At 38.3% G+C, this 60,948-nt stretch overlaps 1 protein-coding gene and 1 pseudogene across 1 annotated transcript; both read left to right on the top strand.

The window, feature by feature from the left end:
- The first annotated feature begins 5,094 nt into the window (after positions 1–5,094).
- LOC111171001 (olfactory receptor 52M1-like) lies at positions 5,095–9,686 on the top strand. Its single transcript, XM_022566668.2, is given in 3 exon segments — positions 5,095–5,098; positions 8,727–9,075; positions 9,077–9,686. Coding segments are annotated over 3 exon segments (963 nt in total).
- Positions 9,687–10,442: 756 nt separating this feature from the next.
- On the top strand, positions 10,443–37,864 carry LOC111171002 (olfactory receptor 52K1-like; annotated as a pseudogene).
- Positions 37,865–60,948: the final 23,084 nt, after the last annotated feature.

Genomic DNA, 60,948 nt, shown 5'->3' with positions numbered 1-60,948 from the left:
GCTTTCAGATTTTCACAATTGAGTATGATGTTAGCTGTAGGTTTGTCATATACAGCCTTTATTATGGTGAGGTATGTTCCCTCTATGCCCACTTTCTGGAGAATTTTTATCATAAATGGGTGTCGAATTTTATCAAAAGCTTTTTCTGCATCTATTGAGATGATCATGTGGTTTTTATTCTTCAGTTTGTTAATGTCGTGTGTCACAATGATTTTACATATGTTGAAGAATACTTATATCCCTGGGACAAATCTCACTTGATTGTGGTGTATGATCCTTTTAATGTATTGTTGGATTTGATTTGCTAGTATTGATATTTTGTTGAGGATTGTAGTGTTTATATTCAATCAGTGATAATTGGCTTGTAATTTTTTTTTGGTCTGGTTTTGGTATCATGATGATGGTGGCCTCATAGAATCAGTTTAGGAGTGTTCGTTACTCTGCAATTTTTGGAAGAGTTTCAGAAGGATAGGTGATAACTTTCCTCTAAATGTTTGATGAAGTTCAGCTGGAAAGCCATCTGGTCTTGGACTTCTGTTTGTTGGGAGTATTTAAATCACAGTTTCAATTTCAGTACTTATGATTGGTCTGTTCATATTTTCTATTTCTTCCTGGTTCAGTCTTGGGAGATCGTCCCTTTCAAAGAATTTGTTCTTTTCTTGCAGGTTGTCCAATTTATTGCCATATAGTTGCTTGTAGTAGTCTCTTATGATCCTGTGTATTTCTGCTGTGCCCTTTGTAACTTCTCCTTTTTCATTTTCTAATTTTATTGATTTGAGTCCTCTCCCTCTTTGTTGATGAATCTGGCTAAAGGTTTATCAATTTTGTTTATCTTTTCAAAGAACCAGCTTTTAATTTAATCTTTTCTATTGTTTTCTTCATCTCTGTTTCATTTATTTCTGCTCTGATCTTTATGATTTCTTTCCTTCTACTCACTTTGGGTTTTCTTTGTTCTTTCTCTACTTGCTTTAGGTGTAAGGTTAGTTTGTTTGAGATTTTTCTTGTTTCCTGAGGTAAGTTTGTATTGCTATAAACTTCCCACTTAGAACTGCTTTTGCTGCATCCCATAGGTTTTGGATTGTTGTTTTTGTTTCTCTCTAGGTGTTTTTTGATTTCCTCTTTGATTTCTTCAGTGATCCATTCAAGGTCTTTGTTAAACATTTCTTATATATTCTCAATCTCTGCCTCCATTCTTTTTCCAAGATCTTGGATCATCTTTACTATCATTACTCTGAATTCTTTTTTGGGTAGATTTCCTATCTCCACTTCACTTAGTTGTTTTTCTGGGGTTTTATCTTGTTCCTTCATCTGGAACATATTCTTCTGCCATCTCAGGTTGTCTGTCTGTGCTTGTGGTCTCCATTTTGTGGTCTGCAGGATTGTAGTTTTTCTTGCTTCTGCTGTCTGCCCCCTGGTGGATGAGGCTAGTCTAAGAGGCTTGTGCAGGCTTCCTGGGAGGGACTGGTTCCTGCCCACTGGTGGGTGGAGCTGGGTCTTGTCCCTCTGGTGCACAGGGCCATGTCAAGGGGTGTGTTTATCGGGAAGCTATGGGCTCCAAAAGACTTTAGGCAGACTGTCTGCTGATGGGTGTGGCTGTGTTCCTGTCCTGCTGGTGTTTAGCCTGAGGCATTCCAGCACTGGAGCCTACAGGCTTTTGGGTGGGACCAGGTCTTGGTGAGAAAATGGCAGACTCCAGGAGGGCTCATGCCAATGAGTAATCCCCAGAATTACCGCCACCAGTCTTTATCCCCACAATGAGCTACAACCAACCCCTTTACCTCCACAGGATACCATCCAATACTAGCAGGTAGGTCTGACCCAGTCTTTTATGAGGTCATTGCTTTTTCCCCTGGGTCCTGATGCACATGAGACCTTGTGTTCACCCTCCAAGAGTGGAGTTTGTTTCCCCCAGTCCTGTAGAATTCCTTCAATCAAACCCCACTGGCTTTCAAAGCCAGATGCTCTGGTGACCGTTCCTCACATTGCAAGACCCCCAGGCTGGGATGCCTGACATGGGGTGCAGAACTTTAATTCCTGTGGGAAAACCTCTGTGATATAATATTTTTCCAGTTTTTGGGTAACCTACCTGGTGGGTATGGGATTTGATTTTATTGCAACTGCACCCTCCTACCATCTCATTGTGGCTTCTTCTTTATCTTTGATTGTAGGATATCTTTTTTGGTAGTTTCCAGCATTTTTTTTTTTTTTTTGTCGATGGTTGTTCAGCAGTTAGTGATTTTGACATTTTCATAAGAAGAGTGAGCCCATGTCCTGCTCCTCTGCCATCTTGTCTCCACCCAAAGCCTCAAATAACTTAGAGCATTGGCTCATTATGACAGATAAAATTCAGGAACAGTCAGATGGAAGACATGCAGAGAGAAAGGTATAGGAAAAGAGCTTGGAGCTTCCCTACCCTTTCCAGGCTGCCATTCTCCCAAAAGTTAAGTGTACTTGATAGTTGGTAAGAGAGTAGACTTAAATGTTCTCACCACAAAAACGTATTATAATGGTATGAAGTAATGGATGTGTTAACCTTATTGTGTTAATCATTTAATAATATTTATACATGTGTATCATATCATCACATTGTAGACCTTAAACTTAATGTTGTGCCAATTATAGCTCAAGAAATCTGATGGGGGGAGAAAAGGAACTTTAAAATTAAACCTAACTCCTGTATCCTACATCTCTATATCCTTCCAATTTTGCCTAAGATTTTAACAATTCCTTTAACTTGCGTCTATATCAGGTAGAGAGCAATAATCTTCCAGAACAGAGGATCTTAACGTGTGGTAAAGCAGATATTTCCCAGAGATGGTTGGAAGATAGTCTAGAGCTTTATGAAAAAAGCAATCACTATCATTTTTTTAAACATTTAGAACAAATAATCAATTTTGCACTTTCAAAATGGCACCTGAGTGGTAGAGAGGAGGAAGACAGAAATGTAAGACAGGAGCCAACCACGCCAGTGAGGAGGTTGAAATAAGAGTTCAGGGCCTAGCTCTAAGGATACAGAAGAGAGAGACCACTGTAGGAATAATTGGGAAATCTCAAGGAGGGTTCTCTATTCAAGATGGAATATCATGAATCGCTAATGGTGATTGTAAAAGTAGCTCTTCTGTATGTATGTCAGAACTTCCTATAGGAAACATTTTCACAGATTTTATTAAACCACTCTCCCCACTTTAAGCATATTAAGTATATGGTAGAAAAAATTGGGGAGAAATTGTTAAAAAAAATACGCTGGCCACAAATTTTTCAAACATTAACGTGTTCACCCAGAAATCAAAGAAATGAAACTATTGCATTTGTGTTCTCATCTATATAAAAATACAGTAAGTCCCCTACATACGAAACTTCAAGTTGCAAACTTTCAAAGATGCGAACGTGTGTTCACATGTCCAATCACGTAAGTTAGTTCACATGTCTGGTGTACATTGTCACGTGCATGCATCATCTACAAGTGATTGTGCTTTTGTGTACTTCACTGTATGTATAAAGTAGAGTAGTACAGTATCTTTATTTCAAGCCCAGGATGTCTGGAAGAAAGCGTAAAAGCAGTGGTGATGTAGCTGGTACTGCTGAAGAACCGAAGATATTCACAACACAGGAAATGGCAAGGGAATTTTCTTTATTTGAGGAGGAACTGTTAGGACCCAAACGTAGAATGGTACATGAAGGTTGCAGCAGCCATTCAGAATGCAATCCAGTGCTACCATGTCATCTATGACAAGGAAATAAGAGCCACTCCCCAGGCATCACTGGATCTTTTCTTCAATAGGGTAAACAGAATTGAATCCAGCAAGGAACCAGAACCTGTGTCATCAACATCGGACATGAGTGAAATTGCAGCTTGCCCTCCATCTTCTATTGCTGACGATCCTTCAGCTCTACCATCTCCCACCTCTTCTCCCTCCTCCAGTCAGTAACTCTTCTTGCCTGTTCACTCGATGCCAGCCCCTGTATGCCAGCTGTTGTGCTGTACTACTGTACTTTTCAAGGTACTGTACTGTAAGATTTAAAATGTTTTCATTTTTTGTTTTTTATGTATTATTTGTGTAAAAAGTATTATAAACCTATTACAGTACAGTACTATATAGCTGATTGTGTTAGTTCAGTACCTAAGCTAACTTTGTAGGACTTACGAACAAACTGGACTTAACAAACGTGCTCTCGGAATGGAACTTGTTTATATGTACGGGACTTACTATATTTTTTAAATGACTAGGGCAATTTAGCGAATGAACTCACTTGATGCTGGGTTAAACACAAATTTGACAACCACTTTTGGAAAACAATTTGACAACAGGGTTTATGAGGTCTGCACAATGGTCAATAATTTTCCTTCTGGTATTTTATCCTAAGGATAAGCAGAAAAAAGGACATTGACAAATATGTCTGTGCCACTTAGTGGAAAAAACTGAAGCTAGCCTATTCCAGAAAAAAATAGGTTAAAATAACCACAGACAAGGACACAGATAAGGACACAACTACTGTAACTTATTATAAATATTTAAGCAAACACAAATTGAAAAAATGTAGCAGAATGGAAAATTAAAATTAATAAGCTTATATTTAAGCATCATTTTTGTATAGCCTAGACCCTATATTAAGTTTTTTAAATAATATAAGGAAAGATTAACCAAAAAAAAGTGTCCATATTGGTTATACCAGTATCTGATGTTTATTTTTTCCCCCACCCTTCTCCTGCGAACTCTCTCCCAATGTCACTCTTAGAGTCCTTGAATACTTCAGGCCTTGGGGGAGAATAGTCAGAGACCTGGGCCTAGTGAACAGGCCCCAGGAGGAGAGTAGGAATAAGTCTTATAATCTAGTCCTGGGAGGTAGAGTGGAGTAAGGAATGAAGATTACTCTCATGGGGGGTAACTCAGGATACAGAGGGAAGAATGCAGGTGTCTCTGTTGCAACCCTTGGGAAGCAACTGGCTGTTTTCAGTACCTGGATAAAGAGGGGACACAGGAGAAAATATTGAAGAGGTCAGAGCCATGGCCTCCCTTTGACTACGAACTAAATTCATCAAAGCATCCAGACAAGAGATGACTACTGTAAGGAGCTCTGTGGACATTTGCCCAAATGGGTAAGTACATTCCAGAGATGGAGACAAAGTTATTGGAATCAGACTCCATTTGTCTTTGGTCCATCCAGGGCTTATCTTCTTTACAGTTCTAGTCAAAAGTAGAGGAAATTTTTTAAAAAATTTAAAAACTTAAAAAATTAAAAAGTAGAGGAAATAAGTTGAGTACAAATTGGGCTGGGTTATGTATCAAGGAAGAGGTGAAACCCCAATGTAGAAAGCTTTGTTGCCTAGTACTCCCCATCAGAACATGAGAGAAAAGATTGAACTATTCCATCCTGATTGAACCTCTTGTCTTCTACTCCACAGTCAGGCAAACTTCTCTCCCAACTGCATCTTTACACCATCAACAGGCATCTTTAATTATTTTTATCCATGTTTAAAAGGCTATTCATACAGTTGGGAAAGAAGGATATGGAGTTACCAAGGTCGAAGGATATGGAGTTACCAAGGTCATATGAAAATAGCACTGTGTCTGTGTTCTCTGGAAGGGGGAAAAGAACAGAGGAGAGGAGTAGGTAAGGAGGGAATACACTGCCTGTTCCAGAGGCCAGGCATTCTAATATTTCACCTTCTGTGTGTGCGAACACACACATTTATAAACAGTTCACTTTAATACATGATGCAACTCTAAGGCAGCTGTTACTCCCTTCATTTCACAGACTGGCAAACAGGCAATGTAATCTCTCTGCCTTTGTTTTCTAAGTCACAGAGCCAGAAACAGTAGAGCTCGTATTTGCACTAAGTTTGTCTTGCTTCTAATCCATGTTTATTTCACCACAGCAAAACATCTGTCTCAGGAGCTTCAGACCCACCATCAGGATGTCTCTTCCAGGACTTGCAGGCATGTCTCCCGTGTTCAGGTAAGGATGCCCTTATGTGGACTGATACAGAAAATGTTTCTCTAGAATGTTCTAGGTAAAATGACACAGTTTAGGTGTCACACCTAATTCAAACCACCACTTAAGATGCCAATTATCAACTTGGTGGATTTTTATTCATATGCTCATATTCTTTGTCCCAGCCTAAAACTCAGGTACAATTTCATTGACTAAACTGGGTCTGGCACAAATCCAAGTTAGAAATCTGGTTTTAAGTCCATCGCATGAACAATTGATTCTTTTATGATGAGATACTTTGACCTTCCCTGACTTTGAGTAATTAGGCCACCATCCTAAACCATAAAGGGACCTATCACAGTATCTTCAGAGAACACTTCAGATATTCTCCCTTTTATGAGATAAAATTGTGTAGTGACCAGTGTTCCCAGTAAATCCCTGTCTTATCTCTACAATTCCTGGATTTGAGGAATCTTCAAAGATGTCCCATGTGACAGTGAAATAAAGGAAACTATTCCAATTTGCAGGATGTAAATTTCTGCTCTACTCCCCACCCCATAGTGAACAGTAAGAATTTAGAAGCTGGTGCCATATGCCAAGAGCTTCACACTTACTTCATTTGTTCTTTATCCTTACCCTTTGCAGTTGATAGTCTCCCCATTTTTAATAAGAAAAAGACTGAGACTTCAAGAGTTTAGGCAATTTACCCAAACATAGGGTAAGATGGTCTGGATGGGAAATCTGGTTTTGTTAGATGGTAAAGCTGATACCCTAAGCTGCTACTGTGGTGCTATCTCCCATCCTTTCCTTTTCTTATCCAAAAGATTCACAAAATCTTTACATTTGATCCCTGAGGAAGTAGTTTCCCACATGGTATCACTTACTGGCATATTCAAATACTCAACTCACAGAATTGCTAAAGTCAGAGTTAATATATAAAAGAACATCTGTGAACATCTGTGAACAATTTTAAAGTTCACAAAACTTTAATCTTTTTTTTCAATACCTAGTCAATACCTGACCCAGAAGTAAGTAAACTCAAAAATCCTAACATTGTGTGTTGGAACCTGAATTACAAATCCATGAGGTTACATAGGGGCATTTCTTATGCTTATTTGCTATGAAAATGTAACTTCTATTTATATTTTAGACATGAATAATTTGAAATGTGCATGGAATTTAGTTGGGGGGAATTCAGTGACTATGTACCCATCCACTCCGGTATAGAGATATCAAAGAAGGCTTTGTAGAGGAGAGATGGTCTGGAATGGGACTTGATGCCTGGGTAAAAAAACCAAGAAGGTGGTGAGATCTCTCAGCAAAAATGTAGCCATGTGAAGAAAGTCACCATGTTACCATGACATGAGTATGGGGAGCCTGACTTGTTGAATCTGAGACTCTAATGGGAAACATGAGGAGGGCAAGCCCAAGAGAGGACAAGACCCAAATTATACCCTGTGCCCTCAGCTTCTGAACCCTGAGGATGTGTAGCAGTAGGAGCCATTGCTAGATTCTTAGAGGCACCTGAAGGGCAAAAGAACAAGAAGTGGACCTGGCTTTTACAAGTAATGGACAGTGGTTTAGCGCTGATCTCCCTATCTTCAAAGAATAGAGACCAAGAAGTATGTGGCCAGTAAGAAGGGTCCTGTTGACTGTTTTCTTTCAGTATTTTTCTTTAATCACTGTGATCAGATAATGGGCAAATGTCCAGTGAGATTTGCTCATAAAAAGATGTACCTCATCTTTTACCTATCTCAAATTATAGATGATGCCCAGATTCTCAGAAAGTTTAATAGACTCTGTCCTTACTGTTCCTTAGGACAGTTGACTCTAGCTGTTGACTCTATCTTTCTAACCATGAAATCTGGGCAACCTTAAATTAGATATTTTCCTTTGAAAAATTAGGTCCTATGCCAGGTATCTTTTAAAGAAATCAATTAGATTCATCAGTCTGACCAAACCATTATTAAGCCATTAAAGAAAAGGGAATTGTACCTCACTAATATATTTTCCTTAGTAAATTGTCCCGTTATGTTTTTGACTTTTAAAAAGTAAGACTTTTAAAGCTTTTCACTATTCTTCAAAACCTGAATATACCCATACACGAAAGAAAATTAAAAGAATGTGTTTTTACATCCAAGGTATATTCCTATAAGAAACACATATTTTAATGAAATCATATCATATCAATACTTTAATCTGCTTTCTGCCATTCCCTCACTTACTATAATATGACATAAACGTTTTACCAGGTAATACATAGCTTTAAAAATATTATAATAAATCTAATTCATTGAATAATGCTTTACTTTTGAACGCATTGATTCTAAATTTTCACTATAAAATCATGAATTGCAAATAGCTAATCATTGTTATTGATGTTACTCTTTATACAACAAAGAGAAGCATATGCAGGCACTAGGCTAAACACATTACATGGACTTACATTTAATCATTGCACGTAGAACTTTGTGTTTTCCAGTGTAGAAGTCCCCCAACTTGTTCAGCCCCTTTGATCCAGTAATTTTGCTTTGGGAAATATTTCCTAAAGGAAATGGAAGAGAGCAATTCAGCAGTAGAAATGTTAAGCATACCTGTTTCTACATTTACCAGTGGGTGTTTTCATGCAGTCTCTTTTATAAAATACATGTCAGTTTTCAAGTAGGCATTCAGAATTCTTCTTTATTATAGGTTCTGCCAGGATGGAAATAAGATTCCAGTAGTCTACAGTTTCCAGAGGCAATATCTGTTATAGCAGTAAAAATCTAAAACTAAGAACTCCTGTCCCCTAGCTACTCTAAGCCCTCAAACATGTTCATGTCTGCTTGCTAATAATTCCTGCTTGGTGCCTACTTCTTTCTGGCTTACTGGCATCCCAGGGCTGGAGTCCCTGCACATCTGGCTCTCCATCCCCTTTAGCTCCATGTACCTGGTGGCTGTGGTGGGGAATGTGACCATCCTGGCCGTGGTAAAGTTGGAGCACAGCCTGCACCAGCCCATGTACTTCTTCCTGTGCATGTTGGCTGTCATTGACTTGGTCCTGTCAACCTCTACCATGCCCAAACTGCTAACCATCTTCTGTTTTTGTGCCTGTCACATTGGCCTAGATACTTGCTTGACCCAAATGTTCTTTAGTCACGGTAGAGTCAGGCATCTTCCTTGCCATGGCTTTTGATCACTATGTGGCCATCTGTGACCCACTTTGCCACACCTCAATGCTCACCCATGCAGTGGTAGGACGTTTGGGCCAGGCTGCCCTCCTTCATGGAGTACTCTACATTGGACCTCTGCCCCTGATGATTTGCCTGAGACTGCCCCTTTACCGGACCCAAATCACTGCCCACTTCTACTGTGAGTACATGACCGTGGTCACCTTGGCATGTAGACACAACAACTTACATGGAATGGGAATTGGCTTCCTGGTATTGATCCTGGATTCACTAGACATCACTGCCTCCTATGTGGTGATTTTTAGGGCTGTCATAGGGTTCACCACCCCTGAGGCTAGGCTTCAAACCCTAGGAACATGCAGTTCTCATATTTGTGCTATCCTTGTCTTCTATATCCCCATTGCTGTTTCCTCTCTCACTCACTGCTTTGGCAATCATGTCCCTCCCCATATCCATATCCTTTTGGCCAAATGTTACCTCCTCATTCCGCCCGTCCTCAACCCAATTGTCTATGCTGTTCACACTAAACAAATTCGAGAGAGACTTCTCCACATTCTTAAGTCAGGGGCTCAACCCAAGTGACTGTTCTGAATCTAGGAGACAGATATTTAGTGATGGCAGGAAAAGGCTCTGGCCAGGGAAACCAATGAAATAAGACCCATGCAACCAAGTCTTACCTGAGTTATGGAGAAAAGGGTCTAAGAGGAATGCTAGAAGACATTCTGCTTGACCGTGGATTTCCTGAAAGGGGAATATCTGAAATATTTGAAAGAGGAAATCAGGGCTTGAGTTTTTGTACAATATTCCTTTTACTATTTGACTTCATACAATTAAGCACAATAGACACAAGCATACAGACCACAGAAGTAGGATCATTTATATCTTTGACTTTTTTGGTGAAGGATTTCTGGTTTCTCTTTGGAGAGAGCGTTTTGCACAATTTCTAGAAGGTAAAATTATAATTTAACACCTTCTTGAAAATGGTTTACAAATTCTGTTCGTAAAGGTCTGGAAAAATTGTGTTGGCAAGATTTTCCAATCCTTTTCACTTGCCCCATAAAAGGTCTTTTGTTGAGAATGGAGGCGATATGAATGTGAGAAACCTTAATATAATGAGCCTTGGAATGGGACTCTACTGCTCACAGGAGTTAAAGTCCTCAAGCCAGGTCATTCTCCCATTTAAATAGATAACTGGAAATGTGGGCATTTCCATTTACCTCCATATTTCTCAGGAGATGAGTATCCCACATCTCCTCATAATAAAATTAACTACGAGTGGGGAGGAGGAGACAGAAGGACATTAGGAGATTCCATTTTGGAGACCCTGAAGTAGCCTACATGAAGGACAGCAGCCAAACTGAAGTAAAACGACAGAAGCAAGAAGGTAAGAGTGGGATTATTGACATGAAAGAGGTTGGGTAGAGAACTGAGTAAAGGTGATGAGAATAAATATATTCCCAGTGGTAGATGCAAACCTTTATATAACTTTAGATCTCTTTGGAGAATTCTTAGGGACAAATTATCAAAATAAATGTATGAACTTTTATTATTTATTGATCATAGAAGTTCCATAATGGGATGGCTACTTCAGGCTAGAAACCTATAGAAATTTCATGATAATGCATGAAAAAAACAGAATGAAGCAATCACACTCAATTATGGTATGTCCATTTTAGTTGTAAAATGTTTCAGACTTTAAATTGAAAATGCTCATTTAGCCTCCTCAATTTACAAACCATTACAAAAATATAAAAGCTAAGGTGACTTACCTTAGGCTTAAAAGGAATCATCTTCACATTTGAACGTATAATCTAAAGAAGCCAATGATTAAACCAGTGTAAAATTTAAACCTCATATATCATCAACAAAAAAATGAAGGACTTAGAATATCAGAAATTTTTTCTAAAGTTTGGCTTAATGTCCCTAAGCCAGGTCTAAATTTCTGTTTCCTCAGAATCCTATGCCTAAGCCTAAGGTTGAATGGATAACATTTATTAATTTTTTCCCATTGTTTTGGGGTGAAGGGTACTTATTTCCCTGTCTCCTTACCAAGGGTCCTGGAGTTCAGTACCAAACCTAAGTCATTTATTGGGGAAACATTGTGTTCTATGAATCTAATTTAAATGCCAAATGTAATGTATCTGCTAGATTTTATTAGGAGTTGATGAAAAGATACCATAAAATTACCAGAGTTAGAAGCTTATTTTACAGTTATCTCCTGACCATAACTTGTGCTTTGGAGAAAATGAAGAAAAATGATGTTCATGTCTGTCAGTGGCACCAGTGCTGTGAGGGAAATGACAAGGAACCTTTGTCATGGGATAGCTCTTTGGCATTAGCTGAAAGTCCATTTATACTATGTAAAGCAGAATGTGTGTATGGAGATCCATGGCTCTTAATCTGGACTTAATTGAATTCAAGAGGATTAGTACTAAGTACTTTCTAGCCGAATATCCTCCGAAATGCCACAGTAAGGGGTTCCTCTATAGATGACCTGTTAGTTCTTCTTTAGATCAAGAACAAATACCAATAATCTCCAGTTTCTTTATCTCCAGTCAGTCATTCAATACTGTATGAGGAAAAAGAAGAAAAATACTACCTGTATGTGTGCTCCTGCTCCATCCAGGGACAACCAACCATGACAACACCCAGGCCTATCAGACTCAGGATATGAGGTAAATTATAGATCATATAGTAGAGCATTTAATCCCATTGTCAACTATAGTCATGGCTGAGCCCTTTCATGGTGAACAGGATAAGAGGGAAGATACCCTGGTGAATGCAATATGAGGATGTGACAAATAGGTCCAATAACTGAATATCCATCTTATTCAAAGCCAACACTGTGTTTCTCCTTCACACAAATACCTTTTTCTTTTCTGTTACTGATACTCAGGCTGGAAGTAAAAGACACTTTCATCATCGCCTTTTTTTTGTTTTGTTTTTAATAATATTTTTGGCTGCATTGGGTCTTCGTTGCTGTGCACGGGCTTTCTCTAGTTGCGACAAGCGGAGGCTACTCTTCATTGTGGTGCATGGCCTTCTTATTGCAGTGGCTTCTCTTGTTGCAGACCACGAGCTCTAGCTCTAGCTCTAGGTGTGTGGTCTCAATAGTTGTGGCGCACAGGCTCAATAGTTGTGGTGTGTGGGCTTAGTTGCTCCGAGGCATGTGGGATCTTCCTGGGCCAGGGCTAGAACCCGTGTCCCCTGCACTGGTAGGCAGATTCTGAACCACCAGGGAAGTTCTCATCATCGTCTTGTGAGTCTGCAAGTCTTCATGGAAAAAAATGAAGACTAGGGAACAGTTAAGGGAGGAGGAATCATTATAGCTATTAAAGGGTCATGTGGCACAGGTAGTTAACTTGGGCTTTGGACTTAGAATAAAGGGCAGAGATGGATCTGAACCAGTAATTTTCAGACTTTGGACATGTTGCACAATCTAAGCTTCAGTCTCCTCTTATTTTTCTTTTATGGTTTTTATTCTTCAATTTGTTAATATGGTGTGTCACATTGATTTGCATATATTGAAGAATCCTTGCATCCCTGAGATAAATCCCACTTGATAATGGTGTATGATCCTTTTAATGTGTTGTTGGATTCTGTTTGCTAGTATTTTGTTGAAGATTTTTGCATTTATATTCATCAGTGATATTGGTCTGTAATTTTCTTTTTTTGTACTATCTTTGTCTGGCTTGGGTATCAGGGTGATGGTGGCCTCACAGAATGAGTTTGGGAGTGTTCCTTCCTCTGCAGTTTTTTGCAAGAGTTTGAGAAGGATGGGTGTTAGCTCTTCTCTAAATGTTTGATAGAATTCACCTGTGAAGCCATCTGGTCCTGGGCTTTTGTTTGTTGGAAGATTTTTAATCACAGTTTCAATTTCATTACTTGTGATTGGTCTGTTCATATTTTCTGTTTCTTCCTGGTTCAGTCTTAGAAGGTTATACCTTTCTAAGAATTTGTCCATTTCTTCCAGGTTGTCCATTTTATTGGCATAGAGTTGCTTGTAGTAGTCTCTTAGGATGCTCTGTATTTCTGTGGTGTCTGTTGTAACTTCTTTTTCATTTCTAATTTTATTGATTTGAGTCCTCCCCCTCTTCTTCTTGATGAGTCTGGCTAAAGGTTTTTCAATATTGTTTATCTTCTTAAAAAACCAGCTTTTAGTTTTATTGATCTTTGCTATTGTTTTCTTTCTTTCTATTTATTTCTGCTCTGATCTTTATGATTTCTTTCCTTCTGCTTACTTTGGGTTTTGTTTGTTCTTCTTTCTCTAGTTCCTTTAAGTGTAAAGTTAGATTGTTGATTTGAGATTTTTCTTGTTTCTTGAGGTAGGCTTGTAAACTTCTCTCTTAGAATTGCTTTTGCTGCATCCCATAGGTTTTGGATCGTCATGTTTTCATTGTCATTTGTCTCTAGGTATTTTTTGATTTCCTCTTTGATTTCTTCAGTGATCTCTTGGTTATGTAGTAACATATTGTTTAGCCTCCATGTGTTTGTGTTCTTTACGTTTCTTTCCCTGTAATTCATTTCTAATCTCATAACGTTGTGGTCAGAAAAGATGCTTGATATGATTTCAATTTTCTTAAATTTACCGAGGCTTGATTTGTGTCCCGAGATGTGATCCTGGAGAATGTTCTGTGCACACTTGAGAAGAAAGTGTAATCTGCTGTTTTTGGATGGAATGTCCTATAAATATCAATTAAGTCTATCTGGTCTATTGTGTCATTTAAAGCTTCTGTTTCCTTATTTATTTTCATTTTGGATGATCTGTCTATTGGTGTAAGTGAGGTGTTAAAGTCCCCCACTATTATTGTGTTACTGTCAATTTCCTCTTTTATAGCTGTTAGCAGTTGCCTTATGTACTGAGGTGCTCCTATATTGGGTGCATATATATTTATAATTGTTATATCTTCTTCTTGGATTGATCCCTTAATCATTATGTAGTGTCCTTCCTTGACTCTTATAACATTCTTTATTTTAAAGTCTATTTTATCTGATATGAGTATTGCTACTCCACCTTTCTTTTTATTTACATTTGCATGGAATATCTTTTTCCATCCCCTCACTTTCAGTCTGTATGTGTCCCTAGGTCTGAAGTGGGTCTCTTGTAGACAGCATATATATGGGTCTTGTTTGTGTATCCATTCAGCAAGCCTGTGTCTTTTGGTTGGAGCACTTAATCCATTCACGTTTAAGGTAATTATCGATATGTATGTTCCTATGACCATTTTCTTAATTGTTTTAGGTGTGTTTTTGTAGGTCTTTTCCTTCTCTTGTGCCTCCTGCCTAGAGAAGTTCCTTTAGCATTTGTTGTAGGGCTGGTTTGGTGGTGCTGAATTCCCTTAGCTTTTGCTTGTCTGTAAAGCTTTTGATTTCTCCATGGAATCTGAATGAAATCCTTGACAGGTAGAGTAATCTTGGTTGTAGGTTCTTCCCTTTCATCACTTTAAGTATATCATGCCACTCCCTTCTGGACTGTAGAGTTTCTACTGCGAAAATCAGCTGTTAACCTTATGGGAGTTCCCTTGTATGTTATTTGTCATTTTTCCCTTGCTGCTTTCAATAATTTTTCTTTGCCAATTTGATTACTATGTGTCTCGGCATGTTTCTCCTTGGGTTTATCGTGTATGGGATTCTCTGTATCCTTTCTCAGGGTAGGGAAGTTTTCGACTATAATCTCTTCAAATATTTTCTCGGGTCCTTTCTCTCTCTCTTCTCCTTCTGGGACCCCTATAATGCGAACGTTGTTGTGTTTAATGTTGTCTCAGAGGTCTCTTAGACTGTCTTCATTTCTTTTCATTCTTTTTTCTGTTCTGTAGCAATGACTTCCACCATTCTGTCTTCCAGGTCACTTATCCGTTCTTCTGCCTGTTATTCTGCTATTGATTCCTTCTAGTGTAGTTTTCATTTCAGTTATTTCATTGTTAATCTCTGTTTGTTTGTTCTTTAATTCTTCTAGGTCTTTGTTAAACATTTCTTGCATCTTCTCGATCTTTGCCTCCATTCTTTTCCTGAGGTCCTGGATCATCTTCAATATCATTATTCTGAATTCTTTTTCTGGAAGGTTGCCTATCTCCACTTCATTTAGTTGTTTTTCTGGAGTTTTATCTTGTTCCTTCATCTGGTACATAGCCCTCTGCCTTTTCATCTTGTCTATCTTCCTGTGAATGTGGTTTTTGTTCCACAGGATGCAGGATTGTAATTCTTCTTGCTTCTGCTGTCTGCCCTCTGGTGGATGAGGCTATCTAAAAGGCTTTTGTAAGTTTCCTCCAGTCTCCTCCTCTTAAAAATGAAAGCAACAATAGTAGCTCCTCATGGGTTAATTATAAAGATATAATGAGATAATGAATCTAAAATGCCTGCATAATCCCTGGCACACGAAACACAACTTGTCTTTTAAAAATAGTATTTTATCATGCACTGAAAGGCCCATGGGAAGGGTAATAAATAAGTCAGGAAGAGTAACTGGAACAAGTTCCTGGAAAAGCCAAAGAATGTCTGCAATTGTGCCTCACTCGTAAGTGTACTAGTCTCAGCTCTAGAAAACACTCTGTTCTTTGCTTCTCTACAGAAAATTAGTTATATAAACAGATTCAGCTTTCCTCTGTTCTCTTTGGCTGCCTGGTACCCACTCATGTACATCTGAGGCTTTTTAACTATTGACACCCACCTAATTAGTCTTGTGACAGTAAAAGGCTAAATACCTCTAAATATTTCCTTGTATAACAAGTAAAACATTTATACTCACAAACTCAGTTGTGCAAAATGTCATTTCCTTCTTTTTATCACCGGCATCATCCATCCACAAGGGGGCTTAGAGTAAAGAGTAAAAATAAAATTACAAGATAGCATTTCCAACCAAATCCAATCAACTTTATAAATTGCAATTGATTAAGAAATCCTTAATTTAGGCTAATACAGTTTTTAAAACTCCCCCAGCAGTTTTTACATCACCCTCTTCTTTGTGTTAAACTGCAGTAGGGGGTGGGTGGGTTCTTACAAGACTGTCACCATGGGAGACAACTATTTCCTGCTTCCTTTTCTTGGCTGGCCTCGACCCCATATACATCTTGTGGTATTTTTTTTCACACTGTGGCACGTGACCTCCTCCTACTAGAGTCTCTGATACAGTTGATCCACTGAGATTGCAGTCACACCCCCACAGGACCCTGGCAGAGACTTTCCACTCTATCTTTCTCATACTCATCCCTTTGTCCCAGCTGCAGCACCCTCTGCAAACTGGCCAAAGTGACCACTCTTATTCTGTCTCTGAGACAACTTTATTTATTTCATCTGTGCCCCCAGATCCAATTTCACACCACTTGGAGTCTTGGGAGCCTCAGCTTAAGAAGGAGAAAGTATGGTCCCAACTAGTGTTCTTCCTCCCACCAGGCACAGACAGTCTTTGTGCCTAACCTAATCTGAAACCAGGAACAGAAACCTGTTCTGCCAGGTCAGATACCCTTATACATTTTTGTCATCTTTTTGGTTCAAAGCTTTTAAATTTAAAAGCCAAGAATTCTATGTCCTGCTAAAGGGGCAACATGCGAGGTCTTGGTATCCTTCTATGACTGGATTCTAGAAATGAGAATTCTAGAATTGAGTTTGAGAAATGACTCTGCAGAAGATCTAAAAAGAAAAACCTAAGATCTGAAGGATCTATAGTTCTAGAAATATTGCCTGACCAATGCAAATCTTTTTAGGGAATAGTATGGTTGACTGTTTACTTCTCTTCAACAAGGAAAACTGACTCACTTGATTCAAATGGAACAAACACCAACAAAATATAAAATTGATTATGGTATTCAGAATTGAGAGCTGGATGAGAATCTTGGCCAGGACTCCTCCCTTTCAAGGAATATTTTTTGGTTCAATCCTTATCTGTTAAAGTTGGGTGGGTATGAGAGTAATTGAGGTGAGACATAGTTAAAGGATACAAGCATCTCACTATGTTCTATAGGCAGATTAGTTGGACAGATATAGATAAGTAGACAAACCAGTAGATGATCACTCAGGAACTAATGTTATTCTTAATTTGGTTTATCCAAGATTTCTCAGATGCATCCAGTGTTGTAAGGGTATTGTACTGTATCATCTTGGCGAAGCTGGAACTATGTTTCCTAGAATTCCTTTCCCTGTGTGGTTTCTGGTTGGGGCTGGCCAGAAGACACATTTCTGTGATACTGGAAGGCAGAAATGAAATGGCTATTTCTATCATAAAACGTCTACAAATAACAAATGTTGGCAAGGATGTGGAGAAAAAGGAACGCTTGTACAGTGTTAGTGGGAATGTAAGTTGATGCAGCCACTATGGAAAACAATATGGAGTTTGCTCAAAAAACTAAAAACAGAACTACCATATGATCCAGCAATTGAACTGCTTGGCGTATATCTGAAAAAAAACCTCTAATTCAAAAAGATATATGCACCCCAATGTTTATAGCAGCACTATTTACAACAAACCAAGACATAGACACAACCCAAGTGCCCATCAGACTGGTGACTGCATTATATAGATGTGAGACTTCATATATATATATATATATATATATATATATATATATATATATATATATGTTGTGTATGTGTATATATATATATGAGTATTACTCAGCCATAAATAAAATACTGCCATTTGCAGCAATGTGGATGGACCTAGAGAATATTATGCTCAGTGAAGTAAGTCAGGCTGAGAATGACAAATACTGTATAATATCACATATATGGAATCTAAAATTAATACAAATGAATATATATGCAAAACAAACAGACCCATAGATATAGAACACAAATTTGTGGTAACCAAAGGGGAAAGGGAAGGTGGAGGGACAAATCTGGGTATGAGATTAATAGATACAAACTACTATGTATAAAATAGATAAGCAACAAGGATATACTGTATAGCACAGAGCATTATAGCCATTGTCTTATAGCCAGATAACCTATAATGGAGTATTATCTGCAAAAATACTGAATCACTATGCTGTACACCTGAAACTAACATTATAAATCAACTATCATTTTTTAAAATCTGTTGCATTTCTACACACTAATAACAAACTTTTAAAAAGAAATGGGGGCAGGTCAATAACTGAGGCAGAAGAATGAATAACTGAGCTGGAAGATAGAGTGATGGAAATCACTGCCACAGAAGAGAATAAGGAAAAAAGAATAAAAAGGAATGAGGATGGGTTTCCCTGGTGGCTCAGTGGTTGAGAGTCCGCCTGCCGGGTTCGTGCCCTGGTCCAGGAGGATCCCACATGCCACAGAGTTGCTGGACCCATGAGCCATGGCCATTGAGCCTGCGCTCCACAATGGGAGAGGCCACAACAGTGAGAGGCCCGCATACCGCAAAAAAAAAAAAAAAAGGAATGAGGACAGTCTCAGAGACCTCTGGGACAACATTAAATGTACCAACATTCACATTATAGGGATCCCAGAAAGAGAAAAGAGAGAGAGGGCCTGAGAAAATATTTGAAGAGATAATAGCTGAAAACTTCCCTAACATGGGAAACATTAACTCAAGTCCAGGAAGCACAGAGAGTCCCATACAGGATAAACCCAAGGAGGAATACGCCAATACACATATTAATCAAACTGACAAAAATTAAAGACAAAATATTGAAAGCAAAAAGGGAAAAGCAACAAATAACATACAAAGGAATCCCCATAAGGTTATCATCTGATTTTTCAGCAGAAACTCTGCAGGGCAGAAGGGAGTGGCAAGATATATTTAACATGATGAAAAGGAAAAACCTACAACCAAGAATACTCTACCCAGCATAGCTCTTGTTCAAACTTGATGGAGAAATCATAAGCTTTACAGACAAGCAGAGGATTCAGCACCACCATACCAGCTTTACAAAAATACTGAAGGAACTTCTCCAGGCAGAAAAGAAAAGGCCACAACTAGAAACAAGGAAATTAAGAGTGGTAAAGTTCACCAGTAAAGGCAAACATACAGGAAAGGTAGGAAACAATCCACACACAACACAAATATGATATCAAAACCAGCAATTGTGAGGAGAGTACAAATGCATGATATTGGAAATGCATTTGAAATTAAAAGACCAGAAAGTTAAAACAATCTTGTTTATAAATAGACTGCTATATCAGAGCCTCATGGTAACCACAAACTTAAAATCTACAATAGAAACACAAAAGAGAAAGCAAACCAAACACAACACTAAAGTTAGGTATCAAATCACAAGAGAACAAAAGAGGAAGAGAAGAAAAAGACCTACAAAAACAAAACCCAAAGACCTACCCAAAACAATTAGCATGGCAACATACATATTGATAATTACCTTAAATGTAAACCTTAAATTCTCCAACCAAAAGACATAGGCTGGCTGAAAGGATACAAAACAAGACCCATATATATACTGTCTACAGGAGACCCACTTCAAATCTAGGGACACATACAGACTGAAAGTGAGGGAATGGAAAAGATATTCCATGCAAATGGAAATCAAAAGAAAGGTGGAGTAGCAATACTCACATCAGACAAAATAAACTTTAATGTTACAAGAGACAAAGAAGGACACTGCATAATGATTATGGGATAAATCCAAGAAGAAGACATAACAACTATAAATATATATGCACCTAACATAGAAGCAACTTAATATATAAGGCAAATACTAACAGCCATAAAGGAGAAATTGACAGTAACACAATAATAGTGGGGACTTTAACACACCACTTTCATCAATGGACAGATCATCAAGACAGAAAAATCAATAAGGAAACAAAGGCCTTAAATGACACATTAGACAAGATGGCCTTAATTGATATTTATAGGGCTCAAGTATACATGGAACATTCTCCAGGATAGATCACGTGTTGAGCCACAAAGCGAGCCTCAGTAAATTTAAGAAAATTGAAATCATATCAAGCACCTTTTCTGACAACACTATGAGATTAGAAATCAACTACAAGAAAAAGCTGCAAGAAAACGCAAATATTTGGAGGTTAAACAGTGTTGCTAAACAACCAATGGATCACTGAAAAAATCAAAGAGGAAATCAGAAAATACAGAGAAAGGAAAACAAAAACACAACAATCCAAAACCTATGGGATGCAGCAAAGGCAGTTCTAAGACAGAATTTCATAGCAATACAATTTTACCTCAGGAAACAAGAAAAATCTCAAACAACCTAACCTTACACCTAAAGCAACTAGAGAAACAAGAACAAAGAAAACCCAAAGTGAGTAGAAGGAAAGAAATCATAAAGATCAGAGCAGAAATAGAGATGAAGAAAACAATAGAAAAGATCAATGACACTAAAACCAGGTTCTTTGAAAAGATAAACAGCATTAATAAACCTTTAGCCAGACTCATGAAGAAAAAAAGGGAGAGGGTTAAAATCAATAAGATTAAAAACAAAAAAGAAGTTACAACAGACAGCACAGAAATCCAAAGGATCATAAGAGACTACTATATGCAACTGTATGCCAATAAAATGGACAACCTGGAAGAAATGGACAAATTCTTAGAAATGTACAACCTTCCAAGACTGAACCAGGAATTAAATATAAACTATGAACAGACTGGGCACAAGTACTGAAACTGAAACTGATTTAAAAACTCCCAACAAACAAAAGTCCAAGACCAGATGGCTTCACAGGTGAATCTATCAAACATTTAGAGAAGAGCTAAAGGTATCCTTCTAAAGGTATTTCAAACAATTGCAGAGGAAGGAACACTCCCAAACTCATTCTACAAAGCTATCATCACCCTGATACCAAAACCAGACAAAGATACCACAAAAAAAGAAAATTACAGGCCAGTATCACTAATGAACATAGATGCTAAAATCCTCAACAAAATACGAGCAAACAGAATCCAACAATACATTAAAGGGATCATACACCATGATCAAGTGGGATTTATCCCAGGGATGTAAGCATTCTTCAAATCCACAAATCAATCAGTGTGATATGCCACATTAACAAACTGAAGAATAAAAACCATATGATCATCTCATGAGATGCAGAAAAAGCATTTGACAAAATTGAACACCCATTTATAATAATAATAATAACTCTCCATAAATTGGGCATAGGTGGAACCTACCTCAACATAATAAAGGCCATATATGACAAACCTACAGCTAACATCATACTCAATGGTGAAAAACTGAAAGAATTTCCTGTAAGATCAGGAAGAAGACAAGGATGTCCACTCTCACCACTTTTATTCAACATAGTTTTGGAAGTCCCAACCATGGCAATCAAAGAAGAAAAAGAAATTAAAAGAATACAACTTGTAAAAGAAGAAGTGAAATTGTCACTATTTGCAGATGGCATGATACTGTACATAGAAAAATCCTAAAGATGCTACCAGAAAACTACTAGAGCTCATCAATGAATTTGGTAAAGTTGCAGTATAAAAAATAAATACATAGAAATCACTTGCATTTCTATACACTAACAATGAAACACCAAAAAGATAAATTAAGGAAACAATCTGATTTAGCATTGCATCAAAAAGAATAACATATCTAGGATTAAACCTACCTAAGGAGGAAAAAGACCTATATGTACTCTGAAAACTATAAGATGCTGATTAAAGAAATGGAAGATGACAAAAATTATACCATGTTCTTGTACTGGAAGAATCAATATTGTCAAAATGACCATATTACCCAAGGTAATCTACAGATTAAATGCAATCCCTAACAAATTACCAATGGCATTTTTTTCCACAGAACTAGAACAAATAATTTTAAAATTTGTATGGAAACACAGAAGACCCTGAATAGCCAAAGCTATCTTGAGAAAGAAGAATGGAGCTGCAGGAATCAGGCTCCCTGACCAGACTATACTACAAAACTACAGTCATCAAAACACTATGGTACCTGCACAAAAACAGAAATATAGATCAGTGGAAAAGGACAGAAAGCCCAGAAATAAACCCATGCACCTATGGTCAATCTATGACAAAGGAAGCAAACGTCATATGATATCACTTATATGTGGAATTGAAAAAAATTATACAAATGAACTTATTTACAAAACAAAAACAGACTCACAGACTTAGAAAACAAACGTATGGTTACCAAAAGGAAAAGTTGGGGGGGAGGGATAAATTAGGAGTTTAGGATTAACATATACACACTACTATATATAAAATACATAATCAATGAGGACCCACTGTATAGCACAGGGAACTCTACTCAATATTCTGTAATTATATGGGAAAAATAATTTTAAAAAGAATGATATATGTATAAGTACAACTGAATCACTTTCCTGTACACCTAAAACTAACACAATGTTTTAAATTAACTATACTGCAATATAAAATAAAAAATTAAAAAAATAAAAACATATGCCAATCAATCAGTGTGGTACATCACATCAAGAAAAGATAAAAACCACCTGATCATCTCAATAGATGCATAAAAAGCATCTGATAAAACTCAACATCCATTCATGATAAGAATACTTACCAAGGTGGGCATAGAGGGAACATACCTCAGTATAATAAAAGCTATTTATGACAAACCCACAGCCAACATAATACTCAGTGAAATGCTGAAAGCCTTCCCACTAAAATCTGAAATAAGATATGCATGCTCACTCTCACCACTTCTTTTCAACATAGTATTGGTCCAAGCCACAGAAATCAGTAAAGAAAAAGGAATAAAAGGTATCTAAATTGGAAGGGAAGAGGTAACATTGTCATTATATGCAGATGACATAGTACCATATATGGTCAGCAAGGTAGCAAGATACAAGATTAACATACAGAAATCTGTTGCATTTCTTTACACTAACAATGAAATATCAGAAAAAGAAAGTGAAAAACAATACATTTTAAAATTGCATCAAAAATATAAAAATAAAATACATAGAAATAAACCTGACCAAGGAGGTGAAAGACTTATATGCTGAGAACCATAAAACACTGAAGAATTAAAAAGAAATGTAAAGATATCCCATGCTCTTGGATTAGAAGAATTAACATTGTTAAAATGGTCATACTACCCAAAGCAATCCACAGATTCAATGTGATCCCTATCAAATTACCCATGACACTTATAATTATTTATTCTAGTTTTGTGAAAAGATTTATATGGAACCACAAAAGACCCAGAATTGCCAAAGCAATCCTGAGGAAAAACAACAAAGCTGAGGCATACCACTCCCAGGCTTCAGACAATACTACAAAGCAAAAGTAATCAAAACAGTGTGGTATTAGCACAAAAACAGGCATATGGATCAATAAAACAGAATAGAGAGCCCAGACATAAACCCACACACCTAGAGTCAATTAATCTTCAACAAAGGAAGCAAGAATATACAGTGGAGAACAGACAGTCTCTTCAGCAAATAGTGCTGGGAAACCTGGACAGCCGCATACAGATCAATGAACTTAGCATATTAATTCACACCATACACACACACAAAAAAACTCAAAATGACTTAAAGACTTAGATATAAGACATGACATCATAAACTCCTAGAAGAGAACATAGGCAAAACATTCTCTGACATGAATTGTACGTTAAGTCCCTTACATACAAACCTTCAAGTGCCAAACTTTCAAAGAAGTGAACATGCATTCAAATGTCCAATCACATAAGTTCACTTGTCTGGCATACATTGTCATGTTCATGCATCCTGTACAAGTGGTTGTGTTTTTATGTACTTTACAGTACTGTATACAGTAGTACAGTATCTTTATTTAAAGCCCAGGATGTCTGGAAGCAAGCGTAAAAGCAGTGGTAATGCAGATGGTACTACTGTACTTTATGTATTATTTATGTGGAAAGTATTATAAACCTATTACAGTACAGTACTATATAGCCAGTTGTCTTAGTTGGGTACCTAGGCTAACTTTGTTGGACTTACAAACAAATTGGACTTAAGAATGTGCTCTCAGGATGGAACTTGTTCATATGTAGGGGACTTACTGTACCAGAGTTTTCTTAGGTCAGTCTCCCAAGGCAATAGAAATACAAGCAAAAATAAACAAATGGGGCCTAATCAAATTTATAAGCTTTTCCACAGCAAAGGAAATTGTAAACAAAACCAAAAGCAATGTACTGCCTGGGAGAAAATATTTGCAAATGATGCAACTGATAAGGGATTAATTTCCACAATATACAAACAGCTCACACAACTCAACAACATAAAAACAATCCAATCAAAAAATGGGCAGAAGACGTAAATAGACATTTCTCCAAAGACATACACATGGCCAGTAGGCATATGAAAAGATGCTCAACTACACTAATTATTAGACAAATGCAAATCAAAACTACAATGAGGTATCAACTCACACCAGTCAGAATGGCTATCATCAAAGAGTTTACAAATAATAAATGCTGGAGAGGGTGTGGAGAAAAGGGAACCCTCCTATACTGTTGGCTGGAATGTAAATTGGTGCAGCCACTATGGAGAACAGTATGAAGGTTCCTTTATAAACTAAATATACAACTACCATATAATCCAGCAATCCCACTTCTCGGCGTATATCTGGAGAAAACCATAATTCGAAAAGATACATGCACCCCACTGTTCACTGCAGCACTATTTACAATAGCCAAGACATGGAAGCAACATAGGTGTCCACTTGCAGATGAATAAATAAAGAAGGTGTGGTGTATATATAAACAATGCAGTATTACTCAGCCACAAAAGAGAATGAAATACTGCCATTTGCAGCAACATGGATAAACCTAGAGATTATCATGCTAAGTGAAGTCAGTCAGACAAAGACAAATATAATATCACTCATACGTGGAATCTTAAAAAAACGATACAAATGAACGTATTTACAAAACAGAAACAGACTCACAGACACAGAAAACAAACATGGGTACCAAAGGAGCAAGAGGCAGGGAAGGGATAAATTAGGAGTTTAGGAGTAGCAGATACAAACTACTATATATAAAATAAACAATGACCTACTGCATAGCACAGGGAACTATATTCAATATCTTGTAATAAACTATAATGGGGAAAGAATCTGAAGAAATACGTCCTAACTATACTTCAATTTTAAAAAGAAATTAAGAAAACAATCCCATTGACAATTGCATTAAAAAGAATAAAACGGGGGGACGAGGGGAAGATGGTGGAAGAGTAAGACGTGGAGATCACCTTCCTCCCCACAGATACACCAGAAATACATCTACATGTGGAACAGCTCCTACAGAACACCTACTGAATGCTGGCAGAAGACCTCAGACCTCCCAAAAGGCAAGAAACTCCCCACGTACCTGGGTAGGACAAAAGAAAAAAGAATAAACAGAGACAAAAGGATAGGGACAGGACCTGCACCAGTGCGAGGGAGCTGTGAAGGAGGAAAGGTTTCCACACACTAGGAAGCCCCTTCGCGGGCAGAGACTGCGTGTGGCGGAGGGGGAAGCTTCAAAGCCACGGAGGAGACTGCAGCAACAGGGGTGCGGAGGGCAAAGCAGAGAGATTCCCACACAGAGGATCGGAGCCAACTGGCACTCACCAGCCCAAGAGGCTTGTCTGCTCACCCGCCGGGGCAGGCGGGGGCTGGGAACTAAGGCTTGGGCTTCAGTCTGAGCACAGGGAGAGGACTGGGGTTGGCAGCGTGAACACAGCCTGCAGGGGGTTAGTGCACCACAGCTAGCCAGGAGGGAGGCCGGGGAAAAGTCTGGACCGGCTGAAGAGGCAAGAGACGTTTTCTTCCCTCTTTGTTTTCTGGTGCACGAGGAGAGGGGATTAAGAGCGCTGCATAAAGGAGCTCCAGAGATGGGCGCGAGCTGCGGCTAAAAGCGCAGACCCCAGAGATGGGCATGAGACGCTAAGGGTGCTGCCGCCGCCACCAAGAAGCCTGTGTGCAAGCACAGGTCACTCGCCACACCTCCCTTCCGGGGAGGCTGTGCAGCGCACCACTGCCTGTGTCCTGGGATCCAGGGACAACTCCCCCGGGAGAACGCGCGGCGCTCCTCATGCTAGTGTAACATCATGCTGGCCTCTGCCGCCGCAGGCTCGCCCCGCATCATGCTCCTCCCTCCCCCCAGCCTGAGTGAGCCAGAGCCCCCGAATCAGCTGCTCCTTTAACCCCGTCTTGTCCGAGCGAAGAACAGACGCCCTCCAGCGACCTACACGCAGAGGCGGGGCCAAATCCAAAGCTGAGCCCCTGGAAGCTGTGAGAACATAGAAAAGAAAGGGAAATCTCTCCCAGCAGCCTCAGAAGCAGCGGATTAAAGCTCCACAATCAACTTGATGTACCCTGCACCTGTGGAGTACATGAATAGACAAAGAATCATCCCAAATTGAGGAGGTGGACTTTGAGAGGAAGATTTATGATGTTCTTCCCTTTTCCTCTTTTTCTGAATGTGTATGTGTATGCTTCTGTGTGAGATCCTGTCTGTATAGCTTTGCTTCCACCATTTGTCCAGGGGTTCTATCCGTCCTTTTTTTAAAAAATTTTTTTAATAATTATATTTTATTTTAATAACTTTATTATATTTTATCTTACTTTATTTTATTTTACTTTACCTTCTTTCTTTTTTTTCCTCCTTCCCTCCTTCCTTCCTCCCTTCTTTCTTTCTTTCTTTCTTTCTACTTCTAGTAATTCCTTCTTTCTACTTTTTCTCCCTTTTATTCTGAGCCGTGTGGATGAAAGGCTCTTGGTGCTGCAGCCAGGAGTCAGTGCTGTGCCTCTGAGGTGGGAGAGCCAACTTCAGGACACTGGTCCACAAGAGACCTCCCAGCTCCACATAATATCAAATGGCGAAAATCTCCCAGAGATCTCCACCTCAGCACCAACACCCAGCTTCACTCAACCACCAGCAAGCTACAGTGCTGGACACCCTATGCCAAACAACTAGCAAGACAGGAACACAATCCCACCCATTAGCAGAGAGGCTGCCAAAAATCATAATAAGTCCAGAGACACCCCAAAACACACCACCAGATGTGGACCTGCCCACCAGAAAGAAAAGATCCAGCCTCATCCACCAGAACACAGGCACTAGTCCCCTCCACAAGGAAGCCTACACAACCCACTGAACCAACCTTAACCACTGGGGACAAACGCCCCAAAAAACAGGAACTACAAACCTGCAGCCAGCGAAAAGCAGACACCAAACACAGTAAGTTACGCAAAATTAGTAGACAGAGAAATATGCAGCAGATGAAGGAGCAAGGTAAAAACTCACCAGACCAAACAAATGAAGAGGAAGTAAGCAGCCTACCTGAAAAAGAATTCAGAGTAATGATAGTAAAGATGATCCAAAATCTTGGAAACAGAGTGGAGAAAATACAAGAAACGTATAACAAGGACCTAGAAGAAATAAAAAGCAAACAAACAGTGATGAACAACACAGTAAATGAAATTTAAAATTCTCTAGAAATAATCAATATCAGAATAATTGAGGCAGAAAAACGGATAAGTGACCTGGAAGATAAAATAGTGGAAATAACTACCACATAGCAGAATAAAGAAAAAAGAATGAAAAGAATTGAGGACAGTCTCAGAGACCTCTGGGACAGCAATAAATGCACCAACATTTGAATTATAGGGGGTCCCACAAGGAGAAAAAAAAAAGAGACTGAGAAAATATTTGAAGAGATTATAGTCGAAAGCTTCCCTAATATGGGAAAGGAAATAGTCAAACAAGTCCAGGAAACACAGAGAGTCTCATACAGGATAAATCCAAGGAGAAACATGCCAAGACACATATTAATCAAACTATCAAAAATTACATACAAAGGAAAAATATTAAAAGCAGCAAGGGAAAAGCAACAAATAACATACAAGGGAATCCCCATAATGTCAACAGGTAATCTGTCAGCAGAAACTCTGCAAGCCAGAAGGGTGTGGCAACACATATTTAAAGTGATGAAAGGGAAAAACCTACAACCAAGATTACCCTACCCAGCAAGGATCTCATTCAGATCTGACAGAGAATTTAAAACCTTTACAGACAAGCAAAAGCTAAGAGACTTCAGCACCACCAAACCAGGTTTAAAATGAATGCTAAAGGAACTTCTCTAAGCAGGAAACACAAGAGAAGGAAAAGACCTACAATCACAAACGCAAAACAGTTAAAAAAATGGTAATAGGAACATACATATCAATAGCTACCTTAAATGTAAATGGATTAAATGCTCCAACTAAAACACATAGACTGCCTGAATGGATACAAAAACAAGAACCATACATATGCTGCTTACAAGAGACCCATTTCAGACCTAGGGACACATACAGACTGAAAGTGAGGGGATGGAAAAAGATATTCCATGCAAATGGAAACCAAAAGAAAGCTGGCATAGCAATTCTCCTATCAGACAAAACAGACTTTAAAATAAACACTATTACAAGAGACAAAGAAGGACACTACATAATGATCAAGGGATCAATCCAAGAAGAAGATATAACATTTGTAAATATTTATGCACCCAACATAGGAGCACCTCAATATATAAGGCAAATGCTAACAGCCATAAAAGGGGAAATCAACAGTAACACAATCATAGTAAGGGACTTTAAAAGCCCACTTTCACCAATGGAGAGATCATCCAAAATTAAAATAAATAAGGAAACACAAGCTTTAAATCACACATTAAACAAGATGGACTTAACTGATATTTATAGGACAATCCATCTAAAAACAACAGGATACACTTTCTTCTCAAGTGCTCATGGAACATTATGCAGGACAGATCGTATCTTGGGTCACAAATCAAGCCTTGGTGAATTTTCAAAAATTGAAATTGTATCAAGTAACTTTTCCAATCACAATGCTATGAGACTAGGTATCAATTACAGGAAATAATCTGTAAAAAATACAAACACTTGGAGGCTAAACAAGAGATCACTGAAGAAATCAAAGGGGGAAATCAAAAAATACTGAGAGGGCTTCCCTGGTGGTGCAGTGGTTGGAGGTCCGCCTGCTGGTTTGGGGGACGCGGGTTCGTGCCCTGGTCTGGGAGGATTCCACATGCTGCAGAGCAGCTGGGCCCGTGGGCCATGGCCACTGGGCCTGCGCGGCCGGAGCCTGTGCTCTGCAGTGGGGGGGGGAGGGGCCACGGCACTGAGGGGCCCGAGTACCACACACACACAAAATAAACCTAGAGACAAAAGACAATGAAAACACAATGATCCAAAACCTATGGGATGCAGCAAAAGCAGTTCTAAGAGGGAAGTTTATAGCAATATAATCCTACCTCAAGAAACAAGAAACATCTCAAATAAACAACCTATCCTTACACCTAAAGCAATTAAAGAAAGAAGAACAAAATAAAACCAAAGTTAGCAGAAGGAAAGAAATCATAATGATCAGATCAGAAATAACTGAAAAAGAAAAAAAGGAAATGATAGCAAAGATCAATAAAACTAAAAGCTGGTTCTTTGAGAGGATAAACAAAATTGATAAGCCATTAGCCAGACTCATCAAGAAAAAAGGGAGAAGACTCAAATCAATAGAATTAAAAATGAAAAAGGAGAAGTAACAACTGACACTGCAGAAATACAAAAGATCATGAGAGATTACTACAAGCAACTATATGCCAATAAAATTGACATCCTGGAAGAAATTGATAAATTCTTAGAAGAGCACAACCTTACGAGAGGGAACCAGGAAGAAATAGAAAATATAACCAGACCAATCACAAGCACTGAAATTGAAACTGTGATTAAAAATCTTCCAACAAACAAAAGCCCAGGACCAGACAGATTCACAGGTGAATTCTATCAAACATTTAGAGAAGAGTCAACACCTATCCTTCTCAAACTCTTCCAAAATATAGCAGAGGGGGGAACACTCCCAAACTCATTCTATGAGGCCACAATCACACTGATGCCAAAACCAGAAAAAGATGTCACAAAGAAAGAAAACTACAGGCCAAAATCACTGATGAACATAAGTGCAAAAGTCCTCAACAAAATACTAGCAAACGGAATCCAACAGCACATTAAAAGGATCATACACCATGATCAAGTGGGGTTTATCCCATGAATGCAAGGATTCTTCAGTATAAACAAATAAATCAATGTGATACACCATATTAACAAACTGAAGGATAAAAACCATATGATCATCTCAATAGATGCAGAAAAAGCTTTCTACAAAATTCAACACCCATTTATGATAAAAACTCTCCAGAAAGTAGGCATAGAGGGAAATTATCTCAGCATAATAAAGGCTATATATGACAAAACCATAGCCAGTATCATTCTCAATGCTGAAGAACTGAAACCATTTCCACTAAGATCAGGAAAAAGACAAGGTTGCCCACTCTCACCATTACTATTCAACATAGTTTTGGAAGTTTTAGCCACAGCAGTCAGAGAAGAAAAAGAAATAAAAGGAATCCAAATCGGAAAAGAAGAAGTAAAGCTGTCACTGTTTGCAGATGACATGATACTATATAGAGAGAATCCTAAAGACACTACCAGAAAACTACTAGAGCTAATCAATGAATTTGGTAAAGGAACGGGATACAAAATTAATGCACAGAAATCTCTTGCATTCCTATACACTAATGATGAAAAATCTGAAAAAGAAATTAGGGCAACACTCCCATTTACCATTGCAATAAAAGGAATAAAATACCTAGAAATAAACTTACCTAAGTAGACAAAATACCTGTATGCAGAAAACTAGAAGACACTGATGAAAGAAATTAAAGATAATACAAACAGATGGAGAGCTATACCATGTTCTTGGATTGGAAGAATCAACATTGTGAAAATGCCTCTACTACCCAAAGCAATCTACAGATTCAATGCAATCCCTACCAAACTACCAATGTCATTTTTCACAGAACTAGAACAAAAAAATTCACAATTTGTATGGAAACACAAAAGACCCCGAAGAGCCAAAGCAATCTTGAGAAAGAAATATGGAGCTGGAGGAATCAGGCTCCCTGACTTCCGTCTATACTACAAAGCTACAGTAATCAAGACAGTATTGGCACAAAAACAGAAATATAGATCAATGGAACAGGATAGAAAGCCCAGAGATAAACCCACGCACATATGGTCACCTTATCTTTGATAAAGGAAGCAGGAATGAACAGTGGAGAAAGGACAGCCTCTTCAGTAAGTGGTGCTGGGAAAACTGGACAGGTACATTTAAAAGTATGAGATTAGAACACTCCCTAACACCATACAGAAAAATAAGCCCAAAATGGATTAAAGACCTAAATGTAAGGCCAGAAACTATCAAACACTTAGAGGAAAACATATGCAGAACACTCTGTGACATAAATCACAGCAAGATCCTTTTTGACCCACCTCCTAGAGAAATGGAAATAAACAAATGGGACCTAATGAAACTTAAAAGCTTTTGCACAGCAAAGGAAACCATAAACAAGGCCAAAAGACAACCCTCAGAATGGGAGAAAATAGTTGCAAATGAAACAACTGACTACAAGCAGCTCATGCAGCTCGATAACAAAAAACAAACAACCTAATCCAAAAATGGGCAGAAGACCTAAATAGACATTTCTCCAAAGAAGATATGCAGATTGCCAACAAACAAATGAAAGAATGCTCAACATCATTAATCATTAAATGCAAATCAAAACTACAATGAGATATCATCTCACATCAGTCAGAATGGCCATCATCAAAAAATCTAGAAACAATAAATGCTGGAGAGGGTGGGGAGAAAAGGGAACACTCTGGGACTGCTGGTGGGAATGTGAATTGGTACAGCCACTATGGAGAACAGTATGGAGGTTCCTTAAAAACCTACAAATAGAACTACCATATGACACAGCAATCCCAATACTGGGCATATACCCTGAGAAAACCATAATTAAAAAAGAGTCATGTACCAAAATGTTCACTGTAGCTCTATTTACAATAGCCAGGAGATGGAAGCAACCTAAGTGTCCATTATTGGATCAATGCATAAAGAAGATGTGGCACATATATACAATGGAATATTACTCAGGCATAAAAAGAAACGAAATTGAGTTATTTGTAATGAGATGGATGGACCTAGAGTCTGTCATACAGAGTGAAGTAAGTCAGAAAGAGAAAAACAAATTCCATACGCTAACACATATACATGGAATCTAAGAAAAAAAATATTATGAAGAACCTAGGGGTAAGACGGGAATAAAGACACAGACCTACTAGAGAATGGACTTGAGGATATGGGGAGGGGGAAGGGTAAGCTGTGCCAAAGTGAGAGAGTGTCATGGACATATATACACTACCAAACGTAAAATAGATAGCTAGTGGGAAGCAGCCGCATAGCACAGTGAGATCACCTTCGTGCTCTATGACCACCTAGAGGGGTGGGATAGAGAGGGTGGGTGGGAGTGAGACGCAAGAGGGAAGAGATACGGGAACATACGTGTATGTATAACTGATTCACTTTGTTATAATGCAGAAACTAACACAGCATTGTAAGGCAATACTCCAATAAAGATGTTAAAAAAAAAAAAGAAAAGAAAAATGGAGCTGGAGGAATCAGGCTCCCTGACTTCAGACTACACTACAAAGCAACAGTAATCAAGATAGTATGGTACTGGCACAAAAACAGAAAAACAGATCAATGGAACAGGATAGAAAGCCCAGATATAAACCTGTGCACATATGGTCACCTTATCTTTGATAAATGAGGCAAGAATATACAATGGAGAAAAGACAGCCTCTTCAATAAGCGGTGCTGGGAAAATTGGACAGCTACATGTAAAAGAATGAAATTAGAACACTTCCTAACACTATACACAAAAGTAAACTCAAAATGCATTAAACACCTAAATGTAAGGCCAGACACTATCAAACTCTTAGAGGAAAACATAGGCAGAACACTCCATGACATAAATCACAGCAAGATCCTTTTTGACCCACCTCATAGAGAAATGGAAATAAAAACAAAAGTATACAAATGGGACCTAATGAAATTTAAAAGCTTTTACACAGCAAAGGAAACTGTAAATAAGACAAAAAGACAACCCTCAGAATGGGAGAAAATATTTGCATATGAAACAACTGACAAAGGATTTATCTCCAAAATATACAAGCAGCTCATGCAGCTCAATATTAAAAAACAACCACCCAATCTAAAAATGGGCAGAAGAGCTAAATAGACATTTCTCCAAAGAAGATATACAGGTTGCCAACAAACACATGAAAGGATGCTCAAAATCACTAATTATTAGAGAAATGCAAATCAAAACTACAATGAGGTATCACCTCACACCAGTGAGAATGGGCAGCATCAGAAAATCTACAAACAACAAATGCTGGAGAGGGTGTGGAGAAAAGGGAACCCTCTTGCACTGTTGGTAGGAATGTAAATTGATACAGCCACTATGGAGAACAGTATGGAGCTTCCTTAAAAAACTAAAAATGGAATTACCATATGATCTAGCAATCCCACTACTGGGCATATACCCAGAGAAAACCATAATTCAAAAAGACACATGCACCCCAATGTTCATTGCAGCACTATTTACAATAGCCAGGTCATGGAAGCAACCTAAATGCCCATCAACAGATGAATGGATAAAGAAGATGTGGTACATATATACAATGGAATATTACTCAGTCATTAAAAGGAACGAAATTGGGTCATTTGTTGAGACGTGGATGGATCTAGAGACTGTCATAAAGAGTGAAGTAAGTCAGAAAGGGAAAAACAAATATCGTACATCAACGCATATATGTGGAACCTAGAAAAAGAGTACAGGTGAACTGGTTTGCATGGCAGAAACTGAGACACAGATGTAGAGAACAAACGTATGGACAACAAAGGGGGAAAGTGACGGGAAGTGGGGATGGTGGTCTGATGAATTGGGCGATTGGGATTGACGTATATACAGTAATATGTATAAAATGGATAACTAATAAGAACCTGCTGTATAAAAATAAAATAAGTGCCTTCATGATAAAATGTTTAAAATGTCATTTTAAAAAATGGGAGAAAAATTTGCAAATGAAGCAACTGACAAAGGATTAATCTCCAAAATATACAAGCAGCTCAATATTAAAAAACAAACAATCCAATCCAGAAATGGGCAGAAGAGCTAAATAGATATTTCTCCAAAGAAGATATACAGATTGCCAACAAACACATGTAATGATGCTCAACATCACTAATAATTAGAGAAATGCAAGTCAAAACTACAATGAGCTATCACCTCACACCGGTCAGAATGGCCATCATCAAAAATTCTACAAACAATAAATGCTGGACAAGGTGTAGAGAAAAGGGAACCCTCTTGTACTGTTGGTGGGAATGTAAATTGATACAGCCACTATGGAGAACAGTATGGAGGTTCCTTAAAAAACTAAAAATGGAACTACCATATGACCTAGCAATCCCGCTACTGGGCATATACCCAGAGAAAACCATAATTTTAAAAGTCATGTACTACAATGTTCATTGCAGCATTATTTACAATAGCCAGGACATGGAAGCAAGCTAAGTGTCCACTGACAGATGAATGGATAAAGAAGATGTGGCACATATATACAATGGAATATTACTCAGCCATAAAAAGAAATGAAATTGAGTTATTTGTAATGAGGTGGATGGACCTAGAGTCTGTCATACAGAGTGAAGTAAGTCAGAAAGAGAAAAATAAATACTGTATGCTTATATATATATATATATGAAATCTTAAAAAAAAAGTTCTGATGAACCTAGGGACAGGACAGGAATAAAGACACAGATGTAGAGAATGGACTTAAAGACATGGGGAGCGGGAAGGGTAAGCTGGGACGAAGTGAGAGAGTCGCATGAACATATATACACTACCAAACGTAAAATAGATAGCTAGTGAGAAGCAGCTGTATGGCACAGGGAGATCAGCTTGGTGCTTTGTGTCCACCCAGAGGGGTGGGATAGGGAGGGTATGAGGGAGATACAAGAGGGATGAGAAATGGGGTTAAATGTGTATGTATAGGTTATTCACTTTGTTATATAGCAGAAACTAACACACAATTGTAAAGCAATTATATTCCAATAAAGGTGTTTAAAAAAAATTGAACAGAGTTCAAGCTTAATACCTGAACAAATTGCACATTTAGAGGAAGGTCAGAAGTAGGAAACTAAAAAGAGAAGTCAGGGAGGTGAGGAGTGGATATAATATGGGAGCTAAGAAAGTATTTTAAGAGGACAGTGGTCAATTCAAATAAAATCTGCTATAAAGTAGAGGTAAATGAATGCAGGTAAGTGCCCATGGTACCACCATATGAAGGTCATTTCTGGCCCCAGTGAGAGCAATTTCAGTACAATTTGCAATGTATCATTTCCAAATGAGATTTTAGAGAGTTGACTGAATACAGAAGTACTTCTTGATATTTTGATGTGAAGAGGAGCAGAAATTTGGAGGAGGATATACGATCATGGAAGGAAGGATTATGTAGGTATTAATCAACAATGACTTTTTAAAAAAAAATCAGAATCCTATTAAGATATAGTAACATAAATGAAAATTAAGGCTGTGTAAACAGTAAATAATTATACAAAGATTTTATACGTAATTGAACTTACTCTCCCTACAACTCTCAGATAAAGGTAGGGCAGTGTAATTCCCTATTTACAGAGATGGATTTGTATTATGCAAGGTCATGCATCTAGAATAAGTGGTGGTCATGACTTGAGCCAAGAACTCAGATTCTAAAATTTTCCCATACCACATGGAAATAAGTTAGTCTATTTCCAATCTGGATATCCTGATGTATGTTGCCTCTGGGTGTTTAGGTGAAAACAGTAAGGCACAATTTTTAGGACACTGGATTTGGAAAGTCCTAAAACACAAAATTGTCTGCCTGATACTACTAGTTATGGTGTTTTAGAGATATTACTTAATTTTCCAAACTCAATTTTTTCCTATTGAAAAAAGAGACTAATAAATTTTTTAGTGCTTATTTTGTTCATGGACCTTGGTGTTTGAATACATTATTTCATTTAATACTCAGAAGAGCTTCATTAAGTTGATCCTGTAAAAGTAGAGAAGAGTACCTGGATAAAAACGGGGCAACTTCAGTGTTTAGTAATTTAACAGAAGAAAGGAGAAAAATGAGGGTGGGGGGGAGATTAAAGATTGTTAAGAATAAGCATATTTTGCATGGAATTAAGAGGTCAGTCTTGCTAAATATGAGAGTTCTTCTTGATGAAAAAGAAGGTGCTAGAAGATGTGGAGGTAGAGCTCCATGAATAGAAAGGTTACCATGAATTTAGATGAAGGAGAGACAAAAGATGAGGCTCCTGATTTTCTCAGTAAGGGGCAGGCAGGGCTGTATTTAGAGGTTTCTGGTGTTGAGAACACCTGGAACATACATACCAGAACAGTTCCCTCCAATGAACTTTCTGCAAGGATGGAAATTTTCTGTATCTGAAACGTACAATTTGGTAGCCACTAGTCACATGTGGCTATTGAACACTTAAAGCGCTTTGTGTGACTGGGGTATTGAATTTTTAATTTAATTTTAATTAACAGAAATAGACACATGTGACCAGTGGCAACCATATCCAATTGCACAGTTCTAGAGAAAATAAACATTGTATGATTAATTGGGGCACTAGAAGTTGCAGTTTATTTGATTTATATAGGCACCCAAGCCAGAGATTAAGACAGAATATTTACTTATGTGGTTGGGAATTTTGTTTGGCAGGTAGTATGGTAAAAATATGTCTTCTAAAGCAGTTAATTTAAATACATTTCACTTCTTTTATCAGTACAATCCTGTCATCATTAAGAACACAAAACACTACCTTCTCTGCATTCTTTTATGAAAGCTGTTGTGTGGTATCAGTTCTATTGATATTTAAAATATTACTCAATAAAACACAAAGTTCTGTGTGGGCAGGAAATCTGAATTATGTTTCTTCACATCTTTCAAGACTAGCTGATTTTATTTAAAGACTAGGACCAGGATCAAGAATTAATCCTCCAAGGTGGGATGTCATAGCTTGATCTCTCTAATCCTATATGCCCTGAATACTCTCCCAAGGTGAAGGAGCCTAAGAAAATCAACAAGAAGAATTTCCAGGAGCCAATATTACCTCAACCCATCCAAGCTCCTTCCTGTTGGTAGGAATTCCAGGTTTGGAGCACTTGCAGATCTGGATCTCCATTCCCTTCTGCTTTGCCTATACTCTGGTCCTGCTGGGAAACTACACACTTTTTTTTTATTATCCTGGTTAATGTAGCCCTTCATGAAGCCATGTACCTCTTCCTGGCCATGTTGGCAACCATTGATCTGGTCCTTTCTTCTTCAGCACTGCCTAAAATGCTTGCCATATTCTGGTTCAGGGACTGAGAGATCAACTTCTATGCCTGCCTGGTCCAGATGTTCTTTCTCCACTCCTTCACTGTCATAGAGTCGTCAGTGCTGCTGGCAAGGGCCTTTGATCACTACGTGGCCACCTGCAAGCCACTGCACTACACCTTACTAGACCACTTATCACCAAGATTGGCATGGCTGCTGTGACTCGGGCTGTGACACTAATGACTCTACTCCCCTTTCTGCTCAGACGCTTCCACCACTGCTGAAGTCCAGTGATTGCCCACTGCTACTGTGAGCACATGGATGTGGTAAGGCTGGCCTGTGGGGACCCTCACTTCAACAATATCTATGGCATTGCTGTGGCCATGTTCATAGTGGTATTGGACTTGCTCTTTATTATCCTGTCTTATATCTTCATCCTTCGGGCAGTTCTATAGCTTGCCTCTCAGGAGGCCCGTTACAAGGTTTTTGGGACATACATGTCCCATATAGGTGCCATTTTAGCCTTTTACACACCTGTGGTCATCTCCTCAGTGATGCACCATGTGGCTTGCCGGGCTGCCTCACCTGTGCACATATTCCTTGCCAATTTCAATCTGTTCTTCACACCCATGGTCAATCCCATCATCTATGGGGTCAAGACCAAGCAGATTTGTGAACGAGTCTTAGGATTATTCCTGAGAAAAGATGTGTAAATGGAAAGTGAGGGACAGGTGGAGAAAGAGAGGGACATGTTGACTGCTGGAGTGGGGATGGTGATATAATAAGAAGTAGAGGGCTGCCAGAGTCTCCTTGTTTAGGCCCTTCCTGTTTAGGCCCTAAAGTGAAAAAACTAAATAATGTCCCAAAATGCTCAAGGGTCTCCAGTCTGATTAGGACTCAAGGGTCTGAGTCCTTGGACTCAAACTGCTGACTTTGCTCTTTCTTCACAGAGTCCTCATTAATGATATGGGTTTCATAAAGCCTTAACCAACTCTCCTCTTGGTGACATGACCTAAAAACAAAGATGTTTCCAAGTTCGATTACTTAAGAGAAGACCGAGAATCTTAGTTTCTACCCTGAGTCCATGAGAATTTGGTTAATTATCTACTCAGTACTCTCTCAGGTCTTAACATTCCATCTGATATGAGAATCCTTCCTTAATCACTCTGACAGGTGGTGTCCAGCCTCTGACTAAATGCTTAGAATTTTGGAGAGCTTGTGACCTTCCAGGGATAAAGGTTCTCAGTGCTAAGTGAGGTGCTGGTGTAACAAATACCTAAAATATATAAGTGGATTTGGAACAGGGAAAGGCATAGAGGTTAGAAAATTTGAGATACATGTTAGAAAAAGCCTATATTGCCTCAAAGATATTGTTGGTAGTAATATGGACATTAAAGGCAATTCTGGTTTTTATATGTCCAAACTTTGACAAATTTAAAAGGTAATAATAGCTGGGCAATTTTCTTCCATGCAAGGTAAGCAAAAAATCTACAGTATGAAATTTATTCTTCTCTACAACTGAATTAAGGAGCAGTAAATGCAGAGGTATAAATGGATGCACCTAACACACATTCTCACGTGGTAAGATTTTACCTTCTTTAAAGATAAAAAATATGAAGATTTTTCTCCCTATGATTACCGCTAACAATGCTGTGAACTCAGAAGTCTTTTCTTGTAACACTCTGCACTATTTTTCTATTACTGCTATAACAAGTTAGCACAAACTTAGGGAGTGGCTTAAAACAGCACTAATTAATTTTCTTACAGTTCTTCAGTTAGGTTAGAAATCCAACATGAGTTTCACTGAGGTAAAAATCAAGGCATGGGTAGGGCTGCTTTCCTTCTGGAGGCTCTGGCGGAGAATTCATTTCCTTGCTTTTTGCAGTTTCTAGAGACCACCTGCTTTCCTTGGCTTGTAGTCCTCTTCTTCCATGTTCAACTTCAGCAATGTCTCATTTCTCTGACCCAACCAGGAAAGGTTCTCTGCTTTTCAGGATTTAGATTGGCCCACCAGGATAATCTAGGACACTCTCTCAAATTCTGTGCTCTACTACAAGCAACTATATGCCAATAAAATGGACAACCTGGAAGAAATGGACAAATTCTTAGAAAGGTACAACCTTCCAAGACTGAACCAGGAAAAAATAAAAAATATGAACAGACCAATCACAAGTAATGAAATTGAAACTTTGATTAAAAAACTTCCAAACAAAAGTCCAGAACCAGATGGCTTCACAGGAGAATTCTATCAAACATTTAGAGAAGAGCTAACACCCATCCTTGTCAAACTCTTCCCAAAAATTGCAGAGGAGCACACCCAAGCTCATTCTATGAGGCCACCGTCACCCTGATACCAAAACCAAAGGTATCACAGAAAAAGAAAATTACAGACCAATATCACTAATGGACATAGAGGTAAAAATCCTCAACAAAATACTAGCAAACAGAATCCAAAAACAGATTAAAAAGATCACAGTCTGTGATCAAGTGGGATTTATTCAAGGGATGCAAGGATTCTTCAATATACACAAATCAATCAATGTGATACACCATATTAACAAACTGAATAAAAACCATATGATAATCTCAATAGACACAGAAAACTTTTAACAAAATTCAATACCCATTTATGATAAAAACTCTCCAGAAGGGGCTTCCCTGGTGGCACAGTGGTTGAGAGTCCGCCTGCCGATGCAGGGGATGTGGGTTCGTGCCCCGGTCTGGGAAGATCCCACATGCTGCGGAGTGGCGGGGCCCGTGAGCCATGGCCACTGAGCCTGCGCGTCAGGAGCCTGTGCTCCACAACGGGAGAGCCCACAACGGTGAGAGGCCCGCATAATGCAAAAAAAAAAAAAAAAAAAACTCTCCAGAAAATGGGAATAGAAGGAAACTACCTCAACATAATAAAGGCCATATACAACAAGCCCACAGCAAACTTCATTCTCAATGGTGAAAAAATGAAAGACCAGGAACAAGACAATGGTGTCCACTCTCGGCACTGTTATTCAACATAGTTTTGGAAGTCCTAGTCATGGCAATCAGAGAAGAAAAAGAAATAAAAGGAATCCAAATTGGAAAAGAAGCAAAACTGTCACTGTTTGCAGATGGCAAGATACTATACATAGAAAATCCTACAGATGCCACCAGAAAGCTACTAGAGCTAATCAATGAATTTGGTAAAGTTGCAGGATACAAAATTAATTCACAGAAATCTCTTCCATTCCTGTAAACTAACAACACAAAATCAGAAAGACAAATTAAGGAAATAATCACATTTACCATTGCAACAAAAAGAATAAAATACCTAGGAATAAACTTACCTAAGGAGGCAAAAGAAAACTATAAGATACTGATGAAAGAAATAAAAAATGACACGAAGAGATGGAAAGAGATATCATGTCCTTGGATTGGAAGAATCAATATTGTGAAAATGACTATACTACCCAAAGCAATCTACAGATTCAGTGCAATACCTATCAAATTACCAATGACATTTTTCACAGAATTAGAACAAAAAGCTTTACAATTTGTATGGAAACACAAAAGACCCCAAATAGCCAAAGCAATCTTGAGAATGAAAAACAGAGCTGGAGGAATCAGGCTCCCTGACTTCAGACTATACTACAAAGCTACAGTAATCAAGACAGTATGGTACTGGCACAAAAACAGAAATATAGATCAATGGAACAGGATACAAAGCCCAGAAATAAACCTATGCACTTGTGGTCAATTAATCTATGACAAAGGAGGCAAGACTATACAGTGGAGAAAAGACAGTCTCTTCAATAAGCGTTGCTGGGAAAACTGGACAGCTACATGTAAAGAAATGAAATTAGAACATTCTCTAATACCATACACAAAAATAAACTCAAAATGGATTAAAGATCTAGATGTAAGATCAGGTACTGTAAAACTCTTAGAAAAAAACATAAGCAGAACATTGTCTGACATAAATTTCAGCAATATCTTTTTTGATCCACCTCCCAGAGTAATGAAAATAAAACCAAACAAACAAATAGACCTAATTAAACTTAAAAACTTTTGCATAGTAAAGAAAACCATAAACAAAGCAAAAACACAACACATAGAATGGGAGAAAATATGATGAAGCGACTGACAAGGGATTAATCTCCAAAATATATAAACAGCTCATGCAGCTCAATATCAAAAAACAAACAGCCCAATCAAAAAATGGGCAGAAGACCTAAACAGACATTTCTCCAAAGAAGACATACAGATGGCCAAGAGGCACATGAAAAAAAGCTCAACGTCACTAATTATTAGAGAAATGCAAATCAAAACTACAATGAGGTATCACTTCACACTGGTCAGAATGGCCATCACCAAAAAATCTACAAACAATAAATGCTCGAGAGGGTGTGGGGAAAATGGAACCCTCTTACACTGTTGGTGGGAATGTAAATTGGTACAGCCACTATGGAGAACAGTATGGAGGTTCCTTAAAAAACTAAAAATAGAACTACCATATGACCCAGCAATCCCACTCATGGGCGTATACCCAGAGAAAACCATAATTCCAAAAGATACATGCACCTCAATATTCACTGCAGCACTATTTACAATAGCCAGGACATGGAAGCAACCTAAATGTCCATTAACAGAGGAATGGATAAAGAAGATGTGGTACATATATACAATGGGAGCTTTTTTTATTATCATTGCTAAGGTCTCTAGTTATAATCTTGTTAGGTTTATAGTCTCTTTTTTTAAAATTTTTATTGGCGTATAATTGCTTTACAATGTTATGTTAGTTTCTGCTGTACAATGAAATGAATCAGCTATATGTATACCTATATCCCCTCCCTCTTGGATCTCCCTCCCACCTCCCACCCATCTAGGTCATCACAGAGCACCGAGCTGAGCTTCCTGTGCTTTATAGCATGTTCCTGCCAGTTATCTATTTAATGCATGGAGGGTGGGACGAATTGGGAGATTGGGACTGACATATAGTCTCTTTTAAAAATTTATCTTTGCAATTTGTGTGTTATTGTTATAACAACTTGAAAGTGAGTTATGACACTTAAAACAAATAAAGGCAATTCTGGTTAGGGCTCAGAAAAAGAACTGTAGAGAAAATTTCTATATTCTTAGAAGACAGAACAGATATCATACATCATCATGAACAGAACTTTGGTAGAATATGAACAATAAAGTGCTTCTGGTACTGTCTCAGACAGAAAGATGGGATGTGTTATTGGAAACTGGAGGAAAGGTGATCCTAATTACAGTTTGGCCATGTTTTTTGCCACTTTATTGTTTTTAAATTTTGTGCAATACAGAACTTGTAAGTGATGAACTTCGATATTTAGCTGATATTTCTAAACAAAGTCTTGAAGATATGTCCTGGTTTTACCTTGCTTCTTACAGTAAAATGAGAGTGGAAAGAGATAAATTGAAGAAAGATTTGTTAAGCAAAAAGGAACCAGAACTTGAATATCTGGAAAATTCTCAGCCTATTTATATGCAAAAAATTAGAATGTATTGAGGGGAAAACATCTAGGGCATGCTTGGGAAACCATTTTCTAAAAAAGATTAGGTTTGTGACTTGTTGATCCAAATAGCCATTTCAGCAGAAACCAGGGATAGAAGTAGATTTATGTGCAAAGACCTGTGGAGGACCCTTTTGTGGAGCCTAATAACATGCTACTAAAAAACCAATACATCAATGAAGAAATCAAGGAGGAAATCAGTAAATACCTTGAGACCAGTGAAAATAAAAACACCCTTTTCCCATGGGATGCAGCAAAAGCAGTTCTAAGATAGAATTTTCTAATAATACAGGCCTACCAAAGAAACATCTTAAACAACCTAACCTACTATCTAAAAGATTTATAGAAAGAAGAACAAAGATGAATGCCATAAGGAAGGAAATAAGATCAGAGAGGAAATAGTAAAATAGAAACCAAAAATCAATAAAAAATATCAATGAAACCAAGAGCTGTTTTTTTGAAAAGATGAAATTGATAAGCCTTTAGCCTGCCTCATTAAGAAAAAAGATAGAGTACCCAAATAAACAAATAAGAAATGAAAGAGGAGAAATTACAACCAATATCACAGAAATATAATCATAAGAATACTATGAACAGTTATAGTCCCCCAAAATGGACAACTTAGAAGAAATGGATGCATTGCTACAAATATACAATCTTTTAAGACTGAATTAGGAAAAAAATATATAATGTGAACAGACCAATTACTAGTATTGAAATTGGACCAGTAGTCAAAAACCTCACCCCAAAAAAAGTCCAGGACCAGACATCTTTACAGGGGAATTCTGCCAAACATACAAAGAAGAGTTTTTAATACCTATCCTTCTCAAACTATTCAAAAAATTTGAAGAGGAGGGATCACTCCCAAATCCACTATATCAGGTCACCATTACCCTGATACCAAACCACACAAAGACACTACCAAAAAAGAAGGAGGAGGAGGAGGAGGAGGTGGAGGAGAAAGGGGAAGGGGAGGAGGGAGAGGAGAAGGAGGGGGAGGGGGAGGAGGGAGAGGAGAAAGAGGGGCAGGGGGAGGAGGGAAGAAAGAAAAGTATAGGGTACTATCTCTGATGAATATAGATGCAAATATTCTTAAGAAAATATTAGCAAGCCAAATTCAACAATATATAAAAAGGATCATACACCATGATCAGGTGGAATTTATTCCAGGGATGCGAGGATAGTTCAATATCCACAAAAAATCAATGTAATACACATTAACAAAACACATATAAATCACATGATCATCTCAATAGATGCAGGAAAAGCATTTGACAAAATTCAACACCGATTCATGATAAAAACTCTCAACAAAGTGGGTATAGAGAGACCATATTTCAACATAATAAAGACCATTTATGCAAACGCACAGCTAACATCATACTCAATGGTGAAAAACTGATGTTTTCATCTAAAATCAGGAAGACAAGGATGGCCACTCTCACCATTTCTATTTAACATAGTATTGGAAGTCCTAGCTTCAGCAATCAGACAAGAAGTAAGAGGCATCCAAATTGGAAGAGAAGTAAAACTGTCACTGTTTGCAGATAACATGATAGTATATATAAAAAACGCTTAAGTCTCTACCAAAAAACTATTAGAATAAATGAACTCAGTAAAGTTGCAGGATACGAGATAATATACAGAAATCTGTTGCTTTTCTATACACTAGTAATAAACTATCAGAAATAGAAACCAATAAAACAATCTCATTTACAATTGCATCAAGAAATACAAAGTATCTAGGAATAAACTTCAAGGAGGTGAAAGACCTATACTCTAAAAATTATAAGACATTGATGAAGGAAACTGAAGATGATACATGTAAAGGGAAAGATATCTTATTTTCATGGATTGGAAGAATTAATATTGTTAAAATGTCCATACTACTTAAAGCAATCTACAGATTTAGTAATCCCTCTCAAAATACCCATATTTTTCATAGAACTTAAATAATCCTAAAATTTTTATGAAACAAGAGACCCCAAATTGCCAAAGCAAACTTGAGAAAAATGAACAAAGTGCAAGTATTACCCTCCCTGTCTTAAGACTATACTACAAAGCTACAATAATCAGAACACTATGGTACTAGTACAAAAATAGACACATAGATCAATGCAACAGAATAGAGAGCCACAAATAAACCCACGTACATATGGTCAATTAATTTATGACAAGGGTGGTAAAAATATACAATAGAGAAGAGACAGTCTCTTTAATAAACAATTATTAGAAAACTAGAGAGCTACATGTAGATGAATGAAATTAGAACATTCTTCACACCATATACAAAAATAAACTCAAAAGGGATTAAAGACTTAAATGTAAGACTGTAAATCCCAAAACTCCTAGAAGAAAACATAGGCAGTACACTTTTTGACATAAGACTTAGCAATATATTCTTTTCAATCTGTAGCCTTAGGTAAGTAAAACCAAAGTAAAAATAAACAAATAGGATCTAATTAAATGTAAAGGCTTTTGCACAGTGAAGGAAACCATCAACAAAACAAAAAGACAACCTACTGAATGGGAGAAGATATTTGCAAGTGATATGACAAATAAGGGGTTAATGTCCAAAATATATAAAGAGCTCATACAACTCAGTATCAAAAAAAGCAACAATCCAATTTAAAAATGGGCAGAAGACCTGAATAGACTTTTTTTTCAAAGAAGGCATACAGATGGCCAAGCACATGAAAATATGATCAACATCACTAATTATCAGGGAAATGCAAATCAAAACCACAATGAGATATCACCTCACAACTGTTAGAATGACTGTCATCAAAAAAGACAACAAATAACTGTTGGTGAGGATGTGGAGAAAAGGGAACCCTAGTCACTATTGGTGGGAATGTAAATTGGGAAAGCCATTATGGAAAACAGTATGGAGATTACTCAAAAAATTAAAAGTAGAAATACAATATGATCCAGCAATTCCAATTCTGGGTATATATATGAAGAAAATGTAAACACTAATTCAAAAAAACATGTACTCTAATGTTCATAGCAGCATTATTTACAACAGCCAAGATATGGAAACAAGCTAGGTATCCAACTACAGGTTAATGGATAAAGAAGATGTGATGGTGTTTAATAGTACACATATTATATATATAATATACCTATTATATATATAAATCAGCCCGAATAAGAATGCCATAAATAAGAATGAAATTTTGCCATTTGCAACAACACAGATGGACCTGGAGGATATTATACTTAGTGAAGGAAATCAGATAGACATAAATACTATATGTTTTCATTCATATTTGGGATGTGAAATAATCTATAAAAATATTCATTCACTATGTTATACACCTGAAACTAATATAATATTGTAAATCAACTATACTTCAAAAAAACCCAGAAAATTGCTGATGAGGATGTGGGGAAATTGGAACCCCTTATACACTGTTGATGGGAATATAAAATGGTAAACAGTATGGCAGTTTCTCAAAAAATTAAAAATAGAATCATCATATGATCCAGCAATTCCAAATCTGTATATATATCCAAAAGAACTGAAAGCAGGATTTCAAAGGGATGTTTGTACACCCATTCCTTTAGTAATGTTATTCATAATATGTATAAGGTGGAAGCAACCCAAGTGTCTAAGTATGGATAAAAGGATAAACAAAATGTGATGTATACAAATAATAGAATATTATTTAACCTTAAAAGGAATGGATATTCTGACACATGCTGCCACATGGACGGACCTCGAGGACATTATGCTAAAAGAAATAAGCTGGTCACAAAAGACATACTATGTGACTCCACTTATATGAGGTACCTAAATCGTCAAATTCATAGAGATAGAAAATAGAATGGTGGTATCCCAGGACAGAGGGGAAGGAGGAATAAGCTTTTACTTTTAGTGTGTACAGAGTTTCAATTTTTCAAGATGAAAAGAGTTCTGGAGATGGATGGTGATGATTGCACAACAGTATGAATGTATGTAATACTACTTAACTATACACTTCAAAATGGTTAAGATGCTAAATTTTTGGTGATGCATGTTTTGCCACAATTAAAAAAAACCATAAAGGAGTTCTAATATATGTCCTTATAAGAAGAGGAAATTTGGATATGGACACACACAGAGGGAAGACCCTGTGAAGGTACAGGGAGAAAAATGCCAGGTACAAGCTAAGGAGAAAAGCCTCAGAAGAAACCAACCCTGCCAGCACCTTAACTTGGACTTCTAGCCTCCAAGATTGTGAAAAAATAAATTTCTCTTATTTAAGCCACCCAGTATATGGTGCTTTATTACAAGAGCTCAGCAAACTAGTACACCATCATACAACATATTTCACAGATGTATTTTTGCACTTTTATCCAATGATCCCTTTGTTTCTTCAGAGACTACTGTTTATAAATTACGTACATCTATCTCTACATAATTCTCTCTTTATTTTTTATCTTTGACAGAGAATCTCCAAGCCTGTGTCAAATGGGATATGAAAGGTTGGAAGTTGTCAAAGAGGAAAGGGTATAGAAAGAACCCAGAGACCTACTTATGCTGTTTCTATCTTTACTCTCATAATTCCCTCTGACACACACACACACACACGTAAATCCCCAAGAAAATAAGATTCTACCTTTAGTTCCTATGTGGTCAAAACTTCTTTCTTGTTTTTTGTTTGTTTGTTTTTTAGCATAGTGGGGACAGTTGGAAAGCTTAAAAATGACAGTAAATTCTAACAACACATAGAGAGTAACATGCCTTAAAAGAAACAATTTTCAAAACAGAGGTCTGCTTATCCCCTCGAGGACTTATGCAAGGAATATCACCAGCCTGTAGGTCATATCCATTCCCAATGAAGAAGGAATGGCTTTGTTTCCAGTACAAGTTCAATATCACAAGGCTCCCATAGTCAGGTGATACCTCTAACACCAGAGCAACTGTGATTAGTCACAAACAGTAAAAGGAAATTACCTTCTGTATTTGCTCATCTGAGTTTGGCATACAAACAAAGCATGAACAAGAAATAGGAGCAGCCTATAGGTACATAAAATTTTACTGTCACGCAGGAATATGAGATTATGAAAAAGAAGCCTGATGCATTAGTTTGGGCCTAGTGATGATATTTCTAATCACCTAATAACTAGACTTCCCAACATCCCAAATGAGGGTGCAGAGCTGCATATCACCTATGAAGTAGCAGGAACAGTGCTTGAGGGTAGGACTTAGTTCTGCTCAGCGATCACACAACTCCTTCCTTCTGTTACTTGAGTCAAAATCTTGCTGTTATCTTTAAATCTCTTTTCTCTTAAATCCTATATCTAATCTTTTAAGAAATCCCATTGGCACATTTTAGAAATAATACAAAATCTGATGACTTCTCACCTCATGCATTGTTACCACTTTGGTTATGAAACATCATCTTCTCTGGATTACTGTAGGACCTCTCCCTGCTTCTACCCTCACCTCCTTCCTCTGTTCTTATCATAGAATTCAGAAGCAAGCTTTTAAAAACATATGTCAAGTCATGCCAATTCTCTGCTCAAAACTCTGGCTTTTACCCTGAGAAAAATTAAGAACCTTTGCTAAGTCCTTACCTGGTCTAAGTTTCTGTGTGATCACAAAACTCAGCTAGCCAAAGACAAACAAACAAACAAAGGAACAAACAAGTTAAAAAAAAAAAAAAGTACCAGAGTGGGTATGAAAGACACATTAAAATTAATTAAATTCATGGGACCAAAAATAAAAAAAGAGAAAGCAGAATAAAATTGAATAATAGCTTTAAATGGGTAAAAGAAGAGAATGGCTTATCTAGAATTCTATTCCCAGTGAAAATATCTTTTGAGATTGAAGATGACTGAAAGAGTTTTATAAACAATTATTGATGGAGAGCATCACTACTAGGCCTGCACTAAAAGCAAAACTAAAAGTTCTTCAGGCAGAAGAAAAGTGAATCAGATAGACACATAGAAATGCAGAGAGAATGAAGAATACCAGAAAAGTTAAATATGTGGATAAATGTAAATTAATATTGATGCACAAAAGTCAGGAAGACACACATGGAATTGAGCAGAGATGTTCCAGTATTCTATCTGTTATCTCCAACACAGTTATCTAGCCTATGGTCACTCCCCACTCCATGTCTTTTTCATCCTTTCCCCATGACATCAGGCTTTAGGCCCCCAGAATGGAGTCAGGGGGCAAAATAAGGTATTTTGTCCCCTCAAGCCCTGCCTGCTTTATCTGGCTCTTGTCTGGACATTCCGACTATAAGCTATAGTCGCTCAATTAAGTCTGTATCACCTCAGCCTTCCTGGCCATGGCCTAGATCCCCATTTCCTATGAGTGTGCTATTTCTAACTTAACAGTGTGTCCTCTGTTCCATGATTAGCTTCCTCTCAACGCAAGCCTGTTTTTTCTCCATCTTGCTTGCTTTGGTCCTGATGCCATCTTTTGGACTATCTATGCTTGGTTAATTTAGGCTCCAACTTTAAAGGTATTATGCAGGAATTCCACTTTATCTTAACATCTCAGGGTATCAGACCTATCTTTGGAGCTGGAGGTTGTGGGCTCTGGGGGATTGGGTTCACTGAATCAACTACCCCTGGAGGCTAACAATAAGGGAAGATAAAGTTAGGTCCAGGTATCTCTGTAGGATGGGAGTGGGTGTGATTGAGGTACATAGATCTGAAATTACTTTTCTTAAAGTATCATGGGGAATTAGGGCAGGTAAAGTTCATGGGAGACCCTGATAAAAACTGGCTTCTGACTCTGGACTTTGCAAAATAGCAGATATTAAAGTCAGTTGTAGGTAGAAAGATCGACCTTTATTATTTATAGATGGTTGGTAATTATTTATTGATAATTATAATAATAGTAGCTTCTCAAATATATACTTATATCCTCCCTTCATCCTGTGACTTAGGAAAAATTGAGAATATTATCTCCATTTTAGATATAAGAAACAGAGTAAAACCAGAGAAAGTGCCATTCCAAACTTATAAGCTGGAAATCAGTGCCAATATGTAACATGTATGCAAAACAAATACCTAAGAGATGATCTTGCCTTAGCCTGGTTCAGCTAGAACTCCTGCCCTTACAGGTCCTATCAGATAGGACTTGGTTGCAGTTTACATTGTTCTAATGGGGCTCTCTTTCTTAGAAGACACTGTATATGTAGGGTAGGAATAAGGAGAGGCACATGAAAGACCAAGGTACAAGCGGGCTGTACCTGAAGTGCTCACAGCCTCTGGAGAGCAAGAAATGACCTTTGGGAGGCCTGAATTGGCACCACTAAATATGGACAGGACATGGGCTGCAGAAAACCCCAGGGGTGGAGCCCTGGGATAGAGGAACACTAGTGTCAACCCTCAGAGAAGAGATTAGAAAAATGTATCTGAGCAATCCCATTTCTTTACCAGGATTACATTTTTCTTTGTATGAGAAAGGGTTGACAAGTCACAGAGTAGTCAGTTATGTTCTGAAAATTTACAGAGTAAGCCAGGGAAATGTAGAGACTCAGAGGTAAAGTTAAATATGTTTGGTTTTGTGGAAAATGCACAAAAGGTAAAGTTGCAACAGGTATATGGGATCATTAACAGTCATTTATAGAGTGCTTGATATGTACCTGGCACGGTTTGGGGCACTGAAGATAAACCAGTGAAAAACAAAAGAAGTTCCTGCTGTCATAATTTTGTCTCCTACAAAGCTAAGTCCTTGTTCCAGAGAATATTAGTAAGACATGCAAAAATAATTTCCAATGAGAAGAGGATGTTATGCTGATACACGCAACCAAGGCTAGTGGGGGGTTCCTTAGAACTTCTATCATGGATGAAAAATTAGATGAGAAGCAACTATTCTAGGACTGGATCAGATAGGGAGGTCTTCTAACAAAGTGAGGAGACATTTTCCATTAGTCTGGTTGTTTATGCTTCATTTGGTGAAATATTCAACACAGTGTGTATGCCAGAGGTTGGAGGTCATAGAAGTGAATTAAGGTACAGTCCCTTTGCTCTATCCTTCACTTTAGAATATGGCAGGTAACTGTGGAAAGATAGAAATTGGAGAACAAAAGCAGAAATGTTAAAAAATTTTTAGGAGTCTTTATTTTATTTTAACATCTTTATTGGAGTATAATTGCTTTACAGTGGTGTGTTAGTTTCTGCTGTATAACAGTGAATCAGCTATACATATACATATATCCCCATATCCCCTCCCTCTTGCGTCTCCCTCCCACCTTCCCTATCCCACCCCTCTAGGTGGTCACAAGAACTGAGCTGATCTCCCTGTGCTATGTGGCTGCTTCCCCCCACTAGCTACCTACTTTAAGTAATTGACAGATGATGGTGGTTTGAATAGAGTGGAGGTAATTAAATCAGAGTAGGCAACTTTGTGACTTACTGTGGAGGTGGACCCAATTGGACCTGCTGATGTGGTGCAGAAAGTAAAGGGTGGAACAAAGGCTGACTTGATTTTAGGTGGAGCAGCTGATTGAAGAGGATATTACATGTTGATGTATGAAATTCACACAGAGGGCAGAAATCAGTATTTCTGCCTTAAGCATTATAGGTTGAGATATCTGCAAGACTGCTACATGGGGTTATTAAATAGACAGTTGGATATACTAGTCTGTGGCTCAGAGGGAAGGTAAGACATGGAAATTTGTGAAGTTTTAGCATCTGAGAACAAAATCCATGGTAAACAAGTACAACACCTAGAAAGAGAGCAATGTTCAAAGACTTTTCAGAAGCAATATTCTCCTTCCTCTCCTGTGTTTTAAGTTTTCCCTTGCTACTGGATAATTCTCCTCAGCTTAAAAACATGCCATTTTCTCTTCCTTCTTAAAAGCAAATGAACACCCCCACACTTCCACACACACACACATCCATGCACGCACGCACACACACACACACACACAACCTTGCCTTTACTACACTTTCCTTTGCAGCCAGTGCCCCTTTTACTGATGGTCTTTGCAGCAAACCTCCTCAAAAGAGTGAGCCATGTGAACCAATTTCAATTCCTCCTATTTTTCTTATCTAACTCAGTCAAATCAGGCTTTTCCTCCCTCTATTCAAAATTTTTCTTACCAAGGTATCCAGTTTACCTCATTTTTAAACACAAGGCCAATTCTCTGTACTGGAATTATTTGACTCATCAGTAGCACTTAGTATGGTAATAGTTCCCTCCTCCTTAATACACTACATTCAACAGCCTATCAAGACAGTACATCATCTTTGAAAGTCTCTGATAGGTTGCCCATTCTCAGTCTCTTTTGCTGACTCTTCCTCCATTCGCCTCAATTTCTACTTTACTCCAGTTCTTAATATTGGGATTCAGTTCTTGGTTCTCTGCTCTTTATGAACACTCAGTGCCTTGGTGATCTCAGCTTCATAGCTATTAATATTATCTATTTCCAGTGATCATAAGTTTATATCAGCAGCCAAGATCTGTCTTGAACTCCAGACTTGTATATCTAAATATATCAACAGGTTCACTTGGATTTCTGATTGACTTCCTAAATAAAACATATCCAAAGTTAAAATGTTGATCTTCCCCTTCATAGCTTCCCCCAACTCCATTGAGAGCAACTTCTTTTTTCAGTTGCTCAAGCCAAATATCTTGGTGTCATCTTTGACTCCCTTTTCTCTCATGACCTGTATTTAATCTGTCAAAAAATCCCATGGCTCTTTTCTCAAATATATCCAAAATCTGAATCGCTTCTTACCACATATGCTGCCACCTTGGTTCTTAGCCAACATTCTCCTTCCCTGATTACAGCCAGCCTCTAGAGTCTTTTTTTCTTCTGTTTTTGCCCTTACCATTTCATGCTATTCTCATTACAGAAGATGCAAAAAAACTTTAAAAATATATTTTTCAAGTCTATCACTTTTCTTCTCAAAAAAAAGTGTCAGTGAGAGAAATAAGCAGCATTTGCAAAGTTCTATGAAGACCTATAGGGCCCTGTGTGATCTGGATCTAAATATATGACCTCTAGAAATCTCCCACTCATTCACATCATCTAACTACATGGGCCTCTAGCTGATCTTTGAGCCCTCAGTGTATTCTGTCTTAGAGCATTTGTTCTGACTGTTCGCTTTGCTTAGAGTTCTTCACACAAGGGTAATTCCCTATATTCTCCATCTTTTATGCCTGTCTCACGTCCTCTCATCCACCTTTTTGCTCAAGCCATTGCTGTGGCAACCACTTGAGTGCAGTTAGAACCTGACTGCACCTTACTCAGCTGTTGCCTGCCCCTGTATTTCTCTGCTCCATGGCATGGTGTACCTGAAGGAGACTGCTCAGCTGTTCTGGAGCCTATGTGAACCTGGAAGTGTGAAGAAATTAACCCTTGACCTGGTGGTGGGGTGGAAACCAGTGGATAAATATACCCCTCTTTTGTGTCTTGAGTAGATAATTCCGAGGTGCCTTCTACATGGTTCTTCATGGGGGAATGGACACAGTTGATAGCATTATCCAGCTCAGTACTGCACTTTTGGATATGCTTCTCTGCTTTCCCGTTTTACCATTTCATCCCACTCTTGCTTCCTATTATTTTCTCCACATAAACCACCTGCATGGAACCCCAAGTTCTTTTAAAGAAGCCAGAAACCAAGCTAATTTATTTTCTCACCTCAATCTTTGCGTAAGTTCCCTTCCTGATCTCTTTATTTAAAATTTCTATGTTACCACTCCTCCAACTTCAGGATTTACTATCCTCATCACCCTGTTTTTTTCACTATAATAATACCTTCAATCATACAATGTAATTCAATTATTATGTTCTTTTATTAGAACAAACATTCTACTAAAGGTATTAGTCTGCTTTGTTCTTGGATTTATCCCTAACCTATTCAGTAAAAATATTTTTCCAGAAATTTACTGAATATATTTACTGAATGTTCTGTGAATATAAAATTGAGCACAGCTCAATACTGAGCCCTTCAGGAATTCAATATTTAGAGGTAAGGCAGAAAAAGGAGAGTGAAATGAGAATCTAAGAAGGTAAGAAATGGTAATATCATTGTACCAAAGAGAAAAGAGGGTTTTAAAAAGGAGAGAGTTATAATTCAGATAAAAGTTGCTGAGAGGCTGAGTTGCATGAAAGAAGGTAAGTTACAATGGCACCATCATCATGGAGGTCATTGGTGGTGAATGAGAGCAGTTTCAGGGAAGTAATGGGAATGAAATGGTTTATTACCAGATGCTATTTGAATCAGTTGAGACTGAATATAAGCATTTCTAGATGTTTTCTGTGAAAAGCAGCAGAGATTTGAGGTAATAGAAGGAGGGGAACATAAAAACAAGGGAGGGAGAATATTAATATAATTTTTTTAAAGAAAAGTGTAGTTTTATGGAGGAGGAGAGATGTAAATGGCAAATAAAGCTCTGCAAACACTAAAGAATTATACAAAAAGATCTTATACATAATCCCACTTACACTGCCTACAGCCCTCACTAAGTGAGGTAGAGCATTGCAATTCCCCATTTACAGAGAAAGAAACAGGCTTGGAAATAAGTGATATGTGCAAGGTCATGCAGCTAGTATAAGTGGCAGTCATTTGCATCTTTAATTTTATATTTAGCTGATGTTTACTTCTTCAACAAGGAAAACTGACTCACTTGATCCAAATGGAACAATCAACCATATTATTCCCTGAAGGAAATTTGTGCTCATAGGCAATATTTCCAGATACACAGATCCCTCATATCTTATATTTTGAGTTTGAGAAATAACTCTGCAGAATATCTAAAAACAATTTTAGAATTCTCAATTCTAGAATCCAGTCATAGAAGGATATCACAGCAGCCAGGGCCTCCTATGGTGCCCCTTTAGCAGGACACAAAATTCTTGGCTTTTAAATTCAAAAGTTTTTTGTGTTCTTTTGTTTGTTTGTTTTGTTTTTGTTTTGTTTTTGTTTTTTTTGTTTTTTGCGGTACGCGGGCCTCTCACTGTTGTGGCCTCTCCCGTTACGGAGCACAGGCTCCAGACGCACAGGCTCAGTGGCCATGGCTCACGGGCCCAGCCGCTCCGCGGCATGTGGGATCTTCCCGGACCGGGGCATGAACCCGTGTCCCCTGCATCGGCAGGCGGACTCTCAACCACTGTGCCACCAGGGAAGCCCAATTCAAAGGTTTTGATCCAGAAAGATGACAAAAGATATATAAGGGCATCTGATATGGCAGAATCGGTTTATTTTCCTGGTTTCATATTAGGTTAGGCACAAAGATCCTCTGTGCCTGGCAGAAGGAAGAACATTAGTTGGGACCATGCCTCCCACTCCTTAAACTTAGGCTCCCAAGGCTCCAAGTGGTGTGGAAGTGGATCCTAAGCATTCCTGGGGCATAAGTAAAATAAATAAGTTGGCTGAGAGAGAGTAAGAGTGATCAGTCCGGTCAGTTTGCAGAGGGTTCAGCAGCTGGGACAAAGGGATAAGTATCAGAAAGATAGAGTAGATAGTCTCTGCCAGGGTCCTGTGGGGCTGTGGCTGCAATCTCATTGGATCAACAGTATTAGAGATTCTAGTAGAAGGAGGTCACGTACCAGAGGCCACAGTGTGAAGAAATACCATAATTACAGCATAAGATGTATCTGGGGTTGAGGCCAGCCGAGAAACAAGGAAGCAGGAGACAGTCCTCTCTCATATGAGTACCAAGGTAGGAATCATGTAAGAACCCACCCATCCCCTACTGCAGTTTTAAATCTAGCACAAGGAAGACGGTGATATAAAAACTCCTGTGGTGGTGGCGGGGGGGCAGGAGTGGGGGGAGTTAATCCTGTATCAGACTAAATTATAAATTGGAATTGACTAAGAAATCCAAAGTTGATTGGATTTGGTTGGAAGTGTTGTCTTCTACAACTCAATTTGATTTTATTATTATTCTAACCCCCACTGTGCATAAATAATGCAGAAAGAGAAAGAATGAAGTAAATGACATTTTGCACAACTGAGTCTATTATTATAATTTTTTTACTTGTTATACAAGGAAATATTTAGAGGTATTTAGACTTTTACCATCACAAGACTATAATTAGGTGGGTGTCACTGGTTAAAAAGCCTCAGATTTACAGGGGTGGGTACTGGGCAGCCAAGGAGAACAGAGGAAAGCTGGCTCTGTTGATATGATTTTCTACAGAGAAGCAGAGGACAGAGAGTGTTTTCTAAAGCTGAGGCTGGTACATTTACGAGTGAGGCACAATTGCAGACATTCTTTGGCTTTCCCAAGGAACTTTCTGCAGTTATTCTTTATGCCTGATCCTCCCATAGGCCTTTCAGTGAATGATAAAATATGGTTATTAAAAGGCAAATTGTTTTTTTATGTGCCAGTGAGTATGCAGGAATTTTAGATTCATTATCTCATTATATCCTTATAACTAACCCATGAGGAGTTACTATCATTACTTCCATTTTCAAAAAGAGGATACTGAAGCTTAGATTGTGCAACACATGCACAGTCTGAAAGTTACTGGTTCAGATCCATTTCCGCCCTTTACAGTAATCTCCAAACTATCGAGACAATTAAAAGATCAGTGGTTGCAGGGGTTAGCATAGGGAAAGATGAGTAGGTAGCACAAAGTGATGTTAGGGCAGTGAAAATATCCTGTATGATACCAACAGTGGATGCATGTCATTATATACTTGTCCAAACCCATACAATACCAAGAGAACCCTGATGTAAACCATGGACTTTGGGTGTAGTTTGCATCTATGTGGTTCACTTGTAACAAATGTACTGCTCTCCTGGGAGATATTGGTGATGAAGGCAACTATGCATGTGTGGGCATAGGGAATATATAGGAAGTTTGTACCCTCTGCTCATTTTTGCTATGAACCTAAAACTGCTCTAAAATATAAAGTATGTATTACATTCAAGGGCCTTCTACTTCAATAAAACTTCTATGAGTCCACAAAGCAATCTACAGATTTAATCTGATCCTTATCAAATTACCCACGACATTTTTCACAGAACTACAACTAGTAATCTTAAAATATATATGTGGAACCATAAAAGACCCAGAATTGCCAAAGCAATCCTGAGGAAAAAGAACAAAGCAGGAGGCATAACCCTCCCAGACTTCAGACAATATTACAAGCTAGAGTAATCAAAACAGTGTGGCAATGGCACCAAAACAGACATATGGATCAATGGAACAGTATAAGAGCCCAGAAATAAACCCACACCCCAAAGATCAATTAATCTTCAAAAAAGGAGGCAAGGATATACAATGGGGAAAAGACAGTCTCTTCAATAAGTGGTGCTGGGAAAGCTGCACAGCCACATGTAAATCAATCAACTTAGAACACTCCATCATGTCACCCAAATATAAACTCAAAATGGCTTAAAGACTTAAATATAAGACACGACACCATAAAACTCCTAGAAGAGAACATACGGAAAACATTCTCTGACACAAATCATAGCAATATTTTCTTAAGTTAGTCTCCCAAGGCAATAAAAATAAAAGCAAAAATAAACAAATGGGACCTAATCAAACTTATAAGCTTTTGCAAGCGAAGGAAACCATAAACAAAATGAAAAGATAACCTACAGACTGGGAGAAAATATTTGCAAATAATGCAATCAACGAGGGCTCAATTTCCAAAATATACAAACAGATCATACAACTCAATAACAAAAAAATACCAACCCAGTCAAAAAATAGACATCCTCCAAAGAAGACACAGCCATGGCCAATAAGCACATGAAAATATGCTCACTATCACTAATCACTAGAGAGAAATGCAAATCAAAACTGCAGTGAGGTACCACCTCACACCAGTCAGAATGGCTGTCATTAAAAAGTCTACAAATAGCAAACACTGGAGAGGGTGTGGAGAGTAGGGAACCCTCCTACACTATTGGTGGGACTATAAATTGGTGCAGCCACTATGGAAAATTGTATGGAGGTTCCTCAAAAAACTAAAAGTAGAGTTGCCATATGATCTAGCACTCCCACTCCTGGACACCTATCTGGACAGTACTCTATTCAAAAAGAAACATGTGCACCACAATGTTCATAGCAGCACTATTCACAATAGCCAAGACATGGAAACAATCTAAACGTTCGTATATATATATGCTGATTGGAGCCTTTGGCAGGCACCTATAGATGAATTGCAGTAGAGGGACTTAGGATTTTGGAGTAAAGCCCTGACATCTTTTGTGGATTACTACTCTCCACTTAAGAAATAGCTCTTGGCCTACTACTGGGCCTTAGTAGAGGCTGAATGCTTGAGCATGGGCCATCAAGTGACCATGTGATTGGAGCTTCCCTTCCTAACCTGGGTTTTATCTGACTCACAAAGCCATTAAGTGGAGCTTGAACAGCAGGACTCCATCAAAGAGAAGTGGTACACATGTGATCAGACCCAAGCAGGTCCTGAAGGCACAAGTTACATGAAGTGGCCCTAATGCCCACTGTCTGCACTCCTGCTACACTTTCTCCATAGTTACAGCTATGACCTCATGAGGAGTCCCCTAGGATCAGTTTACAGAGGAACCTAAGACTTGGGCCTAGTTTATAGTAGGTTCTGTACAATATACAGGTACCACCCAAAAATGGATGCTGCATACTATAATCCCTTTCTGGGCCATCCCTAAAGGAAAGTGCTGAAGAAAAATCCCTCTGTGGGCAGAACTTTGATCAGCACAGCTGGTTGTTTTCTTTTGCTTGGAAGGAGAAATGGCCAGAGGCACAATTATATACTGACTCATGGGCTGTGGCCAATGGTTCAGCTGGATGGTCAGGGACTTGGAAGGAACATAATGAGAAAATTGGTAACAAGAAAATTTAGGGAAAATGAGAGACTTCTCAGGAAGGGCAAAAAAATGAAGATGTGCCCCATGTGAATGCTCATCAAAGGATGACCTCAGCAGAGGAGGATTTAAAAGTCAGGTGGATAGGATGACCTGTCCTATAGATATTAATCAGTCTCTTTTCCTAGCCACCCCTGTCATTGCCCAATGGAGTCATGAACAAAGTGGCCATGGTGCCAGGGATGGAGGTTATGTATGACCTCAGTAATATGGACTCAAGGCCAAACTGGCTATGGTCACTGCTGACTGCCCAATCTGGCAGTAGCAGAGATGAACGCCAAGTCTCCAATATGGCACCATTCCCCAAGGTGATGAGCCAGCTACCGTGTGACAGGTTGATTACACTAGACTGCTTCCATCATGGAAGGGGCAGTGTTTTGTTCTTATTGGAATAGACATTCTGGATATGGTATTCCCTTCCCTGCATGCAATGCTTCTTCCAAACTTATCTGTGGACATATAGAATGCCCTATCCACCATCATGTTATTCCATGGTTTCTGACAGGAACTCAGTTCACAGCAAATGAAGTACAGTAATGGGTCCCTGCTCATGGAATTCACTAGTGTTACCATGTTTCCCACCACCCTGAATCAGCTGGATTTATAGGACAGTGGAATGGCCTTTTGAAGGCTCAGTTACAATACCAGCTAGTTAGCAATACCTTGCAAGCCTGCAGAAGGTTCTCCAGAAGGCTGCGTATTCTTTGAATCAGCATCCAATATATGGTACTATTTCTCCCATAGCCAGGATTCACACGTCTAGGAATGAAGGAATAAAATGGGAGTGATACCACTATTTCTCCTAGTGAGCTACTAGCAAAACTTTTGCTGTTTCCACAACCTTATGCCTTGTTGACCTAGAAGTCTTAGTTTCAAAGCTTCTACCAGGAGACACAATGATTCCATTGAACTGAAAGTTAAGATTGCCACCCAGTCACTTTGAGCTCATGTCTGAATCAAAAGGTAAAGTAGGGAATCACTCTGTGGGCTGGTAAGATTGATCTTTACTACCGAGGGGAAATTGGTCTACTACTTCACAATGGAAGTAAGGAAGAAATTATCTGGATATACAGGAGATTCCTTAGGCTGTCTCTTGGTATTACCATGCCATGTGATTAAGGTCCATGGAAAACAACCACCCAATTCAGGCAGGACTACTAATCGACCATATTCTTCAGCAATAAAGATTTGGGTCACTCTACCAAGTAAGGAACCATGACAAGCAGAGATGCTTGCTGAAGATAAAGGTAATACAGAACGAATAGTGGAAGAAGGTAGTTAGAAATACCAGCTATAACCACACCACGATGCTAGTCAATTTAGAAGGACGAAACTGAGGAACTACTGAAACAGAAGATATAGTGTCAAAGAACTGTTACTTTGTGGATCAGAACCAGCTTACTAAAGAATCTTTACTAAAATGCATTGTGAGGGCTTCCCTAGTGGTGTAGTGGTTGGGGGTCCGCCTGCTGATGCAGGGGACACGGGTTCGTGCCCCAGTCCGGGAAGATCCCACATGCCGCGGAGCGGCTGGACCCGTGAGCCATGGCCGCTAAGCCTGCACGTCCGGAGCCTGTGCACCGCAGAGGGAGAGGCTACAACAGTGAGAGGCCCGCGTACCGCAAAAAAATAAATAAATAAATAAAATAAAATGCATTGTGAGAACAACCAGTTAGGGGGCTGTATCTTTGGATTTGCATGCTACAGAATGGAAGCATATGTTTGTGTTGATACAGCACCTGCAATTCACTATTGAACAATGAGACAGCTGTTTGTGATCCAGACACATGGGAGGTTATTTCTGAGGGAATAGCCAGCTTGGTGGACTGGATAAAGCCACTACTATAAAGAATGTTTACCCTGAGGAGGGGAACTTCCCAACTCCCCTACAAATGCCAAAATGGAACACGCCAGATGAAGCACCTGATATGCTTTGCATGCAAACCATGTGGGATTGGCTTTATGATGACCAGGATATTCACCTCCTGAATATGTCCATTAGCCAGGTATGGTAAATGCTGTAATTAAGGGGGCCCCTCTTGCATACGTATCTCATGTAGCTTTAGTCCTACAAAATTAAACAATGGTTTGCTCTCTCAGCTTCCTTGTATGGATCTGACTAATACCAAGAATGTTAGAGTAATTAAGAAAATGGGGAGAGACAAAAGGGAGTGTCAAGGAACTCTAGCAGAGTGAAACTTTAGGTGACTGAGAAACAGAATAAATAAAGTGGACAATGATGGAGTAAAACAAAGGTGTTAATGCAGCACTACCAGAGATTGGATAGACCTAAAGGGCCCCAAGCACGTCTCTTCTATTTACCCCAGTTTGGAAGAATTTAAAGAGCTGGAAGGCAAAGATTATAATGAA

This window comes from Delphinapterus leucas, chromosome 7 (assembly GCF_059928025.1).
Source record: "Delphinapterus leucas isolate spDelLeu-1000000601 "Yukka" chromosome 7, BTC_Dleu_Yukka2, whole genome shotgun sequence".
NCBI lineage: Eukaryota > Metazoa > Chordata > Mammalia > Artiodactyla > Monodontidae > Delphinapterus > Delphinapterus leucas.
The sequence above is the reverse complement of the archived record's forward strand: the minus strand, read 5'-3'. Positions and strand labels throughout refer to the sequence as shown.